At 35.4% G+C, this 72,089-nt stretch overlaps 1 protein-coding gene across 1 annotated transcript; it reads left to right on the top strand.

Annotated features, from left to right (window-relative positions):
• Positions 1–31,419: 31,419 nt before the first annotated feature.
• LOC131045472 (rac-like GTP-binding protein ARAC3) lies at positions 31,420–68,606 on the top strand. The gene is made up of 7 exons (XM_057979059.2): positions 31,420–31,777; positions 31,975–32,062; positions 34,675–34,784; positions 34,898–34,961; positions 57,934–57,998; positions 67,733–67,798; positions 68,179–68,606. The coding sequence occupies exons 1-7, from the start codon at positions 31,679–31,681 to the stop codon at positions 68,281–68,283; spliced, it is 597 nt and encodes a 198-aa protein (XP_057835042.1). The 5' UTR covers positions 31,420–31,678; the 3' UTR covers positions 68,284–68,606.
• The last annotated feature ends 3,483 nt before the right edge of the window (positions 68,607–72,089 follow it).

Raw genomic sequence — 72,089 nt, 5'->3', positions numbered from 1 at the left:
GCCTTAAATGAGATATTTTAATCATTTGGGGACAACAGATACCGAAAATTGAAAGTTTAAAATACGACAAAGTATGAACTCGGTTCAGGTGAAAGTTGGACATGTGATACAAAATGATGTTTAGATCCTGACTGTCAACTAGTTTCCCTCAATTCGTGGTGATTTTCAAAATTCTTCCTTTTTTCGTATTTTGGTTGACAATGACCTTGGATTGCGTGTTCATTGTTTACACATAACACCCATTGGACCTTTACTTGACACTGAGAATGATTTGAAGTTCAAATTTTAGGTAGGCCAAATATGGGGGCAACAGTTGGCTCTGACTGGGGACAAGGACTACAAAGGACGCAGGATGAATCCAAATCTCTGGTTCACAGGCTAGTGTACTATTCATTGGGCAATAGAGTCAGAGAGGAAACAACATAGGGAAAAGCTGGAGAAACTAGACACAAAACAAAAATGGGACGAACATAACAAAACTTCTAACTACAGTATGTACATGGTAGGCAAAGCTTACCTCAAACTTTTCCAGGATTATCATATGAAACCATTCACAGGCCGAGAGAAATAGGCACCTTTGCGGATAAGTGTCGTGCATCCATGTGAGACCTCTAAGCTCAGCGCGATGGCAAAATTAACATGCTGAAGATGAGAAATATCTTTGAGCAATGAACTAAACAACCATATCTCATCATAAATCTGCAAGCTCTCTTGAAGGATTTGGTTACCACTTTGAACATTATTGGCAATTTGTGGAATATTCTCAAGCATACCTATATCCTCTATCTGAAGATCCCTTTGATAGTCTAGTTTGCAAGAAATCAAGCCTCGAATTGGACATCCTTTATATAATCTGTAATGTGAAGAAACTTGAGTTGACATAACCATTGAATCTTGTTCATGACTATCAACTTGAAAATCACATGTTGAAATACACTCATCTGAAAACAAAGGATTGAGACACACACTTTCACCATAAGAGAAGTCATCATCTAAAGCCTTCAAACACCAATCTGGAATACAAACATTATGAGAATTAACTTCATTGCTTTTCTTCATTAGATCATCCATTACCTCACTTATCTCTGCATTCTTGGTACAATTCCCAAAACTATCCTCTTTGATAGGGGAGTCTTCTTGATTTAAAGATTCAAAAGGATGATTGCTTTGAACCTTGAATACTTCATAAGGCATAGATTGCAATTCCATCAAGATAGGGACATTTGTTGATATTCCTACATGGATTTCATTTTCAATTTGCTCATAGACATCTATATTATTTTTTGTGTTCTCTTGTCCCAATGATTCCTCTTCATCACACTCTTCATGGAATTTGAAACCTTCATAGTCAGATGGCATGCATGATAAAGAGTGGATACTTGATGGCTCATCTTCTTTTAGTCAAGGTTGATCTAGGAGTTCAATAAAAGTCTCCATTTTTTAAGATAAAGAATATGTCTGCAAAATTTTACCTATGGTTGCTTCTCCATTGGTCATATCCATACAAGATTGTCCATTAGGTATCATACCTTTAATTTCCACGGAAAAGTTTTCATCTTCAACTATTAGTAATGGATGAATGAGAATATCCTCTCCACATAGAAAGTCATCATCAGAAGACTTGAGACACCAAGTTGGAATGAGAACTATAGGAGATTCATCTTTATTACTCTCCTCTTCATCATTTTCTTGAAGCTTGGGTTGCATGGAAGTCTTGAAATCATATATTTCTCCTTCAAACTCTTTGTTTTCAGGTTCATGGAAGACTTTTTCTTTGCTATGACAATCTTCATAATGCTCATGGCATACAAGAACACAATCTTCTTTTTCTATCTCACTCACCTTTAAATCTTTCTCTTGACATGTATCCTTACAAGTAGATGTGACTCCATCTTCTTTTGCATATACACATTTTAATGAGTTTCTTTCATTACTTTTCTCATGGGAATTTATATTAATGAGAAAATGATTATCTTTCTCATCTTTTTGTTCAATCTTTTGCAGCTTTTGCAGCTTTTGAAGCAACGAAGGGTGCACCTTATCAGGGTCCAGATGTCTGTCTCCATAGAAGTTTTTCAAAAACTTGATTTGTTTTGAATCATTGACAATCTGATTTTGTTGCGAAATGGGTGGAGGAGAATGAGCATCGACATTATTATCCATTGTTGATTCAAGAATACAATCACAAGAAAGAATTTGGTTCTCTATTTCATCTTTTTCTTCAATCTTTTGCAGAGTTTGGAATAGAGAAGGATTAATTTTATGAGGATGAAGTTTCTTTCCACTATAGAAACTTTTCAAGAAGTTAACTTGTTCAGGATTATCAAAACTTTGATTTTGTTGAGAAACTGATACAAGAGGAAGGTCACTTTTGTCTTCATCTTTCTTGATTGTTGTCTTGGATAAATGATCACAAGAAAGAAAACCGATCTCCTTTCCATCCTTTTCTTCAATATGTAGAACCACTTGACATAAAGCGAGAGGAACCTTATCAGGACTGAATTTCATGCCACCATAAAATTTCTTCAAGAAGTCAACTTGCATGGGCTCATCATGAACTAGACTCTTTGGATATATATAATCTTCATCATCACTTTCACTATCACTTTCCAACTTTCCTTTGTACCAAACCATTGTTCTAAATTCGATCTTTCAGACAGAGTCGCCAACCTTCATTCTGAAGAAGGTACCTTAAAATATCTAAGGAACAAAGCACACTGGTATGTCGTTCCCCAGCAAAGTCGCCAAAAATATGTTGGTAAACAGATTTGTCATTGCGGTTGTTTACCTGAAACTGACCCTATTTGCCCGATGAGCAGTGACAAGCATTCCAACAGTTGGAGAGATCGTTATGTGAAACATGATCTTCCTCTGCGTTTGAGAGGGGTAGCTCCCTTGTATGATAGGGGTGTTTAGGATTTTCGTGTACTTTTAACCTGAAAGTACATAAAGGAGAAAACATAGAACTAAAAGGAAATAAAGATAGAAACCCCAACAATAGACATACGACCATCAACTGAAATTTCTCAACATTCGCAACAAATTACAAGGGGGGTTTGTAACGTAATATGCTTAGCCATGAGATGATGACAAAGAAGAATGACAAATCTCAACATACGCAAAGATAAGATACTTCGACACATTCAAACTGAGATACCAAAGGTTGCTCATCACATCAATTGTACAAATCACATATGCATAAAAAGACTACCAATTTGACATATGAGAAATCAACAAAAATAACACATGAATACATTTAGAACACACGAACTAAGATGTATTCTTTATTATCCTTTTGAAAATATACAAGTCCAAAACCTTTCTATACATAGTACAAATCAAAATTTCATTACAAGTTTCTCCTGGAATTCCAGCAGAGTTTTCCCCTCTATAAAAAGTCCTCCCTTTACATTACCAATAGCCTTGTATTTATAGGCTTCCCAGAATAACCACCTTAGTAACTAACTCTATTCTTGGGTTAATAACTAACTCTTTTCTGCGTAAATCTCAATGAGTTAGTAACTTACACACTTATGTGCAGGAAAAGTCAACTTCCTAACCTTTAGTTACATTAAGTGAGTTAAATCACTTTTACCAAAGAACAGTATGTATAGACATATATGTATGTATATACATATATGTATAGACATATATGTATATGTCTATACATATATATGTATAGATACATACATATATATATATATATATATATATATATATATATATATATATATATATATATATGTCTATATGAGACACATATATGTATATACATCTATATATATTTATACATATATATGTGTCTCATATAGACATATATATATGTATAGACATATATATGTATACACATATGTATGTATACACATATATATGTGTATACATATCTATACATATATACATATATATACATATATTTTATAGTTTTTAAAATCAATTCTTTATTAGGTAAAGGTAAATGCATTTGAATATTGAAGTTGGAAAAGTAGTGAGATAAATATTTTTATATTCATGATTTGGAAAAATGTAGCTTAACTTGATAAGATTGTAAAATGGATAAAATAGTTTTATCTTGGATAAATATAGCTAGGCTTGGATAAGGATTAATCGATTTGGGGATAGAGTTATAGCTGCGAAATATGTATATATGTATGTATTTTGTTAATATAAATTTATTTGGAAACTAGATATACCTTTGGGAAAAGTAAATATATTTAGATTCATACATATGTTATTTCATCATGTGGTTAGTTTTGTGTAGGACTATTAATACGTATACTTTATCATTTGAACTCTAGATTCCTTCTTGCAATATATTGATAATCAAATCATGATAGCAAATGGTATTAGTGTTTATTCTTATCTTAAATAGTTGAATAATGAAATATAAGTTTTATTGTGCAATTAATAGGAATGAAATGTGTGAGAATTTGTTGAAAATAGCCAAGATCTAGGGCACAATGAATAGTACAATAGAGAGACAAAATAGATTGATAAGAATAAATTGTATTCTAATCAATAGGAAAATCCTGATCAACTGGACCATCAGGAATTGTAACATACAATATAGATGAGCCTACTTGTAAAGGCAAGACCAAGAGACAAGAGAGCACATAATGATGACTTGTGGCTCAATGGGATGCAAGGGTAGGTAGGGGTAGGTAGGAGAAATAGTAAAATATTCCACATGAGGTGGATCACCCACCGAAGGTGGAATTATCACTCCATAATAATTGGATATGATAAGTAATAACAAGATCACACCATAAAAGGTGTAAATTCTCCTACATACACACTCCCAATGTATGTGCATCTCCCTAAGTGTCTCATATGCAAACTACTATGTGGTGCATGTACCTAAGTAAACTTAAGTAAAGTGTAATTATATCCAACATGAATAAATAATTACACCAACATCTCCCCTTAAGTGCAACTTAGGGGAATGCACTTAAGTCTACAATGCAACTAAGCAATACAAGATGGGTTCCAGCTACTAGGCCATGTAGGTACCCATGTACAAATGCAAATGCAATCTCCCATAAAGCGGGGAAAGAGAGAAAAACCCAATGGGAAAAAACCCTCCCCCAAAAGAGAGATGAAAACTATATACAAAGGAACTCTCAAGGAAGTATGAGAAGGACAAAACCCCATGTGAGTAAAATGTCCCCCCATATGAGAGAAGAAGAGAGACCAAGTAGCCCTCCCTCAATGTAGAATTTGCACCAATGGTAGAAGCTCAAAGTTGAATGAAGAAACTTCTCCATGATCGTCAAACAACATTCCTCCCCTTGGTAAGAAAAAAAACCAAAGGTGTAGCCATGAAGTCTCCCCAATCATGAAGGAAGATGTAGGAAAAAAACTCATGATGTATGGCGTCTCTGAAAACTGCTCAAGTGTCCCCATGTTGATGTTGAAGGTTACCCCCTCCAAAGGTGGTGTACTGATCCATACTACTGAAAAAGGCACTCCAATATCTAGTGAAAAAGAATGTATAACAATATCCAAAGAATCACATGTCTCCTCTAAAGATAAAGAGACCTCCTCCAACTGTTGCACATAAGTATCCACAATCATCTCAACCTCGAAAGAATGATCGTGTAGAGGATGAATAAGAGGGTCAGAGTGTTCCCTCGCAAGAATCGAAGAAGGATCATATTCATAAAAGAGAAGATGAATATCATCAATGATGTCTCCCAAATCTGTAATGTAGGACTCTACAAAAAAACTTGCAATGTCTACCAAGTAGTCATCCCAATCAACTAAAGCTGGAAGACATGGAATATCCTGCTGCACTGAATCACTAGAAGGGAAAACTGTTGCAACATCTACATCATCAGGTGCAATAGGTGATGTGATATCAATAGGAGGAGATGAAATGCAAGGCTCAAGAATGGGGTCACATGTGAGAACACCCAAGTTCAAGTACCCAAAGTTCTCCTAAAAATTTGAATCATCATGTGAAGAATCAACCTCATTAATAGGACCAAAATGTGAAAAGGAGTTCAACCAAGATGCATGATCAACCATCCCAGTCACAATGATAGCTCTTGTCTCCAAGTCTCTAATGATAACCAAATTAGGTGTGAACTCCACAATTTTCCTTGTTGCCCCATGTGTGATTTGATAGATGGAAAGAAGATTGTTTGTCAAATGGGGTACACACAACACATCATTGAAGGAGTTATCCCCAATGGCAATAGATCCTTTCCCAATCACATCCATGTATGTATGATTGCCCATCAAAATTTGTGGCATGGTCCAAGGCTCAAATGAAGAGAACATAGACTGCAAAGATGCCATATGATGAGAAGCCCTTGAATGTAGAAGCCATCTCCCTGAATCATGACTTGTAGTAGCACAAAGAGCTTGTCCCTTTCCTTTATTTGTCCCAAAAGAGTGATCCTTTCCTTTATCTTTTCTTTGGAAGAAGAAACTGAAGTAGACATTCTAGAAGGCAAACTGATTTTGTTCTTCTCAAGAAGATGTTTCAATTCTTCAATATCCTTCTTGTAACAACATTGTTCATCATGTCCCAACTTCTTGCAATATGCACAAAAAATATTGTCCTTATATGATTTCCTCTTAGGTGAGGATGTAGAATCACCTTCTTGTGGAGAGGATGATTGTTCTCCATCTTGTTGTGGCTTAGTCTTAGGTTGCTTTTGGTTCTTGTCTTTTCCTTGATTGCTTTGATTCCCTTTATTAGCCACCAATGCTTGTGACTTTGAAGATTTGAGAATCCCCATCTTGGTCAACTTAGACTGCTCAAGTATCAACATCTCCATGAATGCATCAAAGGATGGTGGAGTCCTTGAGCCAATCGATGGGTGTGAAAACTAGATATAAAGGTTGCATACTTTGATGGAAGCTTGTCCAACAAGTTGTAAACCAAATAAGCATCCTTTTTGTCAATGCCAGAATCCTTAAGCTTTTCTCTTAGCTCATTTTCTTTTGTGACATAATCTTGGATTGTATCAAAATCCTTGGGATCCAATGTTGTGAGTTCACTATCAAGCTTGTAGCCCTTAATCTCGTCAACTTGACCATACAATTTATCATAAATATCCCAAGCCTCTTGGATTGTTGTAAACTTTTCAATGTGAAAAATGAGGTCATCTAATCCATACTTTCTCAATGTTCCAAGTGCCATAGAATTTTTAGTGAGCCATTCAACTTGAGCATTAGGATTAGGATCGGGTGGTGTTGTTATAGTTCTATTTACGTAATGAATGAGTCCTTTTTCTATTAGTTTACTCCATGCCTTAATCTTCCAGGATGCATAATTATGTGGAGTTAAAAGTGGAAATTTAGGAGAACCCATAGCACCAAAATGAAAAAACACAAGATAGAGAAAGGCACAATCACACAAGACACCCCCCCCAAATTACTCAATCAAGAACCCCCCCCCAAAAAAAAAATAAAAAATAAAAAATGATGATTTGACACTTTATACTTAGTGCATGTACAATGGACCACTTGCAAAAAATGGCAAAGTGGACTTCTGATTTCAACATTATAACTACCTCAAATAGGCTATAAGAGACCCCAACAAATACTACAAGTGATCTAAACTGAGACCCAAGCAAAATATAAGTACCAAATAGGACAAAAATGACCAAATACTAAAAGTACAATTTCTACTCAAAGTCACTGCAAATTGATGGCAGATTAGGAAATTAGACAAAAAATTATGCACTTTCCAAAAAAAAAACCTGAAAAGGAGGTCGTATGACCCCAAATGAAGCCTTTGAAGTTGCAAAATTGAGGATTAGACAGGTACAGTCATCAAAAACTGCAAATTGTGAAAAAATTGTCCATCAAAATCAGATAATTCCTCCACCATTGTGAAGAGCGCGAAATGGCCTCTTGAAGTTGAACTGCAAAATAAAAAATCTCAATGAGAGGGGGCTCCAAATTTTTGAAAAATAATGACGTCAACAATCTGCCAGGTTAAATTTGACGGTCGTCTAGCCGTCGAAAAATGTTGCCTCCCCTGCTGACATGGCATCTGTATCGTATGACCTATGACACATGTCGTGCTATGACTAGGTCCGTACAATACTGAATCTGATGTGGACCGTACGAAAATCTGATTTTTCAGGTGATGTGGTAGGTGACTGTGTGTTCGTATGTTGACATGTTTATACGGTCAACTGACATGGTAGATGACTCGGCAGTGACGGGGTGCTTCGTGGCAGGTTACTATCTGGTAGTGTGCATGCGTGGACAAGTAATATATAGCCACATGGCAGCTTTGTCAACGACTATTGGCGGAGCATAGGGCAGAGGCAGGTCGAGAGTGGCGTTGGAGCTAGAAGATGTGGCGGTTGCGCAGTGGACGGACAGGAAGAGCAAGCGACGTGATGGCTAGTGGAAGTTGCTGGAGGAGCGGCGAGGCTGACCGGGTGGCGTCAATGAGGATGTTAGAAAAGAGATCACCAAGGGGCTCAAGAGAAGGGCACCAGAGGCCGTAGGTGATACAGATCTAACGCCTACAGATCCTGTAGAAAGTGCAGAGATAGTATGGGGCAGGGGTAATAAACCCCCTGCCAAAATATATAATTTTTTATTTTCAATAAAAACTACGAATCAAATAATATGTAATTAAATAAAAAAATCGCACAAAATAATTTTTATTTTATTTTGAAAAATTCATACTGCTTAGCCAAATTGGCTAAAAAAATCTCCAAAATTCATTTTCTCCCAATATAGCCGAATTTATAGTCAAAATTCATGGAAATGACCACCTGGACACAACCGTGAGGTTCAAATCGCCATAGCATGCCTCCAAAATGAACACCTCCCCAGATCCAAAAATAGAAGCCTCCAAAAACTCTCCAAAATGACTAATCAATGAAGCCCTATAGGCTCTGATACCATGTGATAATCTGTTGAAAATAGCCAAGATTTAGGGCACAATGAATAGTACAATAGAGAGATAAAATATATTTATAAGAATAAAGTGTATTCTAATCAATAGCAAAATACTGATCAACTGGATCATCAGGAATTTTTATATACAATGTAGATGACCCTGCTTATAAAGGTAAGGCTAAGAGACAATAGAGCACACATTGATGACATGTAGCTCAATGAGATGCAAGGGTAGGTACAGGTAGATAGGAGAAATAGTAAAATATTCCACATGAGGTGGATCACCCACCAAAGGTGGAATTATCACTCCACAATAAGTGGATATGATAAGTAATAACAAGATCACACCATAAAGGGTGGAAATTCTCCTACATACACACACCCAATGTATGCACATCTCCCTAAGTGTCTCATATGAAAACTACTATGTGGTGCATGTACCTAAGTAAACTTAAGTAAAGTGTAATTATATCCAACATGAATGAATAATTACACCAACAAAATGAGTCATGATGGTTTAAAATTTGGGTTATTGAAATTAATATTAACTTAAATTAATTGTTGTATAGACGAGATTATGTTCTCTTGGTAACTTAATTAAGATTGAATTCTCTTATGCTTGGATATATGAGAACTTGCAATTGCTTGACTCTTGTCTTTCATTGTGGGTTGCTCGGTCATGTGGTTTTAATGCTTTTCGATTCTAGAGGCTAGACCAATGATTGAGTTTCTTTCTATGTATGTTATCCCTTCATCATCGAATGTTGTGAGATTGGTGTCCTGCATAGGTTCTATTGTTCCTTTTTGCATTGAACCATCTTGATTGTTATCATTTTCTAGCAAGTGAGCTAAGCCTTGCTATGGTTGCAACCTTGTCACCTCGTGTTTTGGGTGCCATGGCCTTGTGCTTTATTTTGATTCCTGGGTGCAAGACAAGGGGGACTCGCTTTCATTGGGGGTCGGGACCCAAAGTGTTCGCCAGGGTAACTCAATGAGAGTTTGGTAATCAAGTGAAAACCTAATTAATGAACTTGGGTGGGTAGTTAGATCACATTAATAAAGATAAATTGTTGCCTCTTTTACCTACAAACACTCATATAGGTTTGGTGTAAGTAGCAAAGGCCTAGAATGGAATCCACAAATCTTGTCCCTTCGAGAGGTTGGTGTGGTCCACTAGTGTTTGTATGAGGGACTGGGGTCGGGAGAGGTCACCGGGGTAACCTAAGATGGGGGACCTAGTGAAGACCTACCAGGGTAACTCATGACAACCTAGTGATGACACTCTTCCCTATTACTACCTAGTAGTAACTTGTGTCTTTTGTCCTTTTGTGGATTGCTTTGAGCTTCTAGAAGTGGTTGGTTAACTTATGTTATTTGTCCTTTTGTGGATTGCTTGAGCTTCTAGAAGTGGTTGGTTAACTTATGTTTTGTTATGCTTTTGTGGATTGCTTTGGGCCTTTGGAATTTTGTTGTTTTAATTTTGTGTCTCTTGTGATGTTACTCTTGTGAGCCTCATGTGTGTTCTATTTGGTTGAATCTCTTGTGAGCCTCTTGTGAGTATAGTTTGATGGTTCTCTTATGAGTCATGTTGGTACCCTTGTATGTTTGTTTCTGCCTTGTGGGTCCAACTGATACCTCCTAGCATGGGGGGTGGACCTTATGGTACCACATGGTTGGGCGGAGTGCTATTCACACCCATTAGGTTTTGGCTCTTTTTGCATCATGTTCGAGAAGGCTCGTGAGAAGATTGAAGACTTTCATTATGTTCTAGTTTTATGTAATCATCCCATCGTGGGACTCTTGGAGATCGTATCATTTTATGATATTATGTATATTCTCAAGCAATGTAATATGTATCTTTATACCTTTGTAAACGAACGATGTTGAATAGCAATCCCTTGTTTAGCTTTTTGGATATTGTTCTTCCTTGAGTTACATCGTTATGGGGCCTTGAGGATGATTGCTAGTTGTTAATTGTGTATCTTTATTTATCTTGTTGAATGTATCTCTTTGCATGTGTATAATATAATCTATCCAAAAAATAATAATTGTCATTTCCATTGCTTTTATTGTTTTAGTCCTCTGGGCCTTATAGTGGGGCATGACACTTGGTATCAGAGCCCATGTTCAAACACTAGGATCTTTGGATAAGGTTGTGCCCTTAGTTTGGTTGTTCTTTATGTCGTATGTTTGTCGTTCTAGAGTATCCTCGGGGTTGACGTATAGGACCTTGTAAGTCTTGGGTTGTTTGTTCTCTATGTCTCCAACCTGTTCTTTCTGAAGATCCTAATTGAGTATAATATTTGTATTCACTTCTTGCTCTTACCTTCATGATGTCAGTGCTTGTTATTTGAGTGCATGTGCTTTTGATTGCTTTTAAGGTCCATGGTTACTCTTATTATAGAGGAAATTATATATATATATATATATATATATATATATATATATATATATATATATATATATATATATATATATATATATATATATATATATATATATATATATATATATATATATATATATATATATATATATATATATATATATATGTCTCCCTATCAGATGTGGTATTTTGTAAACTAGCTTATTGTGTTGGATGGTGTATTGCTCTAATCTTGAAAGGTATGGCGATTTGCTTGATATAAATTTGGAATCTGACTCAGTACCAAAATCATGAATAAATTGGATGTATTTCTTTGTTTCTCCTCCTTCTATAAATCAAAACTATTTGTCTTGTGTACATATGACTTGTGTATGTCTTATGGTTGTGAGCGAATGCTTGTGATTTCATGAAATCCTCGTGTGTGAAATGACATATCTTCTCCTTTTCTTGCTTATGTTCTCTTACATCTAGGATAATTTTATTAACTTCTTGTGCTCAAAAGATTGCAATGTAGTAAAAGATATATAGTTAACTTAATAGCCTAAGGTGTCTACTATACATTCTCTAATATAGTCAGGACATGTGATCTTGGGTGTTGTGCAACGGTTACTCCCTACTGTGTGGCCGAAATTGGCCACCTTGTGTTGAGATTTTGTTGTGACCATGATTTCTTTACTTGCTTATGATTTATGTTTGTGATTACGAGGCTAGCATTATTCTTTTGAAATTTCTCTTGAAAGGGATGACCACTAAATCCTCTTTTCTTCCATTTAATTTGTGACACTTGTCATGTTTTGGTGTTGTTGGTTATCAAATTGTCGGCACTTTTCTTTATTTAATGTTGAGCTTGACATATTTGTTTCTTGGATTATTTTTTTTCCTTTGTTTTCAAATGGTGGTCATTCTAAATATTTGATTTGGCTGGCCCTAGTTGTGTGATAAGTGTTATTTCTATCAAGTTCGCTTGAACCTGTGATAGCGCATTAAGGGAGGACACAACAGGATTGGATCTAGGCATGTTGGGTAATCAAATAATATTAATAGTAATTTGAGGAAATAAAAGTGCATCCTCTATCATGAAATTCATTGTAACCTATTTGATCAGAAGATATATTAGGAAGAAGTATGACTTGGATTAAGTAGATTGTGCTTTATGATTGGTGTTTTTGGTGTTAATATTGAGATGAATATCACATCATGAACCTATCTTCATTCAACATGCATGGTTCAGGGATCTTAGTCGATAAATGATGCAATAGTTAGATCTAAATTTGAGAACTTAATCGGAGAATATGTTATGTTTACCCTGGTGTGTAGGAAGAAGTGTATGTGTAGATGTTGAATTGGGTGTATGTCTATTATTTTAATGATGCATATAGTTGTTAAGGAAGTGTACTCATCTTGAAAAGAGTAAGTTTTGATGTTTTACATTATTACATGTCTATTTTTGGATAAGGAATTCAGTTGAGAATTTATGTTCTGTGAGAATATTTGTGGAATGGTGATTTTTTGGATTATTTAATATATGTGTTATGACTAACGTGTTCTTGTTGTTCCTGCCTTAGCCTTGCGACTTTTGAGAGTAAGTTGAATCCTAGGGGGGAGAATGTAGTGCCCCTCCCTCGATTAGACTCCGTCTAACTTAGTTTGACTCTGGTTGTTTTCTTTGGTAGTTTATGTGACTGGATGATACTCTCTTATGTGATGTTTTTTATCATGTTGGTTATGCATCTTATCTTAAAGGATGGTTAGATTCTAGATTATATGTGTATATACTAACCTTGGACTGACATATCTTCTTTATGTATGAAATATTTCTTGTGTTCATCTTCTTGTATGGGTATGAGTCTGTATGGGGTGCGAGAGGATGATCTTTTGTTACCCACTTCGGAGGGGCGCAGATTGTCATGACTCTCCTCCACTGGTGTGCCTGTTCATGTTGGAATATGTATGTATGTTTCTTGGTGATGCAGGATTGCAGGTACCGAGCATCAACTCCACCCGGATCTTCGAGTCTAAGTGTGCTCTATGACCCAATGGTAAAGTGGAAAACCAAAGTTATCAACTAGACCCCGTTGTACCATCCTTCCCATGGAACGAGACCTATGTCAGGTATCCTAGTATCTTGTTTGTCCGGTCATGTCTATCATTGGCTTTGTTGGTCCTTTGTGTTTTGATTTGTCGTAGTTTGTTGCTCCTGCGTATAGTTTTATAATTATCTAATATTTTGTGAGAAAGATCAACATCATATTTTTAATGATATTTGAATGTCGTTGATTAATTAATCAATAAATTAAAATTGTGGAACTTAAAGATTTGAATTATTTAATTATTTCGAAAGGGTAATTTATTAAGGGAATATAAATATTTATTTTGTTATTTCAAAGGAGATTAAATTTTTATTGGAGTATTTTAATTATCTTCATGGAATAATCCATTAGTAACATAATTATTATTCTATTGTTTTAAAATTAAATTCATTGAATTTTGTGTGGGGAGTTACAAAGAAGTAAAGTAAATAATGGAATTAATTAATAAGATTATTTGCATGCAATTAATTGTAGGAGTTACAATTTGTGAATGGGGTTATTTACTTTCTTTTTCAAAAAAACAAAGGGGGAGTTTTTTTTGTTTTGTTTTTCCCGTGAAGTCTTTCTCTGCATATGTAGTATCTTGGTTATGGGGTTTTGGTAGAAGAATTTGGGGGAAATTTTGGCTTTGGGAAAACGAACTTGGGAGAATTGCTTGAAGATTCTCGATTGGAGCTCACTGTATTGGTACCCTGTGATTACTTCTTCTACTCTATTTTCTTTTCCAGATAGCGTAAAAAGGTAGGGATTCTGGTTCTTTCTTTTGCATGTTAAAATATCTCCTTGGTTTAAATGAAAATCAATGAGTTGATTCAATGAAATGAGAAAATGAGATGGAATAGGTTGATTTAGAGAGATTTATTTATTTTAGACTCTCGAATCTTTATTCCCAATGAAAAGATTGAATCTAAGACCCTGGTTATGCAAGTTTTAATTTGTTCCTTATTTTAATTTCATTTGAAAATATGAGGTTAGATCTATAATTTTGTGAAGTTTTGTGCACGGGAATCATGCATTTGATTGGTTTATGTAAATTGTACATGTGTATGTTGGTTTCAGTATTTAATATATATATAATATTATTTTCATGTTATTCGCTTATGCCAATATTTTCCCTATGCTTATTGATTTCCATGTTTAAAAAAAAAAATTAACTCTGGGCTTTGCGTATTTAGGTCTCCTTTGTGTATGCATGGTTGTGTGGGAGCCACCCACGCTGTGGGTGGGCTCGACCCACAGTGGAAAAGACACCACTCTCCTCCACCGATGAAGAAGTATTAAAGGAAAATTCCAAGCAAGACAAGAAGGACATGGAATTATCTGCATTTTAAGCAAGGGAAATAATCACCCACCCTTCAGAAAGAGATATACAAATCATTTTATCAGCAATTTTTGAGTATTTTTATTATTTTTGGTGGTATGATTTATACTAAGAATCAGTATGCTTTTAAATGTAAATAAAGCTTATATGATCTTACAATGAGAACTCTGTCGTATTAAGTCTGCATATATATTTTTAATCAGTATTAAGTATGTATATATATTTCTAACCAATATTAAGTTTGCATATATATTTCTAAATCAGTATTAAATATGTTATACATTTCTAAAATTTGCATAAGATAGAATGAGTAGAATCTGTAGAACTCCAACCAATCAGACATTCTATTGTGGAGGGGATGATACGGTACATATAAGGATAAAGTAGCCAAAAAATCCATTCTAGGTTAAGCAGAGGTTGATTGATGGATGTGCTTCTGTACCCCTGAACTCTAAAGAGTTAAGTAGGAGGTAATGTAATGGTGGTACTTACATACCCCTGAACTTGTTGGATAGGCTCAAAGGTGCCTTGTATAATCTCCCACAGTAATCCACAATAGTAATGGGCTGATTCAATGGAGCTCCAAAGGCATTTATTGAATACCATAAGCATGAAAATTCTATGTGTACATTGTTAAATTAAAATATTATGTGTATTTGTGTTACTAATCTAGTTGCAGGTTCAAGATTAAGGTTTTAATTCAATGATACACATTTCCAAGCGTCCTCCAAACCCTAATTACGACAATTTAGGGCAATTTGAGTAAGGCTCCTATAGGGGACATTACAAATGGTATCAAAGCATGATCATGCCATCTTGCAAGGTAAATCCATGTTTATCCTCCGTGTTTGCATATATCCAAGTGTATGCCTCGTGTTTTCATGTGTATGCTTTGTGTTTGGTACATACCTAATAATTTTCCATCATGTCTGGTTCATGTGTGTCTATGATTACTTTGTGCTTAACAATTATGAAAATACTCAGTACAATTAGTTCTAGTACAATTGATTTAGACTTGATGTGTTTCCAGTATGTCTATTCCATGAAGAATCTATGACTACTATAAACATATTCTTATTTTTGGTTGACCCAAAATATGAGAATTATTAGAGTGAACCAAAAGATACAAATTCACTTTAGAAAAGAATATTGCATTTGAGGTCATAGATGAGTGTCAGTCCAAGGTAGCAAATCAAGTACAATAAGTTTACAATGATCAAAAGACATCACATATTCTATGCTCTCATACGGATTCCTGGCATAAAAGATGCACAAACACTTCTTTTACTACTTATTGACAATAAAACCAGCAGTCAATACAAATAATAGTATTGAAATGGCTAATCTAGCTAAAATGGTGGGTTTGCCACAAGTATTCATGCAGTTAGAATGATAGCAAAACAACTATATCTTAGATAATTGGAAGTCTTTTCATGCACAAATAAGGGTAGAACAATTTGAAAATTGAGGCCATGAGTGTCAATAAGCTAATAGTGTATGGCACATGTGTCTGTTTAATTGTACATAGAATGAAATTTTATGGAACAAATTTCAATCACAAAGAGATCAACAAACTGATTGAATTCACATTGAAGCATCAACATACAATTCTTATAAGATGTTGAAGAAGGTTTCCTGCCAACTAGTGTTTAAGGAAGCTCTCATGTCAACCATGTTCCCATTACATGCAAAAATAATGTTGACTCTAAGAAACTCTCTATTTACACAGGGATCAATACTGTATATAGCTTTTTCCAGCAACCTCAATGAGGCTAGGGTCCTCTGGCAACACTTCTAAATCACACTTTGGCATAATTATGTCATGTTTCATTCATATCTTCGTTAACCTAGTGAATAAGTAATAGTTGATGTACAAGATTGATTCATATTTGAATAAAAGTAATTCTTGGTTAAGTAAAACTCTGAATACACACACACACACACACAAACATATACATATACATATACACATATACATATACATATACATGTATGTGTATGTGTATGTGTATGTGTATGTGTATGTGTATGTGTATGTGTATGTGTGTATGTGTATGTATATATGTGTGTGTGTGTGTGTTTATATGTGTGTGTGTGTGTGTATGTGTTTATATATATATGTATGTGTGTATGTGTATGTGTATGTGTGTATGTGTATGTATATATGTGTGTGTGTGTGTGTGCGCGTGCGCGTGTGTGTGTTTATATATGTGTATATGTGTGTGTGTGTGTGTGTGTGTGTGTGTGTGTGTGTGTGTGTGTGTGTGTGTGTGTGTGTGTGTGTGTGTGTGTGTTTATATATGTGTGTGTGTGTGTGTGTGTGTGTGTGTGTGTGTGTGTGTGTGTGTGTGTGTGTGTGTGTGTGTGTGTGTGTGTGTGTTTATATATATGTGTGTGTGTATGTATATGTGTGTGTGTGTGTGTGTGTGTGTGTGTGCGTGTGTGTGTGTGTGTGTGTGTGTGTGTGTGTGTGTGTGTGTGTGTGTGTGTGTGTTTATATGTGTGTGTGTGTGTGTATCCTTGATCAATTGCTTGAGGACAAGCAATTTCGAGAAGGGTGAACTGTCATGTCCCATCCTTGATCGTTATATATATCCTAAATGAAATAATTATTATTACTATTAATATAATAATTATTAATGAATGCTTATTTGAAATTTATTTACTTATTAAATCTTATAAAATACACCAATAATGATAATATCATATATTACTGAGTTTAGTAGAAATATATAAAATGAAGAAATCAATTATTAAAATAATGTTAATATATTAAATGAGGAAATAAATTACTAAGTAATGTTAATATATTAAACAAGGTTAATATAAGAAATAAATTATTAAATAATGTTAATATATTTAATATATTAAATGATGAAGAAATGAATTATTAATAATTAAATAATGTTAATTATTAATTGGTATTGACATATCATATAAGATAAAATTCATTTTAAAAAAAAGGAAAGAGAATAAAAGCTAGGGGTATTACCCCCCCCCCCCCCCCCCTTGGGGAAGTGGCGGGACGGGAGTCGCAGCCCTGGGCTGTGACCACTGTCACACCCCTTCCCACGGAAGGGATCCCGTGGTGGGACACAACCCCTCCCTCCACGGGTATTAAGAAAGACAAACCACAGATCAAAGGGGGGGGCATGGAGGAGATTATTATCATGGACAAATCCATATTCACAGACAAGCAGTAAACATCCTTGATCTGGGTGGTATGCATGAGAATGTGCTCAATATGAATGCTCAAAATTTGAGACCCGATAATGTTTTATGTAGAATTTAAATACTAACATAAAATGCAGTATGTATTATGATAATACATAATTTCATAATAGTGGCAGACCAGATCTGACATGTGTCAGATCTGTCTGCCATTACCAACCACTTAATATATTAATAACTAATATTTTCAAGCAGGGAGAGTACAAATAGTTTATAGAATTGGTAATTAGTAAATATATAAATTAGAGGTAACATTATTGAATTCATATATATATATATATATATATATATATATAATAAAAGGGTTATAAATATGGATATTGATATAATAATATATATATATATATATATATATATATATATAATAATTATAATTAATATAATATATTTTAGAAACTACTCTACAGTAATACAAAATAATTCATATAACTAGCAATTAATTAATAAGTAAATAGTTTATAAATGAATTAGAATAAGACTAATTATCTAGTACGGTAAAGTAGCAAGTACTTGATAGATTAAAGAGAGATAGAATACGTAGTTAAGTCTTACGCTAAAGGAATATATGTGTGTGTGGATGTGTGTGCCACACACACACACATATGTTTATAATGGATCTATCTCTTTGACAGAGGTATAGTTTACAAATAGCATTGTCTCATATGTAGCAATAGATATATGTATGTATGCAGAATATTTATATGTATATAGGATCAATAATAGGAATTAAGGAATATGTGAATGTAGGCATAAATTATAGACTGAAAAATGATAATGAAATATAGAATCTTATATGAATAACAATAATGTGGCTATATGATTGAGGCTATTGGGAGGAAATTCCCTTAGCCTAATTCAAGGATTATGATAATCTCTGGTAGGCAGTATATACTGAGTACTCATATGCATATATGTTAAAGGCTTGGGTGTCAAAAGCTCACCCAAGAAGAGACGAATCTGGCCAATCCTCTTTGGTAGACTTGGATGATAAGATGTATCATCCAAGGCAAGGAACTGATCATATATGATGATCTTCCTTGGTAGGCTTGGATGTAAGATGTTACATCCAAGACAAGAATCGAATTATCCATCGATTTCCTGGTAAGGCATGGAACCATGATGGGTTCCAAGAAAGCGGGCATTACAACCGCCTAAGGACATGTCCCAATACCGCATTCGTATCCTTTTTATTAAATAAGAATTGAGACTAGTTTTAATTAAGTAATTAAAGTTTAATTGCAAATTAGATTAGTTAGATATATATTTGTTGCATTATAACAGTTTGTTTTGCAGGACAATGATCTCTAACTAGTAGGGACATTGCAGTGGTATCAGAGCATAATCTTGCCATCCTGTGGGAATAAACTACAACATTGCTCTTCAATATGAGTGCACTTTCCAAATGAATATATCATTCCTTACAAGTGTATGCTTTCTACCTTGCGAATTTTTGTGATTTCTAAATTTATTCTTCATATATGTTCCCTACCTAGCGGGTATTCACAAGTGTATGGCTCATACCATACATATATTCATACAAGTTTCATACCTTGCCATGCTTCATGTTCTATGTACCTATGTACATGCTTCCTGCTTTAAAGTCTATTTGTGTATGTGCTTAATGCCTTACTTGTATTTATGTGCTTTACATGTATACTTCATACTACATGTATATGCATTTGAAAGCTTCTTGCCCTAAGTAAATAATTGACACTGTAATTACAATAATGTCATAATTAAATTGAATTCTTAACCTAAAGATTTCAGTGTTCTGATTCTTCACCTTTCTCTAATGCCTGCAAAGATAGGGAGTGTGTGGGGGAAAGGCAGAGTAAATCGATCACATGGCAAAAATGTCCCAAGATGGGTAGCAAACCTTGAGGGAGCCGCATGTAGATTGTGTCATGCGCCCTTTGCACAATTTATCTATCATCTTGTAAGGTTTAGTGGAATAGGGAAGACGAGTTTCATGAAATCTATGGGAAGTGAATCAAATAACAAATTAATATTATGTTATGATATGTGGTGCTACTTTTGACTGATCTAGAATGGTTCTAAAGATATCAATTGATTGGCAAACATGGTTCAATCTAATATGCTTTAAACTACATACTCTAAGTGTACCCTTCATATGTGTACTTATGTTTCCCTCGCACTTGTTTACTCCATAAGGATATTTCTTATGTAGGTTTAATACATGCTGGTGTGTATTAGAGTGTATTGTTCATGCTTTACGTTCTTGATGTACATTTATGTACTTCATTTATGACTTGCAACCATTCAATGAGCATTTGTTTCATATGCTTTAAAAATGTTTGCATGCCTTGAATAAATGCTCATATATTTATATATATGCTTCATATCCTATATGATATATGCATATTCATATGAGTGTTTCACACCTTATGTGTATTTATATGCATGAGTCGTGTCTTATGTATTCATGTGTATTACATGTATTTAGGGTTTCGTGCCTCATGACCTTACATGTATTGTGTGCATACTTCATGTATATTAGGAGATGACTCAGTTTGAGAAAAAATGTCAATTGCTTGAGGACAAGCAATTTCGGGAAGGGCGGACTGTAATGTCCCATCCTTGATCATTATATATATCCTAAATGAAACAATTATTATTACTATTTATATGATAATTATTAATGAATGCTTATTTGAAATTTATTTACTTATTAAATCTTATAAAATACACCAATAATGATAATAGCATATATTACTAAGTTCAGTAGAAATATATAAAATGAAGAAATCAATTATTAAAATAATGTTAATATATTAAATGAGGAAATAAATTATTAAGTAATGTTAATATATTAAACAAGGTTAATATAAGAAATAAATTATTAAATAATGTTGATATATTTAATATATTAAATGATGAAGAAATGAATTATTAATAATTAAATAATTTTAATTATTAATTGGTATTGACATATCATATAAGCTAAAATTATTTTTTTTAAAAAGGAAAGAGTTAATAAAAGCCACGGGTATTACCCCCCCCCCAGGGAAGTGGTGGGATGGGAGTCACAGGCTTGGGCTGCGACCACCGTCACACCCCTTCCCACGGAAGGGATCCCATGGTGGGACGCAACCCCTCCCTCCACGGGTATTAAGAAAGACAAACTACAGATCAAAGGGGGGCATGGAGGATATTATTATCATGGACAAATCCATATTCACAGACAGGCAGTAAACATCCTTGATCTAGGTGGTATGCATGAGAATGTGCTCAATATGAATGCTCAAAAATTTGAGACCCGATAAAGTTTTATGCAGAATTTAAATACTAACATAAACTGCAGTATGTATTATGATAATACATAATTTCATAATAGTGGCAGACCAGATCTGACATGTGTCAGATCTGTCTGCCATTACCAACCACTTAATATATTAATAACTATTATTTTCAAGCAGGGGGAGTACTAATAGTTTATAGAATTGGTAATTAGTAAATATATAAATTAGAGGTAACATTATTGAATTCACACACACACACACACACACACACACACACACACACACACACATCATAATAAGGAATAATAAAAGGATTATAAATATGGATATTGATATAATAATATATATTAATATAATAATTATAATTAATATAATATATTTTAGAAACTGTTCTACATTAATACATAATAATTCATATAACTAGCAATTAATTAATAAGTAAATAGTTTATAAATGAATTAGAATAAGACTAATTATCTAGTATGGTAAAGTAGCAAGTACTTGATAGATTAAAGAGAGATAGAATACGTGGTTAAGTCTTACACTAAAGGAAGATATATATATATATATATATATATCTGTGTGTGTGTGTGTGTGTGTGTGTGTGTGTGCGCGCCACACACACACACATGTGTTTATAATGGATTTGTCTCTTTGACAGAGTTATAGTTTTACAAATAGCATTGTCTCATATGTAGCAATAGATATATGTATGTATGCAAAATATTTATATGTATATAGGATCAATAATAGGAATTAAGGAATATGTGAATGTAGGCATAAATTATAGATTGGAAAATGATAATGAAATATAGAATGTTATATGAATAAGAATAATGTGGCTTTATGATGGAGGCTATTGGGAGGAAATTCCCTTAGCCTAATTCAAGGATTATGATAATCCCTGGTAGGCAGTATATATTGAGTACTCATATGCATATATGTTAAAGGCTTGGGTGTCAAAAGCTCACCCAAGAAGAGACGGATCCGACCGGTCCTCTCCAGTAGACTTGGATGATAAGATGTATCATCCAAGGCAAGGAACTGATCATATATGATGATCTTCCTTGGTAGGCTTGGATGTAAGATGTTACATCCAAGACAGGAATCGAATTATCCATCGATTTCCTGGTAAGGCTTGGAACCATGATGGGTTCCAAGAAAGCGGGCATTACAACCGCCTAAGGACATGTCCCAGTACTGCATTCGTATCCTTTTTATTAAATAAGAATTGAGACTAGTTTTAATTAAGTAATTGAAGTTTAATTGCAAATTAGATTAGTTATATATATATATATATATATATATATATATATATATATATATATATATATATATATATATATATATATATATATATATATATATATATATATATATATATATATATATATATATATATATATATATATATATATATATATATATATATATATATATATATATATATATATTTGTTGCATTCTTACAGTATGTTTGCAGGACAGTGATCTCTAACTAGTAGGGACATTGCAGTGGTATCAGAGCATAATCATGCCATCCTGTGGGAATAAACTACAACATTGCTCTTCAATATGAGTGCACTTTCCAAATGAATATTTCATTCCTTACAAGTATATGCTTTCTACCTTGCGAATTTTTGTGATTTCTAAATTTATTCTTCATATATGTTCCCTACCTAGTAGTTATTCACAAGTGTATGGCTCATACCATACGTATATTCATACAAGTTTCATACCTTGCCATGCTTCATGTTCTATGTACCTATGTACATGCTTCCTGCTTTAAAGTCTATTTGTGTATGTGCTTAATGCCTTACTTGTATTTATGTGCTTTACATGTATACTTCATACTACATGTATATGCATTTGAAAGCTTCTTGCTCTAAGTAAATAATTGACACTGTAATTACAATAATGTCGTAATTAAATTGAATTCTTAACCTAAAGATTTTAGTGTTCTGATTCTTCACCTTTCTCTAATGCCTGCAAAGATAGGGAGTGTGTGGGGGAAAGGCAGAGTAAATCGGTCACATGGCGAAAATGTCCCAAGACGGGTAGCGAACCTTGAGGGAGCCGCATGTAGACTGTGTCATGCGCCCTTGGCACAATTTATCTACCATCTTGTAAGGTTTAGTGGAATAGGGAAGAGGAGTTTCATGAAATCTATGGGAAGTGAATCAAATAACAAATTAATATTATGTTATGATATGTGGTCCTACTTTTGATTGATCTAGAATGGTTCCAAAGATATGAATTGATTGGCAAACATGGGTCAATCTAATATGCTTTAAACTACATACTCTAAGTGTACCCTTCATATGTGTACTTATGTTTCCCTCACACTTGTTTACTCCATAAGGACATTTCTTATGTAGGCTTAATACCTGTTGGTGTGTATTAGAGTGTATTGTTCGTGCTTTACGTTCTTGATGTACATTCATGTACTTCATTTATGACTTGCAACCATTCAATGAGCATTTGTTTCATATGCTTTAAAAATGTTTGCATGCCTTGAATAAATGCTCGTATATTTATATATATGCTTCATGTCATATATGCTATATGCATAGTCATATGAGTGTTTCACGCCTTATGTGTATTTATATGCATGACTCGTGTCTTATGTATTCATGTGTATTACATGTATTTAGGGTTTTGTGCCTCATGACCTTACATATATTGTGTGTATACTTCATGTATATTAGGAGATGACTTAGTTTGAGAAAAATTGTCAATTGCTTGAGGACAAGCAATTTCAGGAAGGGCGGACTGTCATGTCCCGTCCTTGATCGTTATATATATCCTAAATGAAATATATATAAATGAAGAAATATATAAATGATAATAGCATATATTACTGAGTTCAGTAGAAATATATAAAATGAAAAAATCAATTATTAAAATAATGTTAATATATTAAATTAGGAAATAAATTATTAAGTAATGTTAATATATTAAACAAGGTTAATATAAGAAATAAATTATTAAATAATGTTAGTATATTTAATATATTAAATGATGAAGAAATGAATTATTAATAATTAAATAATGTTAATTATTAAGTGGTATTGACATATCATATAAGCTAAAATTCATTTAAAAAAAAAAGGAAAGAGTTAATAAAAGCCACGGGAATTACCCCCCCGGGGGAAGTGATGGGATGGGAGTCGCATGCTTGGGCTGCGACCACCGTCACACACCTTCCCATGGAAGGGATCCCGTGGTGGGATGCAACCCCTCCCTCCACGGGTATTAAGAAAGACAAACCGCAGATCAAAGGGGGGCATGGAGGAGATTATTATCATGGACAAATCCATATTCACAGACAGACAGTAAACATCCTTGATCTGGGTGGTATGCATGAGAATTTGCTCAATATGAATGCTCAAAATTTGAGACCCGATAATGTTTTATGCAGAATTTAAATACTAACATAAACTGCAGTGTGTATTATGATAATACATAATTTCATAACAGTGGCAGACCATAACTGACATGTGCCAGATCTGCCTGCCATTACCAACCACTTAATATATTAATAACTAATATTTTCAAGTAGGGGGAGTACTAATAGTTTATAGAATTGGTAATTAGTAAACATATAAATTAGAGGTAACATTATTGAATTCATATATATATATATATACTCAAATTAGAATAAGGAATAATAAAAGGGTTATAAATATGGATATTGATATAATAATAAATATTAATATAATAATAAATATTAATATAATAATTATAATTAATATAATATAATTTAGAAACTGTTCTACAGTAATACATAATAATTCATATAACTAGCAATTAATTAATAAGTAAATAGTTTATAAATGAATTAGAATAAGACTAATTATCTAGTACGGTAAAGTAGCAAGTACTTGATAGATTAAAGAGAGATAGAATACGTGGTTAAGTCTTACGCTAAAGGAATATATATGTGTGTGGATGTGTGTGCCACACACACACACATATGTTTATAATGGATCTGTCTCTTTGACAGAGTTATAGTTTTACAAATAGCATTGTCTCATATGTAGCAATAGATATATGTATGTATGCAGAATATTTATATGTATATAGGATCAATAATAGGAATTAAGGAATATGTGAATGTAGGCATTAATTATAGATTGAAAAATGATAATGAAATATAGAATGTTATATGAATAACAATAATGTGGCTATATGATGGAGGCTATTGGGAGGAAATTCCCTTAGCCTAATTCAGGGATTATGATAATCCCTGGTAGGTAGTATATACTGAGTACTCATATGCATATATGTTAAAGGCTTGGGTGTCAAAAGCTCACCCAAGAAGAGACAGATCCGACTGATCCTCTCTGGTAGACTTGGATGATAAGATGTATCATCCAAGGCAAGGAACTGATCATATATGATGATCTTCCTTGGTAGGCTTGGATGTAAGATGTTACATCCAAGACATGAATCAAATTATCCATCGATTTCCTAGTAAGGCTTGGAACCATGATGGGTTCCAAGAAGGCAGGCATTACAACTGCCTAAGGACATGTCCCAGTACTGCATTCGTATCATTTTTATTAAATAAGAATTGAGACTAGTTTTAATTAAGTAATTGAAGTTTAATTGCAAATTAGATTAGTTATATATATTTGTTGCATTCTAACAGTCTGTTTTGCAGGACAGTGATCTCTAACTAGTAGGGACATTACACTTAAACACATGAAATTGTGTTTTATGATTGACAACTAATTCTTATTGATTTTGCTTGATGCATCATGATTTCCTTTGTGCTTCATAATATTTGTGAACTGACAATATTTATAAATGCCATTTTAACGCTACCCATATTCCTAAGGGACACATACTTTTAAGTCAACCCTCACATGCACATACAAATAATTAAAAATGACAATCTCTAATCATTCATATGCCTTTAGAATGATTGTGTATAATTAGATTCCTTTTAGAATACTAATTAAAGTGTGTAAAGAAAATTATTTCTCCTTATAATTTGATGACTATAATGAGTGTATTAAATGACTTTAAATACAAGGACATACCAACATATAATGCAAACATGTGTTTAGTCAACCCTAGGTAGGAAGGGTAAGGATGAGAAGTTGATCATTATTTATATTTAAAAAATAAGTTTTGGGTGCAATGAATCCACAATTGCAAACATGTCCTCAAATATAAAGGGGATAGGTCTTGGTGGATAATGTGTGTATAGAAATGATGTTTGAGAAAACTTGTGATAAACACATGAATATGACAAACTATATAAAGGTGAGTGAAAATGTGAAAGGGATGGATAATAGACATATAAAAACATGTGTAACTAGGTAAGTCAATAGTATTGTAATGCTTCTGATGTTAGCGTTTTGATAGTTTTATTTTTGATTGATCCATATAACTATACTTGTATATATTTGACTAAGGATTCTTTTTATCACCATTATTTTTGTATTGGCTAATGCATTGGATAAACTTTACAAGATGTTTATAGTATTATTATATTATCATAGATTGCGTTGTTAACTTCCTGTTGATTATGCACATGTATGCTTGTGTGACTGTTTCTATGATTATGATGTTGTACCTCATTCAAGGATTGTATGTGCTTCAACTATTATGAATTTGCATAGGTACACTTAGTGTGCATTGAGTGGTTGTAGGGGCTAGGAATTTTTCCACTTGGTTTTACATGTCTAAGTTATTTCTTGATGTGATTATGAGGATATGTCACATTAGCCATGCACATTTCATGATGCCCGTCGCACTTGATTTGAGTATGGTATCCTTTTAAGTTTTTCAACAACTTACCTTGGTATTGTGGCTTGTATTATTTTAAAAACCTATACCCTATGTGGATGCCCAATAAATGAGTATTTGAATGTTTTATGCAAATTTATATTTTTCGTAAATTTAAACTGGAAATAAGCTTTTATGGTATTAAATTATTGATTAATGGTAAAGTAAAAATATGGTTATGAGTGTATGTTTATTATGTATTTTGGGGAAAGCTAAGGTAAAAGAAATCAATTGGGAATTAAAAGAATTATTTTAATTATTTGTTTTCAAAAGTGAAATTGGTTTTGGGTGAAAAAAAGAAAAAAAACATCCATTTGAGAGCTTAGCATATTTTTTTAGAACAAAATGGATAATGAAAAAAAAAACCCTTTGGACGAAATTTTAAAATTGGGATTTTGAATCCACTTGAGCTCCGATTTGCATGAGACCAATTACATTTGGATAGGAATTGAGAAGGGAATATATATATATATATATATATATATATATATATATATATATATATATATATATATATATATATATATATATATATATATGTTAGTGTTTGTGCATCCATTATTCATGTTAAAAGATCTTTGAGTTTGAATTTCTTGCTAAGAGTTGAGGCAATTTGTTGTTTATTTGTCTATGGTGGTTTTAATTATTTTGAACAATTGAGTTTAGCATTGGTAGGATATTCCAACTATCTTTCACTATTTTTTTCATTCAAAATGAGCATGTAGAAATTAATAAGTGTAATTTTTTTAGAATTCCAAAAATGGGCTTATTATGCCCATATTTTCTAAAAATGGTCAAATTGTGGATTTTGTGTTAAAAAGTGGGTGTTGGGCACTTTCTTTCCAAAAGGATATTCTTAGAATTTTGATTTTGCAACTTTCAATTTTTGAAGTTGTTTTAGTGGAGTTCAATGGGAAATTCTAGTTTTTTGTTTTGATTAAATTTGGAAAAATAGGAAATTGTGATGGTTTTTGGATGATTTATAATGTAGGAACAAAGGTGTATTTCATGTATTATAAAAATAAATATGTTGGACCTATGGTGTGGAAAACATTGAGAATACATGAAACTATGCATTATATTAATTTTGTGAACATGGTTCCTTGTGTTGGTTTATGTCATGTTCGTTGCAAGATGTGATAAGCTTAAGATGTAGGTACTAGAGAGAATTATGAGAGTGGCTCCCAATGTGTCCTCAATCTAAAGTTACATGCATGAAATCACAGGTGAGGAGTCATGTAATCAAGTGGAAATTAATGAAGCATGGGTAATTAACTAAATGAGATAATGAATGCTCCTCTCATGTGCCTTGAGTGCTCATATAGGCCAAGGATGACTCGAGAAAACATGCCCACTTGTGGAGTGTTGGAATTTTATGATTGAGTATCCTCATTCATATAAGAGGGTACTTGGTTTCATGTGATGCCATTCCTTTGAGCACACATGATGGCACTCCCTAATTAGCTCTTTAGCATCCAATCCTAGTCTACTTTGAGTAGCACCTAAAAGATGGGTTATGCCTTTCTATGTTGGTGTTGTTTGTATCTCATGTATGGGTGTCATGTATTCTTCGTGTATGATGTGAGTGTATGTACTTCTACCCATGTGTATTAATTGCATGTCTCTGGGTTGTGCGACCATCTCCTAACATGGTGGGGTGAACCTACAAGTTTCAGATGGTTGGATGACATGGTAACCATTGTTGGGGATTAGAGGACTATGGATCATAGACGACATTGGACTCCTCTATTCTCCATTTATCTTATGTATTTAGAATATTTTATTTTAAAGAAAGTTTTACCCTAAAGAACATTGATGTAATGGTAATATTGACCTTTGAACGTATCTTGCGGAGGGTGTGTAACTAAAATCAGTGATAATAGATATTTTGAAGTAGTTGCATGATTCAATGTTAGTATTAAGTAACTAAAATCAGTGATAATTATATTAAGTAAAAAAATATACATATAAGCCTTGTTTAAAAGAGGTTGACCTCTTATGGATAAGCATCTCTCTTCATAGGGCCAACCAAGTAAATGAAGAGTTGCACCACTTGTGAGTATTGAGTTGTGACCCCATTGAAAGATATGTATATGAGGGCAATTCATTTGATTGAGGAAGGAATACAAAGCATATCTAATTAGTAACTTGCAATAATAGATTGGAATTTAATAACTTGCACTAACAGACTTGTGATTAACATGTATTGTAGTATATAATAAGATTCTAACATCTAAAATATATGCTCACATGTAATTTGATATAGTTATGCATAGAGAATTACTAAACTATCTAGATTCTCAAATTATTGATTTAATTTATCTATTCCTAGACCCTACAAGCAATCATACATGGAATGGAAGGAATTTTGTTAGGGAGAGGTTGTAAACTGGTTCCCTTGAATTAAGTAGGCCACCCCAAGTGGATGAAATTGTCTTAGTTGGATGTTCTTGCCATTTGTGGGCCAAGGGGTGAGTTGACTTAGTTTGATGCTTTGCGCTCTTGGGCTTAATTGGGTTGAACAGTCTCTGAGTGCCCTTTCATGGTTTTCCTCTCCAAACTCTACGATGGTTGGTTATGTGGGATAAGCTAGGATTTAGTTTATAGTAGCAAGCTTATTTATCATATAATGTTAATTGTTTATTAACTCTTGAGCTCAATAAATTTTAAACAAGTTCACTTTATAATGCTATTGGTAAAAATGAATTATATTGTTGAAATTGTTAATTTGGGTAAAAAAAAAGTTTATCCTAATTTGGGGACATTACACCTCAAATCATCGATGGTCCTTTTAAAGCATCAAATTTTCCTAAGGTTGTTGGGCATTGGACCTTGCTCTTTTTCTCTAATGCTTAAGCTTCCTCTTAGTACAAGGAAAGGCTTTTTGTCGATCCCCAATCTCTAAATTGTAGTTTAAATGCCTTATTACACCTTGAGTTATCGAGTCTCAGACTTCGGGCTTACACCTTACAACTTCGATTAACTTTCAAAATGGATAAGCAAAAACCTCAACACATGATTCTCAATAAGTCCTCTTTTGGGCTTTGAAGCTCCTAAGTTCATTGAGCTTCAACCTTTGGGCTTTTGCCTTTTCATTTACATCCTTGCTGGGAAATGGGTAAGCCAAAACCTTGATCTAGTTCATCATATTTCAAACCTCAGGATTTCTCTTTTCGAAGTTCCTTTATTTCATGAAAGAGGTAAGGAAAAATGCTGACCATTGAACCTCCACAAGCAAACCTAAATTATCAAAACTAACACATATATTTCTCCCATCTTGACAAGGTCAATACAAAAATTGATACAAAAATTAAGTTCTTTATATTGACAGAAAGAGCTTGGAGAGATCTAGATTTAGTCCCTTGGAACCTTGCCTATGAAAATGATCCTAAGGGACCGATGATAGTTTAGACTCCAAATTTTGCCCAAGGACTTCTAAAAACACAATTTTCTAAGACATAGCCTAAAATGCCAAGAAAGTTATACTTTCAATATTTCTAATCTCCTTGCTAGGAAACCTCTCTGTAGGTTGGTTCCAAACATTCAAAGATTTCCCTGGCCGTGTTAATGGATTGGAAGAGATTGTGCCCTTGTCCTATTGCTTGTCTGGAAAACCGACTATGTTGTTGTCTAGTTGAATGTTGTGGTTCCTAAGCACCCTTAGTTAGTGTGATCTTTTGGTGTTGTGTGAGGTGCGAAGTGTGTCTAGGTGAGGATTGGAGGTTGATAATTACCTCACCCTAACCTTGTGTGAGAACGTGACCATGGATGGGTTCATACTCGATCATCCATGGGGTGTTGTCTCTCCTTCTCTTGACAATTTATCATGGTTGAATTGCTCTATAATGGTTAGTCTTCCATTGGTACCACCATGCTTATGCATTGGTGAGGTTGTTCTTTTGTCCCACCTTCATGGCATTACATTATATGAGACACTATTATGCATGTCGTAGTGCAAGTGCATCATATTATCGCCATTTCTACGATGTTATGACTAGTTGTTATTATTTTAAAAAATATTTCATCAAATTTAAAAAAGATCCAACTTTACATAAAATTATACCATTTCTCATTATATCAAAGATACTCTCTTGAAAACAAACAGAAACTAAATAAAAAGCACAAATTTTACCATTATAAAACTTTACTTAACGAAAATATGAAACACAATAACAATTAAAATTAAAAAAAAACTAAAAGCAAATTAAATCATCTACACACTTATTACTTTAATTTATAAGATTTTGAAATTGGTGGTGGTCATCATCACCATTGCCACCCAAACCTTTTGTTAAAAGGCTCCATTAGAATCTTTGGATAAGGACTGAAACTAAAAGGAGGTATTTTGTCATGAATTGCATCACATTGGTATGAAAATTTCAACCAGGGCACATCAATAAAAGTCATCACATGTGTGGGTCAAGGCCACTCACTCTTTTTAACACTTTTCCTTGCCCCACCCCAGCTCATATAGAAAAGGAAGGAAAAGATTTTCAAAGCATTAAGTCCTTTAGACTTTGGAAGCTTTGCTAACTACTATACACCTACTCTACTCCCACCGCAGTCATCAACACCATACATCTTTTTCAACCTTCTTCCCTCCCTTCACCATTATCGACAAAATCATGCCATGCAATCGCCCAAATATGTAATTTAGGAAGGAAACAGACGCATTTGGTTTGTGACATGAACCATAAGACTGGAGAATAGCAGGACTAATAATGAGCACATCTAGATTTATAAAATGCGTGACAGTTGGAGATGGCGCAGTGGGCAAAACCTGTTTGCTTATCTCTTACACCAGCAATACTTTCCCCACTGTAAGTATTTCATGTTCCTTTTGACTGAAATTCTGAATTAGGTTAATTTAATTGAAGAACACAGTATTCATTGTCTCTATCTGTCCTTTCTAATCAAAGAGTTCTAGATAAGTTTCTGGTTAAATCAAGTTAAATTTAGTTTGATTTTAGTTGAATGTTTGGTATATTGATTCTGTATTGTGTAAGGTGGATGCTAGGATTACGTGCCCACTGTGTTCGATAACTTCAGTGCAAATGTGGTCGTGGATGGCACTTCGGTTAACCTCGGCCTCTGGGATACTGCAGGTAATACTATTAATATGCCCGGCCTCTGATTCTATTTTTTATTTTGTTAAATTTGTTGTAATTTTGCTGCCGTTAGAAATTTCATAATTTTGATTGGCTAAATTCTTCCTTCTGGGGCAAGCTTTGTTATATTTCTTTAATTTTGCTGTTAGAAATTCTATATTTTTGATTGGGTAAATTGCCTTTTGAGGCAACGGTTATTTTATTTGTTTAGTTTTTTTGTTGTTAGAAATTTTACTGTTTTTGACTGGGAGAATTCTCCCTTTTGGGGCAATTTTGCTATATTTGTATAATTTTTTTTTTGTTTGAAATTATATATTTTTGATTGGGTAAATTTTCCCTTTTGGGGCAACCTTTGTCCTGTATGCCATGGACTGAAGGTATCTCTTCATTCAAAGTCAGTGACGATTTCCACCGGGCAGTTAGTCTCTTGGATTTCATATATATTGACCCATTTTTAACACTTTATCATGCTCTATTTTGAAAGCTCACTTGCTTTTACCACTTCAGCTCATCCCATTCAACACTTGTAATTATTGAAGTTTATTTGTTTGTAATTTATGTTTACAGGGATTATATTGTTAAAATTTGTTAGTTTGATAAACTATTTTTACAGGGAATAATTTTCATTGGACAACTTCATAGTGACCTCTAGTTGTTGAAAATTTTCATGCTGTTGAATTGTGGGTCCAAGGTTTACCCATGAACACATTTTCAAAATTTGCTGATAACTGGGTTGTTGTTTCTTAATTGTGTTTATCCACGTTTGAATTTTAGGTTATGAAGTCTGCCAGAGTTTGTGTGGTCAATTTATTAAATCTGGGGTGTATCCCACAGGCTACATTTGTTATTGGTGAAATCTATTTGTTTGTTAGAGTCTGTTTACAGGGAATACTTGCTATTGAGTAACTTCATAGGGAACTGTAGTTGTTGAAATTGCCGGTTCTGTTGAATTAGTTGATCTAAGGTTTTCACATGAGGACATTTTCATAATATTACAGGATAATTGTATTTTTCCTAATTATGTTTACCTGGTTAAATTTTTGGTAATGAACTGCTATTGCCACTGTTAACGTAGTTATTTTGATAAACCTAGTGTTGCATCCCTCAGGCTTTAATAACAATGATGGTCACAATAGTATACTTTGCTTCTGATTCTGTTTGTTATTTTGTTAAAATTTGTTTTTGTTGTTGGAAATGGGATGTCATTTTGAAACGGTGTATGAATAACTAATGGTCCTATGAAGTGGGGATGAAAGATTTTTCTCAAACAGCGTGCTTGGCAGAATTTTAGAATGTTTGGCATAGGAATTAGACATGTAAAGTTCATATATATGGTGTAAAAGTTGCTGCTCAGAAAAATTAGGTGCCTTCTAAAATACAATAAGTTGCAAAGTAATTTTAAAAACTTTTTAACCACATTGAAAGTATCATGCAACAATAGAAATGTTAACTGGGTGGGGAAAGGTCCAGCACCCATCTGGTAGACTGCATATGCATATGGCGACAATTGACAAGATAGTTGTGATGCTACTTCTCCTCTCAAGCACACATGTGCAAGCATAATACCCTTTTCGGAAAACGGTGCCTTGTAACCTAAATACAATTCTATCCATTGGTTCCCACCATTTAATTAATAGATTGAGTGATGAGTCACTTACTAGATATGGAATATGACACACCTAATCCTAACCCAGCCATGTGATTGTCAAATTTCCTTTGCAGAAACCAGAGTTCTAATTATTTAGGTAGCCCATCTGCCAATTCCCACCATTGGATTGATAGATTGAGCCAGTCATCCTTGTATGAAATATCATATCCTCCTACCCTAAACCTTTCTCCCCACAGCGTGAATGCAGAATTTTCTGTTTTAATATTATCAGTTGGTAAAATAATCCTCCTACCCTAAACCTTTCTCCCCACAGCGTGAATGCAGAATTTTCTTTTTTAATATTATCAGTTGGTAAAATAATCTGTCAATTCCTTCCTTTAGGCATTTGCCCGTATATTTCAGTGGCATACCTTTCTACATCAACACGAATGTAAATTCTTTGTGGTGAAAAAAAGCTTTCCTATTTTACTACTTGGGTTTTTTTGGGTAATTGTTAAGTGGGGTGGACTCTTAGGTGCATCCTAGACACAAAATATGAGAGACATATTAGCAGGGGACAGACATATATAAAATATTTGATGACTGTGCACAAAAACATTTGGAGCAGCTCTTATAGGTGCATATTGAACCAATGCTTATATGGATCTATGTTGGTTACCAGTCCAAAGATGAGTTGCTGTAAGGGTGGACAACTGGAGTTTTTTAAAACAATGATTAATAAGGTTTTAAAACCTGGCATGTTTCCAATTACTTCTCTTTCTTCTGCTTATTGAATTTCAGAAAAGATGTCAATATACCTGCTGCTGTGATACTGGCTAAACTCGAGTTATACCAGCACTATGTGCATCTTTCAGTTTACATGAGCAGCTAATAGGCCACCTTAATGGGTTTTGATGTTATTGCCATTGTTCAGTGTATCTGAGTTATAGTTAATATAATTTACCTGGATTCATTTGTCTGTGATAGATGCCTCTTATTTTTTGTATGTTTGCTTAATCAGGTCAAGAAGATTACAATAGATTGAGACCCTTGAGCTACAGGGGAGCTGATGTTTTTCTTTTGGCATTTTCACTCATCAGTAGGGCTAGTTATGAGAATGTATCCAAAAAGGTGTGCTTTCTATGTTTTTCTTTATGTCATTCTCAATAAGGTTAGCCAGAGTGTATATGCTACCTTTGGTTCTGCTTCAAGTTACTTACAGAGATGATTTGATGATCACATAGTGGATTCCGGAGCTGAGGCATTATGCCCCTGGAGTTCCGATAATCCTTGTTGGAACCAAATTAGGTTAGTACATATTTTATAAATTTGAGTTATGCTATTTATTGAACTACATGAATTGATTTTTAAAACAAAGTGTTCAGGTTCTATCTCATTGAAAAATTACAATATGATTAATTGAGACATAAAATGCAAAAACGCTAGATATATTTAAAGAATTCTTCTTTTGATTTTGCTTTGGTAGTATTTCAGTTGGACTAGCCTCATGCGTTATCTTTTCATTTCTTCACATCTTTCTGATTTTATTGACATAGCTCTGTTGAGAACTTAAGCTTATGTTAAAACTTAAAAGTGATCTGGCCTGTTTACTATGACACCCTTCTATATCTACTCAGTTTTTTGAATTTTTATTGGTCTTCACAATGGGATGGGGTCGTCCATGCTTAGTATGCTCTTGTTCCAACCTACTTTTGTACTATATACCTCATAACTGCTCTTAGGCAGATTTTACTTTGTCTGGGTTTGAATAAATCTATAGGTCAAATGCCTTAATTTTATCTGTTGGGGTATGATTTCACCAATTTAGAAAGAAATACAAATGCACGGTTCAAATCTCTGCTTGTAAAATGTAATTTCAGTATCAGTCTCTCTCCTTTTTTGTAAGCAACTAGTTATTATAACAAGCTGTTAACTGTAACATGCAATAGCTATTATTAGGAGATACAAGGTTTAGACATGATAGCAAAAACAAGGGTCAACTTAACTTACTGTTTGCATTGGGTTTTAGTCTTGATCATGTTGTTGAGACTTGAACTTGGCAAAAACTTGGCAAGCTGTTTTTTTTTGACTAAGACCTGGACTTGGTGGAAAAACTCAATCAAAACTCGGAAATTAAAATTAAAATTATACAAAATGTTTTTAATGGTTTTTTGGAAAAATTTAAGTTGATTTCCTGTGTTTTTGGCAGATTCAGGTGAGACAAGTCTACAGATGTGCCGAGCCTGATTTAGACTTGGATCCACAAGTCCTTGCCTAGTCTTAATACGCTGCTCTTGAATTTCTCATTTCAGTACTTAAAGGTTGACCTTGTGGGCATGCAAGTGTAATTTCCCTTTTCCGGATTACCTTGTAATTGCCCAAAATTCACACAAATCCAAATGAAGCAAGGAACATAACTTAGTTAGAGAGATAATTCTTACCTAAGAATGGAATGAGATAAGTCTCTTTTGAAAACCTGCAACCAAGTTAGATAATAATGTAGACATAATACATGTAATATATCCATTTCTAGGGTTAAAGGAGAAATAAACTTATAGCACATAGATCTAAATGATCACATGGGCCCAACCATAGCAAGGATGGGGATAGGAGAGACATGACGAGGTGTCCTAATTATCTCTGGCCCTAGGCCCAAGAGCAGAAACACTGTCACCCTTGGCCCCATGTGGTCCTTAACCATGCTCATGAGGTGGTGTACCTAGTGGAGCCTATACACTGTTCCCCTCCATCACTTTGGCCTTCTCTCCTCATATTATTGAGGATCCCTTCAACAATTGATCAATACGGAGATAGTAGGGGAGCTGCAATAGGGTGCCTTTGACCCTCAACCCTAGGCTCAAGGTTATGACCTTATCCTCCTTGACCTCATGTGGTCATTAACCGATGGTCCTAATGGTCTATAACCATCTTTACGAGGCAATATACCTAGTGAGGAGTCTTTCACCGTTCCCCTTCCTTGCACTGCCTCTACTTCCCTAATAGTATCAAATATTGTAGGTATATTATGTTATCAAGTGTATAGATTGAATTTTATATTCACTCTCAATTAATCTTTTAAGAACATAGATTTATTAATAAATGAATTCTGCATACAGCCAGATATATTAATCTTTTAAGTGAACTAAGTCCTGGCTGTCAGGGGCTCATTTTGGGTATCCTTTGGATACACTGTTTGCAATTTTCTTAAGGATTTTCTTCCGGACCTAAATTCTGTCAATAATAAAGTTTTCTTTTTCTATTAACATAGATTTCTATAGGGGCTTCTGCCCTTCAAATACAAAAAACAGAGCACAAAAGATAAGCATACCATAATGGCTACCAACAAGAAGGATAACCAAAACCACTCCTATGCGGGGAGGACTAGCAACAAACAAGAAAAATGAAACAAAATGCTCCACACTAGGAGCAAGCAAGAACTGGTCTGAGAAACAACACAAGGCATACGAGAAGCCTCCCAGCCACTAATGCCACCTGACAAACCAACAGCACCTACACCCACTAAAGCAGCACCCAACACCCTTTGGCTGTAACCACAACTTCGGAACTGCAACTTTTTCACCCCCAGAATCTTCCATAGCAGCAAATTTCACGTGGTGAATGATCTCTTCATGGTGCTCAGCCTGAATCAGAACATCATTAACAAAGGAGGTGAGTGTGAAGGCAAAGGTCACCTCCCATATGCCTTTGCTAGGAGCAACTACCAAATGCTTATTCACTATGCACAGTTCCAAGCAAAAGTTTGAAGATTTCTATGCTTCTGTTAACAGCCAACAACTCTTCATCCAGAAATTGCAGATCACCAACAGACACAGGAGATGCCAAGACCCCTGAACCCTTCTCAAATTTTACTCCCTCTTCAGACAGGTCCATCCACATGCATGGTTGGAGGAGGCTGAAGCAAGAGGAGCAGCACCCATTTATGCATCATCATAGAGGGGACAATGTCTGCCAATTTCGCTATAAAATCTGACAGAATGGACTCTAGTGGCCATAACAAACCATTAGTTTCATACCCATGGGGGCCTAAAATGCTATTAACCAAATTTAAAGAAATGAAATTAAGAAATCTAATTTTTTTGTGTAAACGATGATCTGAACTTTATACCAGAGGAGAGGATCCTGGGCCTTAGCCAAAATATGTCTCTTAGCCATTGTGCAAACTGCAGACAAAAAACACAGAGCTGTGTCCCACCAAGCAATCACCATGGAAGCAAGAAGCTGTGAGTAAGAAGCACAAAAACAACTGATGAAGGCTAAAGCTAAAATGAAGACAAATGACAATTTCATGAATGATAGAAATAATAAATCCACCACACTTTCATATGGGTGAATGAGATCACACAAAATTGGGGGAAAGTATGGGGAGAGGCTGCAATGAATATCAATTGCTGATAAAGAAGAATACCGACATCATTGAAAGGAGAGGGGACCTCTCAATAAACAATTATAAACTGAGACCTATCTTAAGAAATGTAACCACTCAAGGCCAAGACCTAAGGAAGTCTTGAAACAGAAAGGAGCTTTTCCATATATGACCAAGATTTTGGGCAGTCACTTACAGCACCGAGAAGGGCATCTGTTCAACACCAGTATCAGCCAAAAAGCTGGCCACCTGATTATTTTCTCAAAAGCAATGGGTGAAGAAGATATCATTAAACCCATTACAAACCATAGTTCTTCAAAAAGACCATGAAGCTTCCAATTTGGGCAAGACATTCCACCTAAGCCTTGAATCACAACCACTGAACCCCCTTTCATTACCAGATTTTTGCACTCTAGAGTGAATGACATAGAAAGACCCAACACCACTGCATCCCACTCAGCCTCATTGTTAAATTTAGTCCCCAAGAAAGTTAAAAGGAACCACTCTTCACAAATTGACCACAAGAATACGGGACCCAGATAACTACTTCAGCCCCTGCAATTCCTGGATTGCCTCTAGAGGCACCATCAAAGTTCAGTTTAAGAAACCCACTTGTGGGCAGGATCCATTAGCTTGCTTATGACCACTATGATTACCTATTACCCCCCATTAATTGGAAGGTTGGCGGGCTGAATTTACATTTTATCCTTTGAAATACATTGAGATAAATCTGAGACATGCCACATATCATATTGAACTGTAACAGAAAGATAATTTTAAGGATCATTGATTCATTAATAAAACAATAATTACAAGACTTGGATTTGGCAGACTGATACACCAAGCAGACTCAGAGTCAGCATAAAAAAATTTGGCCAAAGATTTGGCTACTCAAGACAAGGTCTTTGACCTGTAAGCAAGGGCTTATTTCCTCTGCTATGTGATTATATAGCCTTCAATACAAATGCTCTTTCCCAGTGAGATTCTGGCATTCTGCATGGTTTTGGAAAGTTTTGTAGGATACCAAGTTTGGCAAGTTAATTTTATTTTCTAAGTGACATTTGGGATAATGATACTCTATACATATGAATTTTATTGTTTAGAGTAGCTATTACAAATGACTCGTTTTTAGAGTTCTAATCTAGGCAGTTTAAAATTTTTTAATGTGTTTTTTGTGTTCATAAAATAGATATTTTTGTTATATATAAACTTCTAAATTTACAAGGTGGCTGCATATAGAACTTTAAAAAATTGGTAGGTTGTTTATAACCTAATGGACACTATATATGTACAAAGTTATTTGAAGAGGACAGGAAGAGTGTTGTCTGTTAAAGACAAAATCCAGTGTTCCACGGGCGTTGGGGACGGGGGGACGGGGGGACGGGGGGGACGCGTTTCCGGGACGGGGGGACCAAGGGCCTAAATTTGGGGACGGCGGGGGGACGGCGGGGGGACGGCGGCGGGGGGGGTGGCGGGGTGGTGGTGCTTATATACTTGTACATATACATATAGTACTTGAAAAACTAGTTTTGAAAAGATGTATGACAGTATTACAGTGTAAGAATTACATTTGAAATGAGACTATAGGAAATTTGAAATACTAAATCTAAATACCAAGATTTCTAAGTTGTGTTGTTATATGGAGCCTAATCAAACTCGGAGGTTAGATTTTCCCTACTTCTATCGGCGCGGTTTCCCCCTATATTTTTCAACGGGGGTTTGGGGGCAGCGCCCCCAAGTTGGGGTCAAGGGGCATCGCCCCTTGCGGGGTCAAGGGGCAGCGCCCCTTGCGCGTTCCCTGTCGCGATACAGGGCGGGGTCGAGGGGCAGTGCCCCGCGAGGCCAAAAATACTTTTATTATTTTCTAAAGGCGTCGGGTGTTATTTTTCTATTGGCCCACGTCCAATTAGAGTTACCCCTTAACCCTCCAAAAACTTAAAAACTCACTTTTTTTAAAAATTTTAATTTTAAACATTGCATATAAGTGGGGGCGACAAGAGACGTCTGGGCGTCTCCCCGTCCTTGGAGAGACGTCTGCACGTCTCTTGAAGGACGGGGAGACGCCCAAACGTCTCCCAAGGAGACATGGAGGCGTCTCCATGTCTCTTTGGGAGACGCCCAAACGTCTCCCAAGGAGACGTCTCCACGTCTCCGCGTCTCCCTGGGAGACGCGGGGACGCGGGGACGTCTCCGCGTCCCGGTGGCGTTTGGGTGGCGGTGGCGGGACGGCGGGGGACGTCGTGTCCCCGTCCCCCCGTCCCCGAGACGTTTCTGACGGGGGGACGCGCCCAAAAAGGGGGGGGACGCGTCCCCGTGGTTCACTGACAAAATCTTTATTCAAGTGTGGTGTTCATGCTACTCTTGGAGTCCGCTTAGGACTAAATTAGCATCCATGCCTTTCAAGAAATTTTATGGTTTTTCTTGAAATGGGAAATTAATATTAAACTAATGAAGTGAAGCAAATACATATAGGCAATTTACAATACGATGTTTCTAAAAGAAACAATTGTCAACTAAGAACTAACTTAGAAACTATCTAAGAAAACTAAAGACAACTAAATAAACTAAACAACCATTAAATAATTGATTAATTACTCTAATAGCCTCCTTTAATGGTCATCCTATCAACTACATCAAGTTGCCCCCTAAATTTTACAAACTTGTCCGGGCTCAGAGACTTGGTAAGAATTTTGGTAGTCTGGTCCACAGTTGGAACATATTGCAAGACCACAATTCCATCTTCAACAAGCTGGTGAATGAAATGACAATGTAGCTCAACATGTTTGGTTTGCTTGAGGAAGATTGGATTTTTGGCAAGTTTCAACACCCCCTGACTATCATAGTACAAGGGTGAAGGCCCTTCTTGAGACATTTTCATGTTATAAAGCATCCTTTGAAGCCAAACTGCTTCGCATGCTGCCTTAACAATTCCGTGATACTTTGCTTCTGTTGAGGAAAGAGCTACTGCCTACTACTTCTTATTGGTCCATGTGATTGCACCCGTGCCAAGACTGAAGACATTCTCGGAAGTAGATTTCCTTTCATGAATATAACCTGTCCAATCTAAGTCTGTAAAACCAATCAGCCGAGGATCTTTGCTTCTGTTGTACAAAATGCCAAAGTCAGGTGTCCCTTTCACATATCTCAGTACACGCTTCGCTGCAACCCAATGTTCATCTTTTGGGGCTATCATGAAACAAGATATGTAGCTCACAGCATAACTACGATCAGGTCTAGTGGCTGTAAGATAGATGAGGCTGCCAACTAGTTGCCTGGATGCTGACTCATTCACCATAGGTGAATCTGATTTGGCTGATAGTTTCAGCCCTTTCTCCATAGGTGTAGATGAAGGTTTGCAATCTTGCATTTTGAACTTTTCCAACAAACTCTTGGCATACTTTGACTGAGGATGAAAATGCTGTCACGTGTTTGCCAAACCTCTACATCGAGACAATAATGCAGAAGTCCCAAATCTGCCATATCAAATCCCTGACACAAGTTCTGTTTGATTTGTTCAAGCAAGTGTTCTCCACTACTAGTAATGATGATATCATCAACATAGATGACAAGAAAAATGGTGTCGTTACTAGCGCACTTGACATAAAAATTGGGATCCGAAGGACTTCTCTGAAAACCCTGCTCAACCAAGTATTGATCAATCTTGATGTACCATGCCCTAGGGGCTTGTTTTAGGCCATAAAGAGCCTTCACCAGTCTGACTTTGCATACTTGGTGCTCTTTGCCTGCAGCCTTGAAACCTTGAGGCTGCATCATGTAGACCTCTTCCTCCAAATCACCATTGAGGAAGGCACTCTTTACGCCCATCTGATGGACTCTCCAGCTAGACTGAACTGCAATGGCTAGAACTAGTCGGATGATGCTCATCTTTGTTGTGGGAGCAAAGGTTTCCTTGTAATCAACTCCTTGTGAGAAGCCTTTAGCCACCAACCGAGCTTTATATTTATCAAGTGTCCCAGTAGCTTTGTATTTCACTTTGTAGACCCATTTCCAGCCAATGGTTTCTTCGCAGGTGGAAGATCTGATAGGACCTAAGTGTTATTTTTTAGAAGACTATGATGCTCAACTTCCATAGCCTTTTCCCATTCAGGTATTTCCTTTTGCCTTTGAATAAGTTTGGGGCTCATAAACACTCTGAATGTTTGCCATAAGAGAAAAATTGACTGTGTTCTTCTTCTTGCTCTTGGCTTTAGAAGATCTACCCTCAACAAGCTCATCATCCCTAACATCACCAATAAGCTTTTCCCACCACTTAGGATGGAGAGTGAACCATCTACTTCCAAATCAGGTGTAGCAACACGGCTTGGGCTGCCTGGAATAAAATCATCTGGATGCTGATCTTGGTTTTCTTGAGGGAATTTTGGTGGTGCAATATCATGCCTAGGTGATTCCACAACTTCAAGTTTAGAATCATTAGAATCCCTCCCATCAGGTGAAGCGAATGGAAGCCTAACGCTTATATCTGTTTTCTGCAAAGGCTAATCTTCAAGACGTTGGATGGGAGAAGTGAGTTGAAAAGGCCCACTATCTCAATTGAAAACCACATCTCTACTGAATGTGAGACAGTTAGTGTCCACATCAATCAGGCGACAGGCCTTATGATTTTCATTTTAGCCTATAAGCATCAACTTTTGACTCTTGGAATCTAGCTTATTCTCTTTGCATTAGGAATCCAAGTATATGCAGTCGAACCAAAAAATATGAGGTGGCTGATTTTTGGTTTCCTCCCTGACCAAGCTTCTTCGGGAGTCATCTTCCTAATAGCCTATGTAGGAGATCGATTCAAAAGGTACATTGCAGTGTAGACTACTTCAGCCCAAAATTTCTCAAGCATATTCTCGTTTTCAATCATACACCGAGCCATCTCTATTATGGTTCAGTTCCTTCACTTAACAACACCATTTTGTTGAGGGGTATAGGGTGTGGTGAATTGACGCAAGTTGTCGTGTTTAGCATAGAAGTTTGTGAATTTAGTGGAACAGTTGTCACCCCCATTATTTGACCTAAGAGTTACAATTTGATGACCTGACCCTTTTTCAATTAATGCCTTAAACTTTTGAAATTCATTAAAGACATTTGATTTTGCTTTTAGAAAAAACACCCACATTTTTCTACAAAAATCGTCTACAAATAGAAGAATATACTTAGCATTAGTGATCGATGCCATATTCACTGGTGCACAAACATCTGCATGAACCAACTACAAGACGTTGGATGCTCTCCAAGCGTGTCCATCGGAGAATGGAGTTCGATGCCGCTTCCTTGCTTGGCAAGCTCCACACACACCTTGTGTCTGCTGCTAATTCTCAGGTTAGCCTTCTACTAGATTCCTTCGAGATAACTATGAGAGATATAATATGTGAGGTGCCCACACCGTTGATGCCAAAGAGTGCTTATGTAAGAACTCTTCGCAGCCATTGCAACCTCCTGAGACTCGCCTCTGTCGGTCAGCCTGTACAATCCATGATCCTCGAGGCCAATAGCAATTGTCTTTTTGGACTCCTTTTCAATAATGTGACACTTGTGTGCACTGAAGATGACATCCAACTTTGGACAATATCGCATCATCTAACTAACATATAGCAGATTAAGCTCCATGCCCATAACATAGTATATGTTGAGGAATATGAGATTCCTCCCACCAGATGTTATTTGAATGTTGTCCTTGCTGACAATCGTATATTTTTCACCTCCTCTAAAGATCACTAAATCGGAGCAAGCTATGTACTCCATGAACTAATCTCTTCTATGCATGAAATGTCAAGAAGCTCCAGAATCAATGTACTAGGTAGATGATTTCACTTGGTTTGTTGGTCTTTTGGCCATAAAAGTGTAAAAGGCAAACTCCTTTTTAGTGTGCTTTGCAACATGAGCCATTGGCTTAGACCCCCCCCAGTTGGATTGCTCGTCAGCCATCCGTTTGCAGCATTGCTGGTTCATGTGGCCAATCTTTCCACAGTAGTGACATTTGATAACCTTCTTGGAGCTGCTCTCAAGTTTGCTCTGTTCTTTTGGGGAAAGGACTTGCCTTTGCCCTTGCCTTTGTCCTTGGCTTTGGCAGTGATGGCTTGTTCTGTAGGTGATGATTTGCTTTTGGTCCCAAATTGTTTTCAACCTTTCTTGCTACAAAAGTTTGTTGCACGGTTTAGGAAACTTGAGATCAACATTCGTGGAGGTAATGCTGAGCGTCTCAATAAAATGTTCATATGAGCATGGTAAACTCTTGAGAGTGATCACCACCATGTCTTCTTCCTCCATCTTGCGACCAGTAGCTTCCAGCTGATCACGTGTATCCTTGATCTTCGTAAGATGCTCTTGCAGAGACATCTTATTGTCCATCATTACTAAAAACAACATGTTCTTCAAAAAGAATGCTCGGCTCGTCTGACATTTCATGGATATCCTTCAGAAACGTCCAAATCTCCGAAGCTGACTTGCTAGACGACACTTGTGGAAGCATGTCATCGGTGACTAATAGTTTGATGAGCATAACTGCTTCCTGATTGCGCTCATTGTACTTGTCTTGGTCTTTTCTTACCATCATTGGACGAAGAATCATACCTAGAACAACTTGGTCTAAACATCGGTATTCAAAAATTATGAGCATTTGCTGTTTCCACGTGTTGTAATTTTTGTTGTTGAAGCGTTGATTATTTTCCAACATTATGTTGGTCAAAGACGCCATCCTTCATGCTTTCCAAGGCACGAAAAACAAGGTAATATTTCTTCAACAATGAACAAAGTTGATTTTTGTGGTCAGAAAATTAGTCAAAACCCTAGCATGAACTTCAAGGCACAAATAAAAAATCAGTCAAAAACATGTCTAGAATAAAAGTCCATGATTTTTTTATAAAAATAAATCACCAAAAAATATACCTCACATGTGGTGAAATCCTACCCGCAGATGCAAAATACCCAGATCGCAGAAAAAGCGAAGCCTAGCCCGTAACAAACAAACCCACAATTTTAATGAACCATGGGTGTAGGAAATAAAACCCTAGCCATAGGTTAACAACAAAAGTTTGTGTGAAAACCTAGCATGAAAGTAGAAAACGCGACTGGCCTTGATTTCTTAGACCCATCGTGGAGCAGAAAAACGAAGCCTTTGCAGGTAAGAAAAGGCATGTAAAACCCTTTGTGCGAGAAAATACAAAGATTGTAGGTCGAGCAAAATAAATTGTGTCGTGGTTTGCAGAGCCCACACGATTGCACAAAGAGTCGATGCGGTTTGGAAAACGCGTTGTAGAGGAAACCCTCGGTGATCCGTTGCATGGGAAATACGGAAATAAAACGCGATTCTAACCAAAAAGCCCTTGCATGATTTCCAGAAGAATGAAACCTAAAATTTGCAGCCTGTTTAACACGATTTTTTGAAAAAACATAATCGAAAAAAGACTTCTAAAAACCTTTAAGAAGATGTTTAGGATCAAACCACAATTTTTATTGTTTAAATTTTTTTGCCAAAAAACAAACCTGCTCTGATACCATGAAATGGTAAATTAATATTAAACTAATGAAGCGAAGCAAATACATATAGGCAATTTACAATACTATGTTTCTAAAAGAAACAATCGTCAACTGAGAACTAACTTAGAAACTATCTAAGAAAACTAAAGATGACTAAATAAACTAAATGACCATTAAATAAATAATTAATTACTCTCTATTTCTCCAGCTACTGACTAAGAATTTATTTTAATATCAATGGAGTTTCTATTTAGATGTTTTCTCCAATTTTTTTGATGATTTTCTCATTTAGTTTTCAATTAACATAATTCTCTTCAAAACTTAGATTTAAATCTAATTTACTGGTTTTGGTTTGGTCAAATTTTTTTGGCAGTTGGGTTCATTTTGTTTTTGTCCATACAAAAACATATAAAAATCAGAAATTTATACATGCTTGCAGCAGTAAGTTCTGAATACTGCATAGCATCATATTTTGTATAATAAACAAATCCGCCATAAAATTATAAATATTACAATGTGAAATAGTCAAAACTTGAATGTCATGATATATATTAAAATTAAAAATAAAAATGTTAAGTTTCAACAATCAGCCATCATTAATGAAGCACTGTCATATGGGTCTTCAAAATATCATAATCACTATCCATATTAGATATGTCAATATTGGTATATAAGAAGAACCACAAAATATGCCATTGGTACGAGCATCAGCACTCTCACGCTTGCTAGTTGGCTCATCTTCAACATCAAGAGCAGTATGGTGGGAAGTGGAAGCATCCAAGTCAATATGTTCTAGCTCAATATCCCACTTCCTTGTGTCCTCTTCCTTGTAGCCACTTTTTTAAAGGAGGCATGAGTTTGAATGTACATACAGTAAGTCCTCTTGCCTTTTTTGACTGTAGTCGACTGTGCTTTACTGAGCGGATGAAAAAGTATATGCTCTAGTTTCTCTTAGATGCAGATGAACATTTGACTTAAATGATAAAATTAGAGAGCTAATAGTTATAAAATTTAAACAGTTAAATCATAAAATATAAATGAAACTTATTTTTTATTTTTAATAAAACTTGCAATATAATTTTGATCACAAATGGTTGTAGGTGTGTGAATGATTGGCCATGAAGTATCACCAATTGTGAGCATCGACCTTCAACTTGTCATGAAGAGCATCAATACTAAAATTTTTGGAGTGTACAAAGTCCACAAACTTAATTTTAATTGCATTCTGCATGTTAAGATCAATGAAGAGTCTATGAATTGTTACCTTGTACCCTTGGTTGACTTCAACATCTTTATATGGGGCAATCCTTGTCAACATGGAAAGGAGCTTAGCACTAATATTTGTGACTCAATGCATAGACAAGAAGATGTAGTGGAGTGGTCATTTTGTTCCATCTCGCTTCAATAATTATGTAGTTGTTTGAAGATTTTTTTTTTTCGAGATCTTGCTCTTTCTCATTTATGATGGTCTTAATCTTCTCAATCATTAAGTCAATGCCATCATATATCTCTTCTAAACAATGCCTATCCATGTCGATATAATAGATTATACATAATATAGGTTGGTGAAATTGAGGAGATATTCAATTTGATCTCACCAAAAGTCATCTAGGATCATTCACTTAATATTTGCAGCCCTCGTTGTGCTAGATTGCCTCCATATGGACCAATTTGGGCTGATGACCATGTTAGAAAGTGCTTCATGAACTGTCACAAGCCATCTCAGATAACTGTGTTGAAGGAAAAACAGATCTCAACAACCTATTTGAAAATCGAAATTAAAAGAAAACAATTTCTTAAAATTAAAATTAAAATAAAATAATTTTTTTACCTGAAGTGAAACACATATGTTAAAATAAATCTTTTGCTTCACTTACCTTCAACAACTCCAATTTCGTGAATGTTTTGAATATGCCTTTGTGACATATGGTGGTTGGTGATGAACATTGGGATCGCTTTAGCCTTAGCATATACCTGTTTGATCCGATCAATTTTGGTGCCAGTTTTTTGAAGCATCGAGGGAGTGGACAGCACAAGGTGTCCAAAAGATGTGTGAATAACACTCTTCAACCAATAAACCAGTTGCTCTACAATTTTTGGTGTTGTCTCTTATGACTTGAACAACGTTTTGAGCCCCCAATTCCTTAGTGGCTGTCATGAGAATGTTAGCAATAAATGCACCATCCTTCACCCCCCCTTCACAATCCGTTGCTCTCAAAAACATTGCCCCTTTAGGGGAAATTGTAATAACATTGATCAATGGCCAATTTCTTGCATATTTCCATTCATTGCAAGTGATGGACATCCCTGTTTCAGTCCACAGATCCCTTATGGGCTTCAGTTGACTCCTCTATGAACTTCACCTCTTTTTATAATAAGGTGTTTCTAATTGCAGTCAACTTAGACAAAATTCTCAATGAACTTTACCTCTCTTGAAAGAAAGTTAAATTTTGGAACAAAACTCAACTATCTTAAGGCTCGTATGTGAGGTCTTGACTTGATGGGGTAACTCAATAGTTCTATGTGGAGAGTGTTTCACAAAGGGCATTTATTGTTTGGCAGTCTTTAGAACAGGTTGAATTTACAAAAAATTGAGCTATATTTAACAAGATTTCATGTATAAACAAGAGGATCAAATGTTATTCTGTAGAATTTGCAATATTATCAATAACTTTGATTAATTCTTCTGAAAGATTAAAAAATGAAAAAAAGGAGGAAGAGAAGGGTTAGCAATCTAAGTTCTTAGAAATTTGCACAATTATACCTCAGAATTATATCATGTCACCTTAACTAGTTTATGCTTCATCAAAATTTATCACAATTATACATAATTGGTGCTAGCTTCTAATGGAAATTTCAAATTAAAAAAAAGATCACAATATACCTAAACGATGTCACAATATTATGATATTTTGGTGCTAGCTTCAAATGGAATTTTCAAATTCAAAAAAAGATCACAATATACCTTTAGCAATGTCATATCATAATATTATGATATTTCTCAATACTGAAAATAGAATTTACAAGTCATTTGAAATTTATAGGAGACATGACTTAAAGTGATATCACAAATACAATTCTTCAAAGTATAAGTGAGCAAAACCGCTAATCTAATTGACAATAAACCATGAAGGAAGCAAATTATTGACCATTCTTCAATAATAGCCCCACGTTATCAATAATTTCAAGTCCCTCGAAGAGAATAACGATGGCTTTTTTATAGGAAACAAGGTGGCAAAATTAGTTACAATTCAACAATTCAAATTTCTTCAAGATAAGGAATGGTTGCGATTTAAAAGAGAAGGCAATATATCTTTGGCATCAACATCTTCAAATTTGAGTAGCGTGGAATATTCTACTGTATTGGCATCTTCTTGTTTAGAGTTGGCAATATCTCATATGAAGGCAAATTTTCACCAGCAATTAGTATAGAGGAAATTGAATGTGAAAATCCTGCAAGGGATTGTTGATGGTAGACTTTCCATAAACATTACATGCGAAGGAAATTGTAGGTAAAAACTTTCTTGAAAACCTGCTAAAAGCCAAAACTCCAAAAACACAATCAAAACTTGCAAAATTCTACAGCTTAACCTCTTGTTTCAAAATCTGACTTGATAATACATTGACTTTCTTTCTCATTTTCTCTCCTTTTTTAATCCCCAAAAGTTATTAGAGCTTTGTTTCTCATCCCTGTCTAAGTCTTGTGTGAACTTCCGCTGGTACCTGTATGTTCCATAAGTAACTGATATTTTTGCTATTTCAGCCTTTTTTGTCATAACTTTTTTATGGTACTCTTTCATTAATGCCATAGCCTCCATAGCTTTGTGCATCACCTCCTTGCCAAAATTTATAGCTTTGTCTTCAAGGGCACTAGTGGAATTTTTCTTGAACTCCACCAACAAAACTTCATCATTTTCTATATTACTTGGGTCACAACATAGCCTTGTCAATTTTTCAATTATGGTCAATTCCTCAAACTTCTGATTCAAAGCTATTTGCTTCAATTCTTCCATCTTGTCAAGACATTCTTTGACTAGCTGCTCTTCTAACTTCAATGCCTGGCCCGACTCTTTATACGTGTGATAGTTTCATTTGTTAAATTTTTTTCTTTTAGAAGCATTTGGTCTCTCGAACTCTCAATTGTCAATAACCTAGGCAATTCTATCCCATTTTGTTCCAGTCTCTATTCACAATCTCTTATTAGCTTGACTATTTTACCTTCCCAATGTATTGCTTCATCCCATCCTTAGGAGGAAATTTGAGTGTTTCTTCTCCTTGGGATATCATTTTTCTTATCCATTCTTTTGTTACAGTACTTATATTCTTCCTTTTGTCGAAGGAAGAGACCCCATTCTACGGGAGAAGTATTGGATCTACTGGGATTTGGTCTGTAGATTGAAGTGGACCTGCCAGTTGCTTGAGACATCCTTGTAGTTTTGCAACGTGCCTTTTCAATTCTTGTTTCTTCTGTTTATCCTTTTGCATTCTAGAGGTCGCAAAATCCACATTGGCTTAAGTTCTGCAATTTCCTGTTGCTTGGTGGAATATCCCAAATTGACATGGTAGGGTTAGCAATCTGAACAATTCTTGATCTGGAGGTATCCGTGGTAATAGAAGATAATACCCTAGCCTTTCTTTTGGGCTTACATGTGTCAATATTCTACTTCAGATTCTTCAAATCTATGTAAACAATTATCTTCTATTACCGCCTCAGTATAAATGTGTGCTCATAAATTGGTATTAGAGCTAAGTTATTAGTTTCAATGCTGGCTGACCCCTCTTGGGGAAATCAAAATAAATTAAAATTATTATTGTTTATATGACCGTAGTATAAATATAAGATGAAAGTGAAAGCAATATGTATGTGATAATCATGTTTTAGGAGAATTTGGGATGAATACTTCATATGTAGACAGCATAGCGTAATGCTTTGTAAATGACATGCCCCTGAATCAGAATGCAACCTCTTTTAATATCAAACTAAGGAGGTAACAGTTAAATGAGGGCAGACCTGTTTGATATTTGAAATAAATTAAAAATGATATTGTTTTAGAAGGGGCAGACTGCACTCAGGGAAAAAGGAATCGAATGAGGAGGCCGACTCAAAGAAAAATGACTGCGATTAATTTTATGAAGAGAGCCGACCACCTTAATTTGAAGGGCAGCGATTAGTTTGATAAGGGCTGACCATAATAAGTAACGATTAACTTGGAAGGGAGGTGTCCCTTGCAAGGTGTAGGGGTGCGTCTCCTTATCATTAAGAGATATAAGGAGGAGGACCAATGCAATTGGGAGGAGACAACGAGAGAGCATATCGAATATGCAGATCTGCAATCGGTAATCAGCAGACTGGTAATGCATCAATCCTTTAAGAAGATCAGATCTGATATATATCCATACAATCTGCATTCAAACAAGCATTCAATCATTGTGGGTATTAATAGAAAAGCGATTACTAGGCCAAGAGACAAGTAAAGGCAAAATGATACTAATGTGCAGTGGCAGTCATAAGGGATGCTACAATTCATGGTGATGTTATTTTAAACCCTAGGTATGTTAATCAGATTCATATATTTGATTATGCCCTAGGTTGTAATCAGATTTGCAGTATTTTAGTAAACCAACATAGATTAATTGTGCCCTAGATTGTAATCAGATTTGCAGTATTTTAGTAAACCAACATAGATTAATTGTGCCCTAGATTGTATTCAGATTTACAGTATTTAATAAGCCAACATAAATCAGAAATGGAACAGCAGACAAACAAGCATACCCTGGGAAAACCTCCAAGGAGGAAAAACCCAACATGAAAGACCCACAGGTCAGATTATATATTCTCCTCTAAACATAAGCACAATACTTAGCTTGAATCTGATCTGCACATATCAGATCTGTTCCTTGTATACTTCAAAGGCTTGCATCAAGATCCACTATGCCCTCTTGGACAATTTCGCACCAAGCTGAACAAGTTCTCAATCTTTCTTAAGTTCGCACCCTTCTTAAGACTTCGCACGATAGAGCTAAATCGCCTTGTATATTATCGAACTTGATTGATTATTGACTTGCTAATTTTCATTTACTTATATGCATCATTTATTCTTTCAAATGTAAGTCGGCCTCCTTGGATTTTGGCGCCAATGTTAAATGGCGTGAGTTTAGCGTGGCATTGAATAGGGTCACGTCACCCTAGGCTATGACCCGGTCCTAAAATGGGGTTCGGATGTTGCCTTAAGGCAATCCGAACCCCAATATCCCTAGTTACAATTAACACTCCCTCTTAACTAGGGAGGAGGAGAATACATAATCTGAACCTTTAAGTTCCATCTACCACACAAGCATAGAATGGATCTAGCACACAAGCATAGAATTACATCTTCCACCTAGCACACAAGCATAGGATGGTTCTAGCACACAAGCATAGAAAGTGTAATACACCAGTGGGTCTTTACATTATTATAATTATCCATCTAGCACACAAGCATAGATTGGATGTAATTCATTCTTGCACACACACAAGGAATGATTCAAAGTACTACACATAGTCACTGAGATTGAAGCTCCCTCTCAATTAGGACTCCGTTTTCCATGACACCAAGTCTATCTCTGAAGTACTCGAACTTCACTCTGAATAAAGGATTGGTGAGGATGTCAGCAATCTGTTCTTCTGTGCTAATGTACTTTAGATGAATGGCGCCTCTCTGCACCATATCCCGAATGTAATGATAGTGTGTTTCCACATGTTTGGACCGATCATGAAATACAAGATTTACTGACATCTTTATACAGCTTTGATTATCACAATGAATGGTGGTGGGATCATTGGCTTGACCAAATAATCCAACAAGGAGCTTACGAAGCCACACTGCTTCTCTGGATGCAACAAATGTGGCAATGTACTCAGCTTCTGTAGTGCTTAATGCTACCGAAGATTGCTTTCTGCATGCCCAAGAGATTACTGCGGAGCCCAAATTGAAGTAGATGCCTGATGTGCTTTTCCTATCCTTGACACTTCCTGCCCAATCTGAATCTGAGTAGCCTTTTAGGAGAATTGGGGTATTAAGTGAATACTTTAGCCCATAACCAATCGTGCCACGTAGGTATCTTAGAATGTGCTTGGCAGCAACCAAGTGAACATGTTTAGGTGAGCTCATGAACTGACTGAGAGCATTAACCGCATAACAGATATCTGGCCTAGTATTGACTAGGTACATCAGGGAGCCAATCAACTGCCTGTACTCAGAGGGATCTGCAAAATCAGAGTTAGCTGCAAAAACACTTAACTTCTTTAAGTTAGATTCCATAGGAGTATGCATAGGTTTACAATCTATCATTCTAAATCTTTTCAAAATATCAATAGTGTATTTTCTCTGACTTAGAAAGATTTCATTAGCTCTTTGCCATACTTCTAACCCTAGGAAGTAATGCATTAGACCTAAATCCTTCATTCAAATTCTGAGGCTAATTCCTTTTTACATCTCATGATTAATTTATTTTCACCCGTGAGAAATAAATCATCTACATACAAAACTAAAATAAGCATCTCATCATTATAAACTTTCAAGTAAATGTTAGCATCAACATCATTCTTGGAAAACCCTAAACTTAGTAAGTACTTATCAATTCTTTCATACCAAGCGTGAGGAGCCTGTTTGAGCCCATATAAGGCTTTCTTCAACCTGCAAACATGAGAATCTCTTTTATGGATTACATAACCTTTTGGTTGCTCAATATAGACTTCCTACTCAATGACACCATTAAGGAAGGCTGTCTTAACGTCCATTTGATGTAGCTCCCAACCTTTGGCTGCAGCAATAGCTATCATAGACCTAATAGAGGTATATCTAGCAACAGGGGCAAAGGTTTCTTCATAATCTATTCCTTCCTTTTGAGAAAAACCACGTGCTACAAATCTAGCTTTATATTTTTCAATACTACCATCAGCATTATGTTTAATTTTAAACAACCATTTAGAAGAAACGACAGACTTACCTTTGGGTCTGGGTACAATATCCCAGACATTATTCTTGATGATAGACCCATACTCTTCACCATGGCTAATTTCCAAGCATGATGGGACATAGCTTCTCAGATATTGTGGGGTTCAGACTCAATTATATTGCACATCACAAAAATGTAGTTGGCGTGATTTTGAACACTCTTGCTATTTCTGAAAGTTCCTCTGGGAGCAGCAAACCCTTCAACATCTTGAATCGTATTTCTAACCCAAAGTGGTCTCTTCTTGCAGACCACAATATCCTGAGGAATATCGGTAGATTGCATGGGTTCTGATGAGTCATTCTGAACTTCCTGATTTGGAAGATCAGCAGACTCCTCCTGTAACTCAGGGTTAGCATCAACAATTGAATCTTGATTTTCCATCACCATATCATTATAGTTGGTTAATGAACCTTTAGATCTTTTGAAAGCAATATCTTCTTCAAAAGTTACATCTCTACTTAACTCAACATACCTTTGACCTGAAATGTAGATCTTGAAGGCTTTGGAAGATTCGCTGTATCCTACTAGGATGCCTTTCTTTCCAGATGGATCCAGCTTGGTTCGTTTTTCTTTAGGCACATGAACATACATAGGGCTTCCGAATATTCTTAGGTGACTGATGTCTGGTTTGATTCCAGAAAAGGCTTCTTCAGGTGTCACATCCTTTAGGACTCGATGAGGACATCTATTCTGAATATAACCTGCGGTTTTGGATGCTTCTGCCCATAGAAAAGGTTGCAAGTCCTGATCATGTATCATGGCTCTTGCAGCTTCAACAATGGTCCTGTTCTTTCTTTCAGCAACTCCATTTTGCTGAGGGTTGTAGGGAACACAGAACTCCCTCTTAATTCCTGCTTTAACACAAAAGTCATAGAAGCTACCTGAGGTGTATTCACCTCCATTGTCAGACCTCAAACATTTAATTCGATTTCCTGTATTATTTTCAACTAAGGCTTTGAATTCTTTAAATATGTTTAGGACTTCTTCAGACTCTTTAGTTTTAAGAAAATAGATCCATATTTTCCTAGAGAAATCATCTATGAAGATAACATAATATAGGAAACCGCTAGGAGATGCTACAGACATAGGACCACATAAATCTGAATGAATAAGTTCTAACCTTTCTTTAGCCCTACTATCGCTTTTATGAAAGAGATTCTTTACATTCTTACCCATTGCACAACCTTTACAAGTATCATCATGAGATAAACTGAGGTTAGGCATACCTTTGACCATTTTACCGAGAGTGGGAAGAGCTTGAAAGTGAAGATGACCCAATCTTCTATGCCATAGCTCGCATGATTCAGGGGTCTCATGAATGAGAGCTTGAATTGGATTAGCTGCAAGCTTATATAAACTATCACATCTATTTCCAATAATACGAGTAGATTTGAAATTAGATTTCTTAGGCCAAGCGAGTACTTTCCCTTCAGAAAATGCTATTTGCAAACCCTTATCTTCTAAAGTCGAAATGGAAATAAGATTTCTTTTAATACCAGGTACAAAGAGAATATCACAGAGTTGTAAGGAAATACCAGAATCTAGTTTTAAAGAGGTAGTGCCAGAACCTTTTACCGAGTATCGAGCATCATCACCGTTTACTACATGAAGATTGGTGTCTTTTTCAATCAGATCTGAGAGATGCTCACGAAATCCTGAGATGTGTCTGGAGGCACCACTGTCAAGAATCCACGTATTGCTGTCCGTAGGAACATTGCTGGAAAGAGCAGAGATAAGAAGGTAGTCTTCACTTTGTTCGGCAACTTCATTTAAGTTGGCTTCCCTTTCCTTTGGGTCATTCTGACAATCTCTGGCATAGTGACCATATTTGTCACATCTGAAGCAACGAATGTGGGAGGAATCTCTTGACTTTTTCCTTGGATCATAGGAGGAGGATCTAAAATCTTTGCTTCTCTTCTCTTTCTTCCAATGACCACCTTTCCTAGATTTAGATGAGAGAACATGATTATCTTTGAGAGAGTTCTTGAGTTTTCCTCTTACCTCAATTCGAGATTCCTCTTCAATGCAATCGGATTTTAGACGTTCAAAGTTGGGACGATCGGCTCTTCCACCAATGCTACGAATGAATGGTTCCCATTCATCAGGTAGGCCATTTAATGCAATCATAACAAGATCTTTATCTGAGATTTGGCAATCAAGAGTGCTTAGCTTGTCCTTTAGTTCATTGATCTTCATGAAGTAGGCTATGATTGAGTCTTCTTCTTTCATTTTCATGCGAAGAAGTTGCTGTCTTAGGGCAAGAGCCCTACTGAGATTGTTGACTTCATACATCCCTTCCAAGTGTTTGATCATTTCTCTGGCAGATACAAACTTTGATATGACAGTGACAAGATGATTCTTGACGGACTCAATTATGATCCTTCTAGCTTTGAGGGAATCTTTCTTGAACAGTTTCTGCTCTTCAGCATCTTCTGGAGGAGACAGCCTTTCTTCTTCTACAAATTTCAGTAGATCATTTTCTTCAAGGATCAATAGAATACGAACTTTCCAAGCAGCAAAATCAATGGCTCCCTCAAGCCTATCTTCAACTTTCAAACCTGACATCTTTAATCTGAACACAAACAACAGCTATATGCAACAATTGATTTGCTAAAATCAGAGGTTAATGACACCTATAGCTCTGATACCATGTTATTTTAAATCCTAGGTATGTTAATCAGATTCATATATTTGATTATGCCCTAGGTTGTAATCAGATTTGCAGTATTTTAGTAAACCAACATAGATTAATTGTGCCCTAGATTGTAATCAGATTTGCAGTATTTTAGTAAACCAACATAGATTAATTGTGCCCTAGATTGTATTCAGATTCACAGTATTTAATAAGCCAACATAAATTAGAAATGGAACAGCAGACAAACAAGCATACCCTGGGAAAACCTCCAAGGAGGAAAAACCCAGCATGAAAGACCCACAGGTCAGATTATATATTCTCCTCTAAACATAAGTACAATACTTAGCTTGAATTTGATCTGCACATATCAGATCTGTTCCTTGTATACTTCAAAGGCTTGCATCAAGATCCACTATGTCCTCTTGGACAATTTCGCACCAAGCTGAACAAGTTCTCAATCTTCCTTAAGTTCGCACCCTTCTTAAGACTTCGCACGGCAGAGCTAAATCGCCTTGTATATTATCGAACTTGATTGATTATTGACTTGCTAATTTTCATTTACTTATATGCATCATTTATTCTTTCAAATGTAAGTCGGCCTCCTTGGATTTTGGCGCCAATGTTAAATGGCGTGAGTTTAGCGTGGCATTGAATAGGGTCACGTCACCCTAGGATAGGACCCAGTCCTAAAATGGGGTTCAGATGTTGCCTTAAGGCAATCTGAACCCCTATATCCCTAGTTACAATTAACAGGTGACACAGTCATAATCCATTAAACATGGCAAGGGACCCTATTCACAAGGGATAGTTTCAAAAGACAGTAAGGTTACAGAGTTCTGTGCTGTGCGTGATAGTGGATTCAAGGGACTGGTCTCCATGACAGAATGATAAAGACAGAGAAGTGAATTTTGAGCACTCTAGTCATGGAAAGCAACAATGATGACAGTCTACAGGGGTGAATGAATGAAAGAGCACTGTAGTAGATTGAAACCCTTTTCCATGAGATAGAAGCAGCAATTGTCAACAGGGATCTCTGTCAAGATGTGAAAGAGATTCATTATTGTTTTAAGCAGAAATTTACTGTGGCAAGGGAAAAAATTAAAGGAATATCCCAAGAGAGGACATTATAGTAAACAATTATTGATGGTTTGAAACATATTTCCAAGACTCACCAGGACTCTCTAAGTCGTGGCGAGTCCCGAGCCGAGTGACCCTAGCCGAGTCTCAGGGATTCAGGACTCTCCAGGAACTCGCTCTAGGCAAGATTCACTAGAAAGTGGTTTTTTGCCGAGTCCTGCGGAGTTTTTTGCCGAGTCTCGATTCGGGTCAGCCTTGCCGAGTTCGTGCCAAGTCCGACTCTCGTTTCTATGGACTTTGAAACTTAAGATAGAGATTTTTAAATAGAATGTTTTAGTGTGTGGTTTTCCCTTATTAAATGATCAGTCTTCCCTGTATACAAGCCAATATTTATGGAAGCAATTTGTTTACATTTATGTGGGAGAAGTGGCTTCATAAAGTTTGGTGTAAACTTAAAATGAAAATTGTATAAATTTTTTTGTAAACTTAAGATGAAAAATTGATTATTAATTGTGTTTATGTTAAGGTTTTCTCAAATCACATTCTTTTTTTGAAAGTGGATTTTCGTTTTGAAAATAATCTTACAAGATGTGATCTATTCTTTTAAGGAAATTGATAATGTGGATGGATCCAACACACTGATTCAGAAGACACTTTAGAGTTTCTGTATCATATTAAACATTATTGTCTTGTATATCCAGATCTTCGGGAGGACAAACAATTCTATACTGACCACCCAGGTGCCGTGGCTGTAACAACTGAACTGGTATGTGGACTCGCCTTAGAGCTTTTCTATCCCAAGAATTGACATGATAGCAAATGTTTTGTATGAACCTTTTCTCTGGGCAACAGTTTTTCTTACTTACTAAATATCCATCATCACCTTGAAATAATCACTTGATTTGGATTATAGGTGCAAGAACTATTTTATTATATAATTCCACTGCAGATTATAATTTAGCCAGTATTCTGACACTAGTGGGAATTCACTATACATTGTATTTATTTTCTTCTGTTCTAGTGTCACCATTATATTTAGGAATATATTGTTGCCAGAGCTCTTGAAAATGCCTAGTTACTTTTTTTTGGCTGACTAGGCTGTGATTAGGGTGAATACGCTGAAACGGATAAAAACACTAGTGAAAAAGACACAGAACAATGCACTGATAAAATGTACTTCATAATACTAGAAACATGATAGTATGCTTTAGATGGACACATGACTATATACAGTTTCTGTGACAAACAGTTATTGCCTGAGTGTAAGATTAGGCTAAAATTGTATATACTGACAGAATCATGTCCTAGTATTTGCTATATCTGCAATATTCGCATGCTTAATATCTACTTTAAAGTAAAACAGTTCTATGTTGCCAGTCTTGGTATGGGGACAGGTTAAAACAGTAATATTCTTAATTACCAATAAATGAAATATTTAATTCCTCATAATTTAAAAAAAAGAGAATACTTGTAAATTCACAATATGATAATTCAGTGATTTTTTAAATGCCATCGACTCAATGCAAAATGAAAATTACAATCAATAGTCAATAATTTTCAAATTTCTCTTCACTGAGTACTAAAGTCAGCATTTAGTTCAATTTTGTCAGAACCACAATCAGCTACGGTACACTTCCACCGGCCATGTCATATGCAAAAGATGTTTCATCTATAGAGACTTCAGCAAGTTGTGCAACTGTAGCATCTAAGTCAGCACACTTAGGACTTCGAACCTGATTTGTGGTTACCACCTTATTATAATTAGGTCTATTATGTGATAAGAGATGCAAGTTGGAGTGCACAAAAGTCGAATTCTCAGCTTTTTTTAACCCAGTTTGTTGTGCTTAACTGAGTGGATAAAGGATTATGTAGTCCGATTCCGCTCAGCTGAAGAAGAATTTGCAGCCTGTTGAATTTGTATACAACATTTACAATTACAAAACATAAATCATAATATATAGCAGGGAATGAATAATGAGAAAGTCAAAAAATAAAAGATGCATATTTGAGAGATAATTTTTATTGCAAAGGCTATTTACATAGAGCCTTGGTAATGTTTGTTCCACCATTCATGAACATCTGCCATGTACTTGTCTCAAAGAGCGCAAACATCATGATTCTTTGAAGATATGAAGTGGCCAAACTCACTCAAGACAACACTCATTATATCTACATCTGAGAATATTCTTTTGAATGCACAGTTTGTAGCTAACAACAACCTCTTCATCTTCATATGGTATCACCCTTCTTGGCAAAGGAATTATATTTGAACTTTAATATTTCAGAGACGAAGCAAATATTAGGAGATGCAAAGGCTTGATCATGTTGTTCTAGTGGTCAATAATGATCTTTTGCTCCATTTTGAAAAATGCTTTTGTCCTTCGATTCTATTATGGTCTTTTTTTTTTCAAACTTGGAGTTCATGCAATCATAAATTTCATTCAAACATATGGGTGATTTGTATCAAGATTCTTAATCATATTGATGATGGACTTGGTGAAGCTCAAAGAGTCAACATATTCCATACAAGCCCACCACTCAACATTTAGGATCAATTCTTTGAGTTTTTGGGCTTTCTTTGCATTTGATTGATTCCACACACTCCAAAGAGTGTTGATAACCATAGCTCTCAATGCCTTTTGCCCCTTGGCAAGTCATCTTAAGATGATTGTTTGATGCAAATCGAGTTTTGGCAACTTGACAAAGTGTTAAAATAAAACAAATAAAAATATTAAAAGGTAGATGACATGTTACATATTAAAATTAAAAATATATTGAAAATTAAAATTTAATTTACCTTTAACAACTCCAAGTTGGAGGTGGTCTTGAAAGTGACTTGTGACATATAATGAATTGTCACGAGCATTTGAATCTCCTTTGCCTTTGTGGAGATTTGTAAGACCCACTCAATCTCTGTGTTAGTCTTTTACAATATCAAGTTGAGTAAGTGGACAACACATGGTGTCAAAAAATATGCCCTAATGCAACCTTCACTATTGAACCATCTGCCCGGCAATATTTAGTGTTGTTTGTTATAACTTGGATAATATTTATGAAACACGCCATCTTAATAGATTGTATGAGGATATCAGCAATGAAAGTTGCATACTTCACGTGCTCCTCACAATTTATTGCCTTAAATAATATTTCACCTTTAGGGGACGCTACAATGACATTGATTAGTTATATATTTTTGTAATTTTTCCATCCAAAAAAAATGGACACGCTTGTTTTGGGTCATGTATCTTGATTGCTCTTAATGATCTCTTTACAAAAGCTTTCTCCTTGGCCAATAAGGTGGTGCACACCTTTTCATATCTAGGACTAATAATTAGTAGGTGCATTGGCTGCTGTCACCACTACCATTAATGCAACGAGCAATGCTCTTATCTACAACCTATTTGCCCTGTTCTTGAAGGCTTTTTCCAATGGACTTCTTTTATAGGAAAGAAAGGGGGTATTCTCATCTCAAGAAGATGATGGCATGAAAGGATGTGTGCCAACCAGTTGTGATAAGCCACTAGGAGTTTCAACAATCCTTTCTTTGAAAGAGGATGTGCTCTTTCTTTTGATCTATTACTTCCCATGTTTGCATCCACGTGTTCTTTAATATATCCCATTCTGTGGTAGCTCTTTTTTATTCAGCTCTAGACAAATTCTTATTCCTAGGCTGGTGGTAGTGCATCGGTGAGATTTCACTTGACTATGTGAGCTCTTATACTCATTTGCACATTGGCTACAACACCAACAATAACCTCAACCACTAGGAAGTTGTTCAATCATGGTTGTATGTTGTTAAAGAGGTGATGTTGTGTCAAATTTAAATGAGCTCTCTACATGTGGGGCAGTCGAACTAGAACTACCAGCCATTTTCATGAACTTAGCAAAACAAAAAGCCATTACAAATCTCCAACCTTCCAACATTAAAAAAATGTCATTATGAATGACCTTTGTATTATGTAGAAAAGGTTTATAAATTAATTCAATACTTCCAAAAAAATTGAAAAATCTTTAAAAAATTCTTCAAAAATAAAAAAAATTATAAGACTTACTCACCTTTGATAGATTAATCTTCCCCACGGAGCTCTTTCTCTCTTGTTGGTGTAGGTTTTTATCTCTTGAACATTCATGTTTGAAGAAAAAGACAGCAACATTAATAAAACAACAATGGCAGCTTGGAGGCAAAAATGTTGTTTTACTCACTTGTGATTGTGAAATGAGGCAAAAGAGGTTTATCACCCTCACTTTAGGGGGAAATCAGGTATTTAGAAGAATTTGTTTTTTGCTTTTAAAAATGTTTTTTGTTAATTTTCTAGCCAGGTGGCTTGCGGGTATTCCTGGTTTTTCCTAGGGTCCTTGGGGTGGACCTTGGGCGAACTGAGAGGCATCCTGGTCTTGGACCCGGCCCTGAATCAGTTCCGTATGGGTATGGGGAGCCTTTTTGCAAAACCAAGTAACTTAGCCATCCTTTACATGATTTTGCTTTTTAAGATAATACCAAAATGAGCAAGTCTTTAGAATAAAGGCATTATGTTCAACTCAAAAAGATCAACACAAGAAGATATTGCTATGATCAAAGCATGTCTTCCTAGGAAGATAGTATACGAATAATACACAAATCTGTTATACAAAATAAGAATAGAACAAAGGATAAAGCATTGGTCTATTCTAGAAAATAGTATCATAATAAACCATAAATCTATTCTAGGAATATAGAATAAAAGAAATGGAACCTTGCAAAGGCTAAAGATTGCTTCAGAAGGATAAAGCAAATAAACTATGCAAGGAAATTAAGCCATTCAAAGGTCAAAAGTTCCTTTAGAAGATTTAAGCAAGGATAAGGTTAGTTCTGAAGAAGTCCATCTTTAGGATTGTCCAAATATAGGAGAGGACATCTTGTCCTTAATTGTGGCAACACTTACATTATTGAAGAGTTTTGCTTCATGTAAAATTGTGCGATGTTACTGGGTGAATGTGTAACATATGAAGATTGGTTTGTTGGCACAATTGAAAATGGTAGCACAGAAGAGTTGAATTGTTTTTATAGTGGAAAACCATTTATCAATCCAATTTTTGTTTTTGCAAATTTATATTTTCACATCTTTTCAGACAATTTTTGTTTACAGAATTTGAAAGATTTTGTTTCAGTTGAGCAGTGTTACAGTCTTGGACTTGGGACAAATTTTTGTAGGCTGTTTTTTAACTTGGACACTTGGCTAAAACATGGCACAGAATTAATGCTGAGCTGAAAGATGATTCTCCAAATTGATATACATTAATGCTATCTAGAGTATTTTTATAGGACCTGCGTTACCAGACTTGGACTTGGCACAGACTGGATAGGCTTTATTTAGGCATGCTCAGACTTGGACTTGGAAGACTGTAACCCTGCATTTGATTGCTATCAAACCTCATCAACCAGATGTTCATATGAAAGTTTAGATTTCTTTTTATTATTATAATAGAAATTTTGATATCAGAAATATCAGACAATTTATGCTTCCAGAATGGTTAGATTTAATTCAGGTTCAAGTCAGAGGCATCAAAGTTGTGTTTTTGACAGCATTTGAAGCTGTACAGCACATCTAGAATGGACTCCATGCAAGATAGAACCCCAAAGAGGTTATAGAAACTAGTTTGCAGTCTTTGGTTTAGAATATGGATATTATGAGTAGGGATTTGAGACAGATGACAAAACCATGCAATAAATACTGCTTTGAAAAATAGTTACTCTTCTTTGTCACCTTGGCATGGATCTGAAACATCACATAATAAATTGATACATGATTATATGAGTAGGTCCAGAAGGTAGCTTTCTTGTGAGCTGCTTATATCTTGTCCTTCTAGTCAGAGAAATACTAGAAGAGAGGCTGAGTATTTCAGTGAAATCTTATCAGAAGGTTATGGACAGCTTTTATGACCTCTGATGGTAACTTTCAAATGAACAATAATTTGCATGCCACCAAGTCCCAAATTGCTGAAAGTTCAGATGATTATAAAATCCCACAGATAATTCATTCCCTTGTTAGAATAGGATTGTATTAGTCTTGGAAATTCAAAAACAGTAGGAAGTTCAATTTTAGGAACTAGTTTTAGAAATAGCTTTGAAGGGCATGTCAAACATGCAAGATGCAACAGATTTGAAGGAAGCTTCAACTTGTTTTGAAACAATGTTAGCATTTTAATTTGTTCTTTAGGGACAACACAAAATGGAAAGCATGCAAGTTAAATCCTTTATTTGAATTAATAAGGTAAGCTACCTTGTAAGGTTAAATTTAAATAAAAACCTTAGAACACTAACCTATTTAAAAAACTGTAACTTTTCACAAGATTACGAAGGATTTTCTCCAAGGTTTTGAACAGGTGATGCAAGACTATAATAGTTCTTCCACACCCATAGTCGGGAGACTTGCACTTTTTTCACTTTATCTTTTATGAGTTCTTCTAACAACTTAACCTATTACAACACAAATACACACACTTTCTGGCTAAAAAATTACACACTGGGAGGTATGATACACAATAGCTGAATTTACGGCTTTGATTACATACACAAGTCAAGATTATATAAATTAAACACCCAGGTGTTGCATATCAAATTACAAGCATATGGATCAACAACAATTACAATACAAAATCTTCAATTAGCAGTAGCATGTATTAAATAAATGAAATACTTCACTCAAAATAATTCAATGAATATGAGAAAATTGCATATAGAATAAGAATACCATCACGCACAAAGGGAGAGCTTGAACAATAAACTTTTACAAAAACTGTAGAAAATCTGAGTGCTAAAAGCACTTAACAAAACTTTTCATGCTAATGCAATCAATCATCTCGCAATTTTGTATGGCAATACAATTTATAGATATGATAGTACAAAAATAGATTAACTAAAACTTTTTGTCCAAAAATAGATTGCTTGAAAATCAAGAAATCTCTAAATACTGAAAACACTAAAATTAAAATTTTCTCAAAATAAGAAATCTAGAAATAGATTTCTTCTAATAATAGCATCACATCAAATATGGAAATAACTGAAACTAGCTATTCTAAAACATCAATTAGCTCCTTTGGCAATTCTAGCTTTGCAACTGGCTCGTTTCACTTCTGAAATTTTTGGGGCATGCAAATTGACTGCTCATTATAAAATATTTATTTTGTTTAAATTTTGAAAGGCTTCTCTGTAAAATGAACAACTTTCCCTCTTATAAATCTGAAATTTTGTTGCGGAATTGTGGCCATGCTCCTTTGATTTTTGTTGGTGAGAACCCTAGCTGTGTAAGTGCTTGGTAGATTAGGGTTTACTTATGCTGTTTCATGTCTTACGTTTTGATTTATTTCCATGAAACAAGAAACAAGACTGTTTTGGTTGGAAACTGACAGATTTGTGAGGCCATAGATCTTTCATTCACCAAAACCAAAATCATCTGTTTTGTGATTAAAAATTTAAACTTTTAAACTTCTTTCATTCAGTTTCTTTGTATTATAAAGCCTTAGGTGTTTTTTTGTTGGCATGGTCTGTGCCCTGTTAAAACTTTATGATTTTCTTTGGTTTTGGCACCTTTGTTCTGTTGTGTAGCCGCGGGTTGTGCTTTTGCTGAATTCTGCTGCTGCATAAGTTGTCCCTGTTCACAAATTCTAAATCCTCTACTTGCTTAGTTATGCCCTTTATGTGGTTGGGTTCAAGTTTGGTCTTAGCAATGTCTAATGTTCATGTGACCAGTTTATTATGTCTAACTGTTTTGCGCTTTGTCTTAGTGATGTGGTCATCTAGTTGGTCAAGGTGCTTAGGTTGACAATGTAGCAACTTCTAGTTGGCATCTATAGATCTTTTAAACATAAAGTGGTTAAGTTTACATCTATGTTCCACCAAATTTCTGGGATGGTAGGGGACAACAGGAAATGTGGGGATGCATTTCTGGGACAGCAGAGGATGGGAGGCCGTTTTAGGGGATGGTGATGACAATTACAAAATGGGGGAAATTTAAATAGAGAGAAAATTTTAAGTATTTGTATGCTAAGGCATTCACCCTATTCATTATATGACCATATCATGAAACTTTAGAGCTGAACTAAGAATTTATGAGTTGACGTGCAAATTAACAAAATTTTAATGTCTAGTCATTTGAGTTTTCATTATTAATTTGGATATACAACAAAATGAAAAAATAATTATATAAATAAATTAAAAAATTTATATACTAATACAAGTAAATTAAAATAGTCAATTCAAAATTATATAATTAATACCTTATACTAATTATATTTTTTCTAATGTGCTCGACATCATTTTACTAGATGCATTTGAGATATTCATATTGGTCATATGTCAATATATGTTATTCTACTTTAAAGCATTGCTAGAATCCAAATTATTACATCCCAACTTGCTATGTTTCAAATGGATTAATGTCTTAAAATTATTAAATTTCAATAGCTTTGTTTGATGCTCAAACGACTTTCCAAAAAGTGCACATCATAATATTTAAGAGTTTACATTATACTATTGACTTACAGGGTTGAACATGAATGCAATTAAAAAAAAACTTATTTATGTTAGCAAAATAGAGAAACATGGAGGTCAAGATAGATTGTTGTCGGCACCCACATTTGTAGGAATTATGCAAAGAGGGGAATTTTTGGCTGAAGCCCTGTGTAGCAGCCATAACCATAGACAGAATATTTGAGGTCAATTTTTTTTTTTTTTTTCAACAATAGATCATGCTTATTTAATTTTCTATTTAGTAGGGGGCTTTTATTTTTAAAATTTTAATAAGATTTTTCTGGCTGTCACTGCCATTTCTTGGTTGTTTCCTAGTCAATTCAGAAACATTGCTTATCAGCAGAGGGGTATAGAGGATGTCCTTGAAAAAGGGTAGGGGACGCATTCCAGGGTTACACAAGTTCACATCTGTAGATCTATAGATGGTAGAGTAAGTGAAATTGTATCTATAGATATTCCACTATATCTTGCAATGGTGGGCCATATTTCAGTAGTAAGTGAAGTTGGATCTATAGATATTCCACTGTATCTTGCAATGGTGGACCATATTGCAATAGTAAGTGAAGTTGTATCTATAGAAGTTCTACTATATCTTGCAATAAGTGCTGGATAGGTTATATTCATGTATAAATTTCTCCATGGTAGTCTAGTGATTCCGTAGATCAGAAGATGGGTGTGGGTTGCATTTTTTCATGTAAATGTCTTGAGCTTAATTGGAGTTGAGCTTGGAGATCCTAGCCAAGGGAGGCCTAGACTCACAACCTAACTAGACTACACATTGCACCGTGGAAAATAAGGGAACACACACATGTACTAGAAGGTTTATTTTGTTATCGAGGAATGTACTTACAGAGATACAACAGGTCACAAAATGTGAGTACAGTGAGTGCTCTGACTCTTTCCCTTTCCAACTAGCTCTAACCCTTGCTGAAGGTTCCACAATCTCATGACCTTGGCCTTATTTATAGACAAATACTTGGCACCCATTTCTCCTCTACCAAGTTTTGAATCCACCTCCCTGTTGTTTGGTAATTACTTGCTTGGTGGCTTCTACACTCACATCCTGACTTGACTGCTGCTCCACTGCAATATCTGCTGACACCCTTGACCTTTATTTTTATGTTTGATGCAAAGGTGATTGTGTTTTAGACAACTATTAGAAACACTAAACAACTCACTGCCCAATCCACCAATTTCATCTGTGTTTGGCGCTAACTTGTTGAACATTCCATGTGCGTGATCTTCCTGCAAGCACATGTCTCCACATGCTTGCACACATCTCCTTATGCACTCTTCACCTTATGGTTATTTTCACTCTCCATTTGTGTTGTTTCTCCTGTGTCTTGCACTTTCCAATGACAAAAGGTACTGATTCAATGCAGAGAGCTTGGCATACATCACATAGAGAAAGTGCATGTATGCTGTCCTGTTAAATATTCTTGACATGAAATTTGTGTACCCACTTGATGTTTTAGAAAAAAAAAGTTACAAATAACAGAAATACAGGTGGGCAGAGGACACTGAGTGCCAAACACAGGGTAGAGGTTTTATTTGTTTATTTTTGTAACACATATCACCTAGATATGGCATAGGTTCCGGCTGGTATACGTGTAGTACTGTACTTGTATCTGTATTGGGTATGATGGTACGTGTACTTGGGGAGGAGGGTGGCATGTCCTGCAACCTTGAATTTTTGAGATCTTTTTTTCAGTATTCTTTCCTGTGCATGGCACTTAATTTGCATGGATTCAAAATTAATGACTACAACTAATAAGCCGGAAGCATTATGATGAGTATGAAAATTTCCAGTTTCACTGTGAATCAGATGACTGTAATTGCACAATTCTTTGAGAGGTTATCTTGGGCTGGATTCCTACTGAGTATAAGGGTGTAAATGCCTGCCAAATATATGGAATATTACCCATGATTTATTTTTTCCAGAATCTATTATAGCAATTGAATTTCTAGTAAATTCTGTATTTGGCATGCAGGGCGAGGAGCTAAGAAAGCAGATTGGAGCTTCTGCTTATATAGAATGCAGTGCAAAAACTCAGCAGGTACATTAATAAAAGCTGCATGTTTTGAACTGAAGTCAGTAGATTCTTATTCTTCTTATATATGTAATATTTGAAAGTTTCAATTTGAATTTATGCCTAAAATTTTAGAATTTGTGTTGAATTACTTTCTTCATCTTGTTGAATTGGTCTACTGGCATAAATGTTGGGCAAGGCTATACAGCATTTGCAAAAGTATAGATGGCCATTCCTGTTTTTTGAAATAGAGTATTTGCAAAAGTATAGATGGTCATTCCTGTTTTTTGAAATAGAGTTATGTATTTGTTGAAATTTGTCTTTGTTTCCTTTGAGATGCCAACTTCTTTAGGAGTTTCCTTAAGAATGATACAGATTTGTGTGACTATTTATGTTTTCATTTGCAGAATGTCAAGGCAGTCTTTGATGCAGCAATCAAGGTTGTCATTCAGCCACCCAAGCAGAAAAGAAAGAAAAAGAGGAAGTCTCACAAAAACTGTTCAATTTTGTGAGTATGGTATGGTGTACAATGTTCTGTAGTGTACTTTGAGCTGTAAAGCAAAAGTGAAAAGCACATGGAGGATTATTTGCTTGATGAATTTTAATGCAAGGCATTCTCTGTGGCAAGTTGTATTCAGTTGTGTGGTTGTGATGAGATCTTGAGAATATGTACCTAAAAGTCTGTCTCAGAGTGCTTTAGATATAGATTGCCTCACAGTTGGCTACTATTTTTAAGTAAACTTGTGCTTTTGTACATGTATTTATATTATTAGCTCATTGTATCAAGTTTTAAGCAAGCTCAGACTGAATGAAACACATATCCCTATTTTCCTTATATTTATTACATAAGGTCTTTATACTTGAGTAGAGACATGCCACACAACCCCTTCATTGCATATGAACATAAACATTCCAGGGGAAATGAACTCAGCACATAGCTTGAATTGTGGCTATGTAGGGGATTGCTAGTTTTAACCATTTATATCAACGTTGCTTCTTTAGCTACAAGTTATGAGCAGTGAGAAAAGATTTGATTTGTTGGAAAGAAGGTTGGAGTGCTCCGCAGAAATAGAGCTTCATTATTAAGGATAGTATTTCAGTACAAAAGCACAGAGACATTACATGATATTTTATTGGAATGGCGATTTCACAAGTACCATATGTTTGTATAGTGTATGCTCATTATTTTTGAAAATTTCTGGGCACTAGGATTCATTATTTTACACAATAATTTTTTTTAGTTAAAAGCCCTTTCAACTACAAGTGGATCATGAATTTGACTATATGCAATTTTTTTGTCTTCCACAAATGAACAGCATAATTATGCTATCAATTTTTTTTCTCTTTTGTGGGTGAAAGCTTGTTGGTAAAGTTGACAGAGAGCATCAAAATCTGTTTTATTTTCTTTTTGTTAAGGTTTCAGATTCAAATTGATTTTGGATGCTTTTACCTGGCTAACTTCAGAAGAGAATTATAAAAATTTCATCGCACAAGTCATTCCCAGTGTACTCCTAACTCCGAAGTATGGAGTGATTTTCCATGTTATTTAAATGCTGCTTGGAATTTGCAAACTATTTTATGTTAAATTTAAGCATTAGATGGCAAGGAAAGTAGAGCATCAAAATCTGTTTTATTTTCTTTTTATTAAGGTTTCAGATTCAAGTTGATTTTGGATGCTTTTACCTGGCTTACTTTAGAAGAGAATTATAAAAATTTCATCACACAAGTCAATCCCAGTGTAATCTCAAGTATGGAGTGATTTTCCATGTTATTTAAATGCTGCTTGGAATTTGCAAACTATTTTATGTTAAATTTACGAATTAGGGCAAGGAAAGTAGTATCCACCCTCAATTGTGTAGAGTGTGCTGTTCAACTTCCCGTAGCATGAGTTTCAGGCTCCTCTGCCCCGGTCTCCACTTCCTTCGTAGCTTTGCTATTATTTTGTTGCTGTCCCATGCCAAATAGAAAAGAATCTCCTCTTCAAATCATAGTATATGCACAGTAGGTTCTAATAGCTAATTCCCTTAAGTACTAGCCAGCCACCTCTTTTTCTTTACATTTCTTATGTATGGAAATTTTCTTTGATGGTATGTTTCAGAATAATGAGTCTTAGAGAAAGAAGACATCTTCTTTTTGTTTTAAGGTAATCGATTCTTTCTGCAGCAGGATATCTTCGTACAACATCTTGACCCTATGTTACTAGAAACCTGATTGTCCCCACTATTTTGTTTTTCATTTGTATCATGTTCTTACTTGAGTTTCTTGTGCGCATTTTCATGTAAATTAAAAGACTTGAGCTGTTTTTATAGCACATGTAGGTAAGGTTGTAAAGCGCTTTTGCTCCCTTCTTGCTGTTCTTCACTCTCTAGTAACAGCTGTGAGTAATGGGTGGAAGCAAAATAGCTAGTAACATGTCAGTGCTGCTGAAGTAGGGAATGAGGCATCCTCTTCTTTGACTGATATTTGTTGAGGATTTACTATGCCTGATATCTATGACTAGCTGGGAAATGCAAGTCCACAAGCTAAATACCTACATACATTTCACATAAATCAGTAACCCAGCTGCAATTGGCTTATGTGAGTGAAGTTGAGCATCAAACCACGACCCATGCATGGGCAACCTTTGATGTTTATTGATCTGTAAATTGGGTGAATAATCCATTCGAGTTACCAACACATCTTATTAGTTCCAATAATCAAATGATTGGCATGGCTGCTGATTTCTATGTACAACTACAATAAAAGAGTCCCAAAACCATCATTGTTGTTACTGATTAACTGTGTGCATATAAAGGAACATTATAACATAAAAGAAGAGAGCATAACCAATCATGAAAATGAAGCACAACAAAGTTTTTGACTTGGAGAAACCCAATATGTGAAAAGTCCAGGAGAGTGGAATAATCTCCCCAAGCTGCCAAGCTACCAACAACTTGGTTTATATCCTTTTAGAGGCCTCCATGGACTCCTTAAACATACAAATGGATGTGCAACATCTATAGAACAATTGTAAGTCTCTTTAATCCTCTAAATTACTCTCATTCTCTAGCAACACCTGTAGGTAATGGGTGGAAGCAAAATGAACTGATAACTTGTCAGTGCTGCTGAAGTAGGGAAAGAGGCACACTCTTATTTGCCTGATATTATTTAAGGATTGCTATGCCTGATATCTATGATCAACTGGGAAATGCAAGGCCAGGAGTTAAATACCTGCAGACATTCACACAAGGCAGTAACATAAACAAAATTGTCTCGTGTGAGTGGAGATGTGCACCAAACCACAAACAATAGATGGGCATCCATTGATTTTCATTGATCCACTCCTCAAGTTACCAGCACGGATCTTATTAGTTCTAATCACCAAATGATTGAAATGGCTGCCGATTTCTATGCAAAATATATCATAAAACACCCACAAAACCATTTTTGTGTAATTAAGTGCACATGCATAAAGGAATATTATGACATTAAATAGAGAGCATAACCAATCTTGAAATGGAGCACAACAAAGTTTTTACTTGGAGGAACCTATTGTGGGTGAAAACTCTAGAATAGCAGGAAATAGCCTCCAATTACGTGCTGATTGAAGAGGTTTACTTCCTTTTCTAGGCTGCTGGATTCTTTAAACATACAAATGGGTGCTCAACATCTCCCCAACAATTGTAAATCTCTTTAACCTACCAAAGTACACTGCAACATACATGACCGCTTAATTGATGCAACTATGGAAAATTTTAGTTGGTTAACGTGAACAGAATACTTTTTCAATTTAATATAGCCCAAGAGTCTAAAGATATCATTGGAAGGAAGCCCAAAGTGTTTTAGAAGGCTGGAAAGATGGAATCGCAAATGCTTTAGCTCCTTTTCTTTTTGTGTGCTATGTTTTTGTCTTATCTGAGGACTGTTTCAACTGCAAGTCAAATAATTGGTGTAGTTGTCATCAAGTATGTGTTTGGCCATGGTTGAACTTGTGTGACAGGTTTGACATTGGTCAACACTATCACTAATGTTCCTTCTTCATCTAAGTGAAATCCCTTGGTTGTTTTGATCACCTAGACAACTTTTGTTCGTTTTTGGCCTCTCCGAATCTTTGTAATGTGATGAAAATATTTAGTGTTCTTGTTAGTTATGTGTCCACCCGTGTTTGAAATAGCATGATGTGAGTGACTATCAAAAACTCCAGCGTACTTTGTAACATGCATTTACAATGCAACTTGAAATAACAACTTTTGAAACAGAAATGGAAATCAAACTTGCAATAACAACTTTTTTTTTACAATGGTAAAACCGAAATCATAAACTTTTGATTGAAAAAGTA

Source organism: Cryptomeria japonica, chromosome 7, assembly GCF_030272615.1.
Source record: "Cryptomeria japonica chromosome 7, Sugi_1.0, whole genome shotgun sequence".
In the NCBI taxonomy this organism is placed as follows: Eukaryota; Viridiplantae; Streptophyta; class Pinopsida; order Cupressales; family Cupressaceae; genus Cryptomeria; species Cryptomeria japonica.
This window is presented reverse-complemented; position numbering and strand designations above follow the sequence as displayed.

Coding starts and splice junctions, on each gene's coding strand:
- LOC131045472 (XM_057979059.2), top strand. CDS start 31,679: ATGAGCACATCTAGATTTATAAAATGCGTGACAGTTGGAGATGGCGCA. Junction 34,962..57,933: donor CCTTGTTGGAACCAAATTAG/GTTAGTACATAT, acceptor TTGTATATCCAG/ATCTTCGGGAGGACAAACAA. Junction 67,799..68,178: donor GCAGTGCAAAAACTCAGCAG/GTACATTAATAA, acceptor TTTCATTTGCAG/AATGTCAAGGCAGTCTTTGA.